Source organism: Vipera ursinii, assembly GCF_947247035.1.
Source record: "Vipera ursinii genome assembly, chromosome: 1".
In the NCBI taxonomy this organism is placed as follows: Eukaryota; Metazoa; Chordata; class Lepidosauria; order Squamata; family Viperidae; genus Vipera; species Vipera ursinii.
The window spans coordinates 206947969-207020057 of NC_139512.1; the positions used below are offsets into that span (position 1 = coordinate 206947969).

The window sequence follows — 72089 nt, forward strand, 5'->3', positions numbered from 1 at the left end:
TTTGCACCTCACATGCAATTTTTTAAGTTAATAGAAATTGGATGTGCATATCTATGACATAATTCTGTGTTAAAATGTAAAAACAGGTGCAGGCATTAAGCTATCATCTTGAATGTCTGTGCCATCATGATTTCCAACATCTTCATAAGCACATCTTATTCTAGGCCAAGAGTTAAATGTGGCCTTTGATAGCCTGCTGAGGACTCCAATACTTTCTGAAAAGTAATTATAGTAAGGGCGGGGCTAAATTTGATTTATTTTATATAGGGATCATTAAAACCCTTCTTTTTTATGACCCTGTAATCCATTAATTCAGGCTAGTCAGGGTAACTGGATGAAGCTGAGCGTTTACTGGCCAGATGCCCTTCCTGATGCCACACAGAGTTCGCAGCAGATATTTTTTCTTTGAGCCCTAGGAAAGTAATATCTGCTGCTACCTACAGTAGATTTGAACCCTTAACCTATTCATTAAACCTATTTATTATTTTTATTATTATATAATTATTGTTCACATGATTATTAATCATATACACAATAATTTTTCCCTTCTATTGAATTAAAATTACAATTTGATAATAACTTTTGATGCTCTCTGAAGGCTGCCATCAAGGCTTTTAGGGACTGTATATAGTCCTGGGACCTCAAGTTGGTCAGTTCTTACTCTTCAGGTGATTAACTCCTTCCAATGATCTCTGAAAAAAGAATGCGATGGTAATGCCAATATTGGAAGTGCATAGAAAATGGCAAAATGTGATGCAGTATTTCCCAGGAACTCTTGAGAAATCAGGTTGAATGTGGATGCGTACATCTGAAGAATTATTCTACATTCCAAATATAAATCCCAATCCTATAATTAGACTGCGCAGGGAGGAAGGAAAGAGGCTAAATAGATGGCAGATGGAGCACTTGAAACAAAACCTTTTGAAGACTATACTTTACTAGCACATCAAGCATTATCTACCAGACAGCTGCACAGGCCCCAGTGAAATTTCATGTAGTTGGGGAAATTCAGAGTTGAGGGCTAGACCGTGGTTAGCCTCCTCTCTCACAATGCTAAAACAGTTGGTAGTTTTATTTTGCCTTGTGCCATAGCTGTCTCTGAGCTCAGACAGAATTTGGCAGGGGATCTTAATTCAATGAAGATAATGTTACTGTAAGCTCAGAAGACAGTTGTTGGGTAAAATTTCAGGGATCTGCTTCATCTAGTACAGGGGTGTCAAACTCAATTTCACTGAGGGCCGCATCAGCATTGCAGTTGCCCTGGGGTGGGTGGGTATGGCCAGGGTGGGCGTGGCCTACTGGGTGGGCATGGCTAGAGTGCATATGGCCTACTGGGTGGGCATGGCCAGCTCTACATCGTTCGCATCAAGGGTGCCTATGGGGACCAGGGCAGGACAGATCTGAGGGTCTCTGAAAGAAGGAGGGTCTCTGGGCCAGGGCCAAGGCAGTGGGGGCCGTTCCCTCACTGTTTCCAGGATGGTTTCGCAGGCCACATGAAACCACTTCGCGGGCCGGATCCGGGCCTTGTGTTTGACATGACTGATCTAGTACCTTTTGAATATTGGTATCTAAATAAACTGAAGAAAGATATCTCTCAGGTTTTATTCTTTGAACCAATCTTATCAAAAAGCCAGAGGGCTTTTTTGTATGGACTGATCCTCAATCTATTAATCACATCATACATCGTTATGTCCAAGCAACATTTCAGAACTTCAAGAGTCTTGCTTCAGCTAAAAAGAAAGATGCAGCTGGGTAGCATCAGCACAATGGTGAGTCCCATTTCCACAAGTCTAGACCAGGGTTTTTCAAATTGTCTTCTACAGAACCCTGGGATACTATACGAACTTGCTGGGGGTTCCATGAGAGACTAGAGATAAAAAAAAAAGTTATCTCCAACACAATAAATTTCTGTCACTAGAACTATGCTTTTTGATCAGGAATTCCAGGTTTGTTTTGTTGGTTTTTTTAAAAAAATTAGGGTTTCCATACCCTGAAGACATTAAAAAACATCTGCTCTAGACCACTTCCTCTTACCAATTCATGTCATGCTACTATGGTGGACACAGACAGCTATGAAACACCATTTATCAGAAGATGAACATGTGATGTAGTTTAGTAGCCTGCTAAATCCCTTGATATTCTTCATCAGAATACCTGTCCTTTTATACTGTGCTTCCAGATTGTCCCAACACTTCATTTTTATTGCCTAAGGGTCATAAGGAGGTACGTGTAGAGTAGATAGTGAAAAAGGCTTGTCCTGTGATTTAAAAATGAAATTCATTCATCAACAGATTGGCTTTCATATGTACTAGACACCATCTAGAATGTTTTATAAAAGATTGACAAATGATTATTTGTGTTGGTATTGCAAGAAATTTGAGGACACTTTAATCATATGTATGTTAAGGCCATATTTTTTGTTACACCTTTTTTGGAGTAATGTTACAAATTGCATTGACAGAATTATTGAGAAAACTAGTTTTTAAAGATGCCTGCATTGTACTGATTTATCCACCAATTACTTAGAATTCAACATGTTCAGAACAAAGGAGGGTTTTCAAGTTTTAACAATAACAAAAAAATATAATCCTTAGATGAGAAGATACTATAATTCCAGGTATGAAGGAATGGACTTCAGAGATGTATGATTTAGCAATGTTTGAGAAAATTATATATTTGGTTAATCAGGAAATGTCACATTATCTCTTCCTTTGGGGAACATTTTTGAATATTCATGGTCAATATTAAAAAAAGAATGTTTCTTTTTTAAAATATCAGGTGAAGTTGGGATATAGTTGTAACTATATTTTTTGTTTGAGTTTCAAATTTATTATTAAAGTTTTTCTTTTGTATATGGTAATTTTATTTTACCGGTATGTATGTCTGAAAATGAACTATTAAAGTATTTGGGTTGAGAAAAAGCCTGTTAGCTATTGAGGAGAAAGTCCACAAGCACATCACTGTCATGTACAGTATTCTATCTTCTCCTGAGATGAAAACGGGACAATTGAAGCCCCAGGAAATCCTATGGATCATCAGTCCACTGCTAAGCACCAATCCTGCTGGGAGTGTTTTAGGGAGAACACAGTCAAGTGGGCTTGTTCCATTGCAAACCAAGAAAAAAATGTTTCCCGAGTGTCCCACTGACCAAATGTTCCAGTAACTGTGAGAGGGATCTCGGAGTCCTAGTGGACAATCACTTAAATATGAGGTAGCAGTGTGTTGCAGCTACCCAAAAAGCCAACAGAGTGCTAGGCTGCATTAACAGAGGAATAGAATTAAGATCATGTGAAGTGTTAATACCACTTTATAACACCTTGTTAAGGCCACACTTGCAATACTGCATCCAGTTTTGGTCACCACGATGTAAAAAAGATGTTGAGACTCTAGAAAGAGTACAGAGAAGAGAAACAAAGATGATTAGGGGACTGGAGGCTAAAACATATAGGGAACGGTTGCTGAAATTGGGTATGTGTAGTTTAATGAAGAGAAGGGTGAGGGGTGACATGATAGCAGTGTTCCAATATCTCAGGGGCTGCCACAAAGAAGAGGGAGGCAAGCTATTCTCCAAAGCCCCTGAAGGCAGGACAAGCAGCAACGGATGGAAATCAAGGAGAGAAGCAACCTAGAACTAATGGAGAAACTTCCTGACAATTAGAACAATTAACCAGTGGAACAACCTGCCTCCAGAAGCGGTGAATGCTCCAACACTGGAAGTTTTTAAGAAGAGACTGGACAGCCATTTTTCTTAAATGGTATAGGGTTTCCTGCCTGAGCAGGGGGTTGGACTAGATGACCTCCAAGGTCCCTTCCAACTACTACTACTACTACTACTTTTTCTTATTATTCTTATTATATTAGGGTTGGTACTATTGAATGCAGCTGAGAAGTCTCTGATTCCACAGTATGTATCTCTTTAGTTCCCAATTACTTTTCTGCCCACATTTTTTATTTATAAGATCTCTGTTGCATTATATCTCTGGCTCTTGTCAGGCAACTAGTTTTCTGCATGATAGAATTCACAATGTTGGAGAATCAAATAAGTCATCTCCTACTGTAAACGTCAAGAGTTTTAGATATCATCCTTAATACCAAAAATATTAAAAATGTAAAAGGCATTTGCAGAATGACTGTTGTTTCCTTGCTCTTTATCTCAGGTCAGTGCTTTATTAAATGATTGCCCGAAATTGACCCCTTGGGGTGACTGAACTCATGAGTTTAGTCAGCATCAGAGTTCACACAAATTCCTGAGGATGTATATAAGACACTCCAAAAATTGTGAAAAGTGACTGAAGGATTAAATTAAGGTAGGCAATTTTTCTCCATTAATTCATATATTTACAATTTTGAGAGCATGTTGTGGACTCTTACAAAATGGTGGTGGCTATGATGGGCATTGCCCCCACCTATTATAAAGTCAAGGTATCTTTTCTAAACCCCAACAATGTATTCTAAATAATCTCAGTTTATCTCCCCACCCCACCCACATGGCATACTCACAAATAAAGCACTCTGCTCTAGTCAACTGCCCTTTAAAAGAAAACACCTTTCCAAAAATGCCTGGAGGTTATGCAAATAAGGAGAGGTTCTGGTAGGTGTTAATGGAGATCCTTGACCAAACGTGCCTGAGGCTAGAAGAGTATACTGAACAGATTTAATAAAATATGGCTAACAAACAACTCAGGATTTATATGATTTGAACTGTGCTTTTGACCCAAATCAGTTTGATGGCCGTAGGCAAAACCTTCCTTTCCCCAAGCAATATGGGAGCGCAGCATAGTTTTTTAAAAATACTTTGAAAATGTTATAGAAATATATACATTTTAGTATTATAATTTTCCACATTTCAAATGATCTATGCATTTCCAATTAACCAAAATAGCATTGCTTTTGTGCAAGAGACTGGGTTTTAGATTTCTAAAACCAGTGTTTATTTATTTATTCCGTCTTCTGAGCAACTTTTGTCCCAGTTGTACAATTTGTATAATTGAACTTAGTTTTGCAATTATGGAGACTGTTTATCTTCATCAAATAATATAATCTTCTCACAAACATGGTTCGTAACCTACCATAGATAAGATAGATATAGCTCATCTTTCTCCATCTCCCACAAAGTTTGTGGCATTGAGAAGTCATGTATCTTCTTTGAGTAAAAAGATCCTGAGAACTATACATAGAATGAAGGCTACTGCTAAGCTTGTAAGCTGCCCTGAGTCTTCGGAGAAGGGCGGGATATAAATAGAATTAAAATAAATAAATAAAATAAAACTTGAAAAATTGTGGCTGGCCCAAAAAGGCATTGCAAAAATATAGATCCCATTATAAGTCACAAAGTCGCTGCAGAATTAAGTCTTATGACAAATTATTGCTATAAAATTGCTTGCCAGAGCACAGCAGGTGGCAGCAGCTGGCCAATTTAAGCAGAAAAAAAAGCTACTAATAAAGGAGAATATTTGTAGCTCAGGGTTTACATAAGGGGTCCTTGGTGCTCTCTGAGCTTGCTTGTTTTCCTGCAGACGTTTTATTACCCAAACTAGGTAACAACCTCAGTGCACTGATACGATGTTACCCAGTCTGGGTAATGAAACGTCTGCAAAAAACGACAACCAAGTTCAGAGTACCAAGGACACCTCAGGGGAAAAAAAAAGCTAAACACCATTTGGTCTACACATCTACACGGGAAACTACCAGGTAATTCCAGAACTTTACAGTGGGGAACGAAAAAGCATCCCAGAAAATTATGACAAACGGCAAGAAAATTACATGCTTGCGGCCACTGAATCACCGGGAATTGCGATCAACTCGGAATGTTGTCACCTAGAAGCCACATTTGTCAGTTGTGTCACACATTTCTGTCTTGAGAGTTAATTGTTTTATGCATGTAATCTAATTACCGAATTTTGAAGAAGACTGCGAGAAAAATCACACAAAGGAGGAAAACCTGAGTCCAGTCTTACCAAAAATTAAAGCTAAATATCTCCTGGGTGCAAGAACCCTATGAATGTAACAATTCATTATTGCGATTAAAGTTAGAAGCGTAAACTGCGCTTTAATTGTCGCAATCGCGAAAAAGCAAAGCCTCCCTCCGACTCCTATGAGGCGCCTCATCGGAATCTGACGGGCTTGCAGAGACAAAAGGCTTTCAGATCCTAGGGAGGGTCTCGCGCTCGGGGAGAACGAAAACAGGCGGAACTACAGTTCTGAGGAAGAGGAGAGAAGGGAATCTGTGCGCCGCCGCACCTTGTCCGGGTCCCGGCGCTGCGTTTGCCACCAAGGCAGTTTCGGGACAGGGAAGAAAATGGCGGCAATATCCGAAGAACACCTGCCGCAGCGCCCATTTACGGTTGGGACTACTACTTCGGCTACCCCGACGACGGGGAGTTTATCTCAGGGGCCGTCCGGCGGGGCCGGGGCCAACCCGCTGTCACGCAAGCTCCGCAAAGTGCTAGAGACGCGGTTGGAGGCGGACAAAGTAAGTCAGGTTGATCCGTCGCCTCCCTCTTCTCCTTTTCCAAATTCCACTTTTCTGAAAAATAGCGTCTAGTCGTGTCTGAGGCCGGCTCTGTCTCGTCTAGACTAGAGGACAGAAAACAGCACCCAGCCGGCAATATTGAGCTTCTATCATCCCCAGCGACTTAGCTGCAGGGCATGATGGGTGCTGTAACTGAAGACACTGGAAAGGGCAAGTTGGCGAAGGATTCCCTATGATTCATCCCGGATGAAGGTAGAAATGTAAGATTTTCACTCCGAACCATGATGGATCTCCCCTCAACCCTGTAATTTGACACCCCGAAATTGCTACCTAAATGCCCTGTATCCAGTTTCTGAAAGGACTAGATGTGAGAATTGAATCTCAGAGTGATTTTAAATTTGTGACTTTGTTCATGGCATAGCTGCAGTTTAAACACAGTATCATGTGATGGGAAAGTGAAATGTGCAGGTGAGGAACCTGCTGTTTTTTAAAAAACATGTTCTGAAAGTGATATTTCCGTTGCATTATGTCTATGATGACATATTCACAGGATGTGTAGTTAAAATTTGATGTTGCATTTATCAAGTGCAGGACCACTGCAATGTATTAATAAGTCAAATGCAATATGCAGAATTAGTAGTCATATGATAATATATGAGATGGTCAGATTATTATTGTAAAGTAATCCTGAGGTTCTTGCTTATTGAAAATTTGGGCAGTCTGTCGTCCCCCCCCTATTTACCTTCCCTAGAACATTTCCTTTCAGATTACATTGCAAAAGTTGTTACTAAAATGCTGAAATATGGATGTGTGCTTCCTGAGTTGTGTGAAGAAGGACTGAAGAAGCTAAATCTATATGTTATGTTTCTAGAAGGTTTGACATACTTTTTAAAAGTTTAGATCATCCTACAAATTAGAAATTTCCATCTCACTTCCTCAGGTAACTGCCACATCAGCTGTAGCCTGAGGAATGATAAAAAATAATAATCAATAAATGTTTAATTTTTTTTTTGGTCTAGTAGTTAAGGTACCAGGCTAGAATCCTGGAGACTGAATTGTAGTCCCACTTTAGCCATGAAAGTCATCTGGGTGATCTTGGACTGATCATTCTCTTTCAGCCCAAGTCACCTTTCAGAATTGTTATTGTGGGGAAAATAGGAGGAAGGAGGAGTATTATACCTGTAGTCCTTGACTTACAACAGTTCATTTAGTGACCATTCGAAGTTACAACAACACTGAAAAAAGTGACATGATCATTTTTCTACTTACAACCATTGCAATATCCCCACAGTCACATGATCAAAATTCAGACACTTGGCAACTAACTCATATTTATGGTGGTTGCAGTGTCCTGGGGTCATGTGATCACTTTTTGTGACGTTCTGACAAGCAAAGTCAATGGGGAAGCCAGATTCACTTAAGAACCATGTTCCTAGCTTAACACTGCAGTGATTCACTTAACTGTTGCAAGAAAAGTCATAAAATGGGCAAAACTCACTTAACAAACGTCTCATGTAGCAACAGAATTTTTGAGCTCAATTGTCACATGTTGAGGACTAGCTGTATATGTTTGCTGCCTTGAGTTCTTTATAAAGAAATAATAAAGGTAGACTGTGAATTAAATAAATAAAATTGGCCACAAAACTCTAACCTATCCCTTGGGGTTAGATTTTATATTGTGAGGACACTGAAGCATTAAATGCATGGCATTTATAATGTAATGTTCTGGCAAAATTTGTTTGTGGGCTTTTATCACATTGGATATCACAGAATCACTGTTACATATTGCTCTCCAAAAATAATTGCAAATAGATGGATATGAATTAAGTCTCCACTCACAGCTCTTCTGTGTGATATGTGTACAGTATAACAAAAATGGACTATCTGTGTCATGGTGTTGTTTTGATAAATCCAAGGCACAAATCCTTAACAGATCCTAATGTTTTTATATATAAATTCTGTGGTGCTGTAAAGTTTACATTAATGGTTGTTATAAAATCCTCAACATAGTGTTTTGAGTAGCAAAGTTCGATCTCATCATGTGACGTATCATGACGTATTGCAACTTTTCCCCCCCTTTGCAGAGCCAGGGTGGGCATGGCCTGTGTGTGATGCATCTGGTCACCAGTTTGACACTCCTTATATATGGATTGGGGGGGGGAGTTAACATAGACACTCATAGTTTATAACCACAGTTTGTGGCAACAGATTACAGTGAGAAAAGTTCCCTGGGTCTGCTATACAGCCAAAACCACACATTTAAACCAGGAATCTCATAATATGTACACCTAGGCTTTAAAATTCCATTCTTTGTTTACAGTTCTTATTAAACATATTATAGAATAGATTTTTTTTCTTAATATTGACCAAAAAAACCACCCTCAAATTTATTTCAACATCTGCTGATTAGTGCAAAAATATAAAGAAAAATCTTTATGTATTCTTAAATGTATACAGATACTTTACAAAAGAAACTCACCTCTCTACAAACAGGTGGCATTATCAGCCTTGAATTTGATTCATAAATGGTGTACAAAAAGCTGTATTTTGTGAGGCATGGATTCTCACAATTGGTATGCACAGTCACAAAAATATTTCCAACTGCTGGTCTATTTCATGCTCACAGACTTATTGATGCTGCTGTGCTACCAGAATTAGGTGTGAAGCATGCACCCAGTATTTATAGCAAGAGATAACAAATCTATTATTTAATCATAACTTACATGTGTGAGTACAAACTGCATTGTGAAATCACAGATCTTGTGATGTATATGATTACTTAGCAAGAGAAATCTATATGAGAGAGCAGGTTTTAAGTTATGAAACTGCCTTTGTATCAGATTTGTATCATAGTAACAGAATAACAGTTAAAAGGGACCTTGGAGGTCTTCTAGTCCAATCCCCTGCTCAGGCAGGAATCCCTATACCATTTCAGACAAATGGCTGTCCAATCCCTTCTTAAGAACCTCCAATGATGGAGCACCCACAACTCTGGAGGCAAGTTATTACACTGGTTAATTGTTCTAACTGTCAAGAAATGTCTCCTTAGTTCTAGATTGCTTCTCTTTCTTTGTTTAGTTTCCATCCATTACTTCTTGTCTTGCCCTCAGGACAATTCTGTGTGTATTCTTTGTGTGCTTCTAAGTGCTTCTTTTGAAGTAGAAAGGAATGGGTGCTGTTTTCTGCCACTTGAGCGGCACTAAAGCTTTTTCTACAGCAAAGTTTCCCCTGTATAATCCATGGAACCAGAAGGCCTGCAGATGTTGCCTCAGTTCTACCATAGATTTCTGTCATACCTGATTTTTTTTGTGTGTGTGTGACTGGTTAGGGCCATGTTTCAAATGGCCAAAAATTGCTACCATAGCAAATATAATACCTACCTAATAACGTGCTCTGTTAATTAAGATGTGTTAACAAGCCAAACTATGCTACACTATGCTACACTACACTATACTAAATAGTCTATGGTTAGAAGTGATTGAATACGGGATAAAGTGCATTTTATATTTATATTAAATATTTTGCATCATTTAACATGAACAAGTTTAGTGACTGAAAACCTAGAACTAGGTATTTCTTAGAATACTTTTTATGCCTGAATTGTCAACATTGTCTTTATTACATATTTTTGTAGGAAATGTTAGAAGCACTCAAGACTCTTTCAGACTTTTTCGTGGAAAACAGCTTGCGCACTAGAAGAAATCTGCGTGGGGATATTGAGCATCGTAGTTTAGCTATCAATGAAGAATTTGTCTACATTTTCAAACAAGTGAAAGAGGTATAGAAAAATGGGGAAAAAATGAATCATTCTCAAGATAAACTCATCTGGTAGCTGCTGTGCTGCAGGTTGTGCTACAATCTACTGTTTTTCTTATGCATAATTTAATATTTTCTTTAAGTTTTTTACTATGTTTAGAAAATACAGTTTAATGAAACCATGTGTACATTGTTTGACAAATTTATTCATATAATCAAAAGATATAAGATGAAATTATGTTTGAGCAGGAGCTCTTTTTTCTCTAATAGGACACCCATCTCTTTTTCTCCTCCCATAATTTCTCCCACTTGTTCTGGAGGTTCCCCAACTTTCTGGAGCAAGTTTCAAGGATTTTACATGGCAAGGGAAATTTTTCAATTCTGCTGATAGAAGTAATCTTGAATTTGTTGAGAGAAATAGTTAATCCAAAATACTAATGGCTCTTATTATTTATTGATTTAAACAAATGTATTAATTATATTTTTTTCTAAAACCTTGTTTTAAGGTATAAAAGGAAAATTTCTCTCAGTAACTAATCCCAGTATATGTTATATGAACAGAAAGTAGGGAGGATAAAGCAGCCAGGATCTTTGGTCTTACTATCTGGGAAATAAGAGGCTAATGGCTGCCACACATCTGGAATTATCAGATTGGGGAAATCTGACTTCAGATTAACTATGGCACTAGCACTTTTAGGTTGATAGCTCGTAGCCCAATACTTACAACTCATATGCTGACATACAAAAATCCAAATAAAGACACCAGAAGAATAAATTATGGAGAGAGTTGTACTAATAATTCATATTCTAAAATGGAAGAAATGTGCCAGTGAAACAGAAAATTGCTAGTATGATCCCACACGTTTATGGATGGAGAGAATGAAAATGGTTAGAGAGAATAAAAAAGTAGACAGTAATTAAGGGACAAGCTGATAGAGTTCTGAAATCTAAAGAGCACCAGAAAAATATTTAGTATCATTCTTCTTTCATTGGACAGTTTTATTTTGTTCAGCTTCCATTAACATTATTACAATGTCCACAAAAACCTGCATTTCCAAAGATTTTTGAAGCCTGCAGTGTTCTTATTTCAGGCTGCAAAGTCTGTATAAAATAGAAAAAACATTTCTACAGTTATATATTTGAATATCCAGGGGTTGTTGCCCCTACATGGGAATCCAAAAGTCATACTTCATGGGGAAAAATTAAGCAAACTGCTGATTGCTGATTATTGTTTCCTAGTAATGTACAGTAGAACTGTAGGAAATGTGCTGGTTGAAAAAACTGTCAAAATAATTTGAGGAGATGGGTTCAGGAAAAAGTATGTAAAGTCCAAATATAATATTGGCCCATCCCACTCATTCTGGCAGAAGGACCCCAACAGCCAAGGAATTTTGGCTGGAGGAATCCAGGAAAAGAGGCTTTTTTTTTTGCAATGACCCCTGCCCTTTGGAACATCTTGCCACTTGAGGTGAGATCTGGCCCTACCTTTCTGGCCTTCAGGAAGAGCCTTAAAACCTGGCTATGCCGTATGGCATGAGGCTTTGATGGAGAAGCTGTAGGCGGTCGGTGCAGTGACAAAGAAGGCCTCGTTGCTGCTCTATTCAAAACCCATGGTCTTTTAGTCCGTTTTTAATCTTTTGTTATTTTAATCTGTTTTTACACTCATAATTTTTTATATCTTTGTATTTTATTATATTACAAGCTGCCTAGTGTCACCTCAAATGGGTGAAATGGGCGGCATATAAATTTAATAAATATTTTAGGCCACCTGTTATAATGTCTATTTCCATGCAATTTCAGGAGCTTGAAAACATAAGTGAAGATGTGCAGTTAATGAGCAATTGCTGCCAGGAAATGACTAATCACTTGAAGGTATTGTGCATGTGATGGGGAAAGTGCACATTTTTCCCTCTGGAAATGTTACTTATAAGCAGTACGACATTACACAGCATTTTTTATGGCACTGTAAAGATTGTTCATGAATAGAGGTGCTAAAAGATTTGCATGAAAAGAAATATTGATGATTTTTTGAAGCAGATCTATAATGTATCTGGGTCTGTCCCAGAGTAGTCCTTTCTTTAGCCTGGCAATATTGAATTTGTTTCCAGTTCAAATGTTAAGAAAGCAATATACGTGCAATAATTGTTTTTTTAAAATGTTCAGCCTGTGTCCCTGTCAGTGAGAAGAAACAGGAAATTTTAAACTCTTTAAAATACTCTTCTATTCATTCTTACCATATTTAAGTACCATATAGTATATTTAAGAGTAAAACTATGTCCTTAATGACAACTCATTTTAATTATCCATATATGTCTTCCAGGCAACTAAGGAGCAAACTCAGGATTTAATTGTCAAAACAACAAAGCTTCAAGCAGAGAGGTAAACGTTTTCCTCTTAAGATAAATGAAAATTGTTTTGTGGATTCCATCATTCACTTTTATTCTGAATAATAATCTTAGAGATACTTTACTTTGCTTTATTAGGTGCAGCTTTCTCTGTTCCTAGAGAAATAATTTCCACTGTATGCTATGTATGGTAAGAAGTTAGTGCATCCTGAAAATCTACTAGCTCTGTTTTTATATCTGAATTTAGGTAATAGGTTTAAAAATGGATGTCATATGAGAAGGAAATAAAATGAACAGATTGATTTCAAAATTTCATTTACTAACTGCATTTCAAAATTTCACAGAAGATGAACCTGTGTGACAGAATAGAGAAAAATCAATAAAATACAAAGACGTCAAATTCTAAAATCTAAAACTGGCATTAAAGCAGTTCTGGAATAAACCCAAAATATAAGCCAGCAATTATGCAATTATATAAAATATTATTTATAGCAGTGTTGTTGTATATAGAAAGAATAAAAATAATTTAATATTCAATGGAAAGGCCACAATGCAAGTTTCAAGTAGGCTTTTCTGGGGGGTGGGAATTCTATTCTATTCTGCTATAGAGCATATATAAATTGTGTTTTACTGGATTTTTTTTATCTGAAAATAATGTACAAAGTATGTTCTGATACAGAGTCCTCCATTTATTGGGCCTGACCCTTCCAGTAACTTGGCTTTTGTACTTTTAAGTACAAATACATAAGTGCTTGTCATGAGTGGTTCAAAATTTGTGATTTCTTTTTTATGAAACCAGTAATTAGATATAAACTTGAGGCCGGTTGAACAATCACAAAGTGCCAAGTATTTCCAGACATTTAGTTTATTAATCAGCTGCTTTCTCCTGTTCGTTCATGGATTCCTTCCCTGTTGTTCATGTGTGCTGTTTTAAGAGAGACGTATGTATATTCTGAATTGCTGTATAGCATTTTTAAGTGGATAAAATGTCTGTATTCTGGATGTCTATGTCTCTTTTAACAAATGATAACATTAAAGGTTTTTTGAATTGATTTCATGCTAAAAAAAACACTTTTGAAAACTGAAGCCATCATTTGACATCAGATTCCGATGGTTTGAACTCCACTTCTGAACCCTCGGAAGAGTTGTCTTCCGAGCACAGAGGAGAGGTGAGAAGCTCTCATGGGGTGCAGAAATGGAGCTCAGTTCCGGATGAATTGAATTCCTGTCTCTGCACCCCTTGGGAGAGATTCCCTTCTGTGCGCAAAGGAGAGACGACGCCCTTCTGCAGATTGCAGAACTCAAGCTCACATTCCGATGAGTTCTGTTTCTGTACCCCACTGAAGGAGAGTTCCCTCCCGTAAGCAATAAAGGCAGCAGGATAGATAGAGCTGCAAAAGTAAGCAGCGTAGCGTGCCTTGGGGTGGGGGAGGCCCGTTGAGGCCTGGCACAGGTCACATAAAAGTATCTCTTCCCCCAGAAGGTAAAAATCAGAAGCCGGGCCTCCCCTCCCCCCCCCTCCCCAAGGCAGTGCATGCTTCTTATTTGGGACTTACGCTTAACAATCTAAGGCTCATTTAATAACTGTGGATGGGACTGCTGGATTTGAAGTCCTTGAGTGAAGCAGCCACACAGGCAGTTAAGGGAGATGACACAGACCACTTGTGTCATCTCGCTTAACCACCACTTGGCTGAACAACCAAAGTTCTGGGTTCAGTTTTGGTTTCAAGTCAAACACTACCTGTATAACCTCCTACTTACTCTCCCTTATGTTCATCTCCTTTTTCTTCCTCTGTTCCGAAGAGGAAAGTGCCCTGTCTTAAGACTTTCCTGCTTGAATGGCTGCTACCTCCTAAGCCAGGGGTCAGCAACAATCAAAGAGCAACTTGGACCCATTTCCCAGAGGAAAAAAACACTGGGAGCCGCAAAACTCTTGCACGCACGTGAGGGGGAGAGCTTAATTGAAGAGTTTAATTAAAAGGAAATAGAGGCTGCTGTGCATGAGTTCTCTCTCTCCCCCTCCCTCTCTTTCTCTCCCTCCCTCTCTCTCCCCCCCATCCCTCTCTGATCTTCTGCTCACCTGGCAAGCTAGCTTCACGCTGTTCTCGGACAAGCTGACACACATTCTTATTGGGCTTGCTCTCCTGAGCTGCTGCTGCTTTCTGCTGCTTCCTGCTTCCTGTGGAGACGCAGCAAAGGCAGGAGCCCTGCCCAATAAGCTTGTCAGCTTCTCCAAGAACAGCAGAACAGCATGAGGCCAGTCTCTTTTTTACACACACACACACACACACACACACACACACACACACAGAGAGAGAGAGAGAGAGAGAGAGAGAGAGAGAGAGAGAGAGAGAGAGAGAGAGAAGGGAAGCGCAAGTGCCTCTCTCTGTCTCTCTCTTTCTGCAAATGGCAGAGGAGGACTAGGAGCCACAGGAGGAGGCTGAAAGAGCCGCATGCGCCTCCAGAGCCGTGGGTTGCCGACCTGTGTCCTAAGCCTATGCGAAATAAATTATAATGGTCATGAACTAAATCATTTTTTTATTGCAGCCAAAGGTTAGAATTAAAAGCACAGATAGCAGATGCTTTCATAGCAGAATTCCAACTTTCTCCAGAGGAGATGAACGTCCTTCGAAGCGCCAGAGATGGGCCAGTTACTGAAGTAAGCACTCTAAAATACATATGGTAACCTTCTTTAGTATATTGAATAAAAAGACTTCGTTTTCTGATCACCATTTTCTCTTGGGATAATATGAATAATTGTGCTACCTGCAGTAAAACTTTCCATAGCAGACATATAAGGGCGGATTTAAAAAAAAACAAAAAACCTATCTTTTGGACCATAAAATTGAGGCCTTTGAACTATGGTGCTGGAGAAGACTCCTGCGAGTCCCTTGGACTGCAAGGTGATCAAACCGGTCAGTCCTAGAGGAGATCAACCCTGACTGCTCTTTAGAAGGCCAGATCCTGAAGCTGAAACTCAAATCCTTTGGCCACCTAATGAGAAGGAAGGGCTCACTGGAGAAGAGCCTAATGCTGGGAAAGGTTGAGGGCAGGAGAAGAAGGGGATGACAGAGAATGAGGTGGCTGGATGGAGTCACTGAAGCAGTAGGCGTGAGCTTAAATGGACTCCAGAAGATGGTAGAGGACAGGAAGGCCTGGAGGAACGTTGTCCATAGGGTCGCAATGGGTCGGACACGACTTCACAGCTAATAACAACAACAATCCTTTGCAAAGATTATGACAAATCACGGCTTGAACTATCTTGCTTTGCATGTAATGAGTCTATCTCATATATTAGTTCCCCCTTTTAAGTTGCATTACTGAAATAAATGAACTTTTACATGATATTCTAATTTTTTGAGTTTCACCTGTATATATTGCCATCACTATTTGAAAAAAGGGAGCAAAACCAATATATTTTTATCACCATCTAAAGTAACATACATTAAACACAGTTAAGATCCTCTGTGTATGAAGCTGCTTCTCTCTATGCTATAAACGTACAATCTGTTTCAAGTTTAAATCCATTTTAATTTATAATACCCTTTTTTGAGTTTTAAATGTCATACTGCAGGCATGAAACAGCAGTCCCCAAATGTCCAGCCTGCTGGGGATGAATTCTGAAAGTTATAGTTCCAATATAAGTACCAGGTGTGCTGTGGTATGATTATTTGAATGTACAATAGCTATGTAAACAAAGTTAGTTTGAATAAAATATCACAGCTTTTAATTTTGTTGGGGGACAATATGTTGACATATTGACATATCCTTTTTTTTATTAAAGGATTTTTTTAAAGTATTGAGGCGAATAAAGCAAATTCACAATGATGTCAAGATTCTTCTGCGCACCAGTCAACAAAGATCAGGGTAAGTTTGCACTGTCTAAAACAACTGGAACCATCAACTAAGTAAAACCTCATAAATTGAGTTGTTAACATATTGAGGTTTACATTGGAAAATAAAAACGTGAAGACAAATGTAAACTCATACGGGCTTAGATATTTTTGCTTCTTTAATTCACTTTTTGGTAAAGACTTTAAACATGTTAAACCTGCAGTTTGGAGATTATGGAACAGATGGCACTCCTCCAGGAGACTTCTTACGAACAGCTGTATCGTTGGGCACAAGGTATCATTATTATTATTATTATTATTATTATTATTATTATTATTATTATTATTATTTTATTTATTTATTTATTTAAATATTCTTTCTTGTAGATCAGCGGCTTCCAACCTTTTCTTTATCCCTCTTCCCCTAAAATGCTTCTGATATATTCTCGCACCCCTTACAAAAGTTTGAAATAACTGCAACGAATTATGCATATACGTTATAATTTTGAAAACCCAGGTTTTTGCACCCCCTGGAATATTACCTCACTCCCCCAGGGGGTGCGAGCACCCCTGCTTGGGAACCCCTGTTGCAGATGGAAATAGGTGGCTTTTAGAAATCTGTATAGCATGAGTAAAGATAGCTCCTGCTTCTGCTCTATGCTCAATTACAGCAATCTCAACAGTATATTTTCTTCAAAATGGATAAGATTGCTTGTTAAGGCAGTTTCTGGCAAATCAGTTCATACTTGCTCCAGGTATATCCTGAATCTGAAATCTATTTAGGAATCTCGGAAGCTACTTTTCTGTACTTAGTAATCTACCTAGGTTTCATAGTTAATCAAAGTTTAGAAGCACATATTGTGGAATTTAAAAAGATAGCAATAGTGTTTAAACAGATACTGCTTCATAGCGCTTTATAGCACTCTCCGGGCAGTTTACAATGTCAACATATTGTCCCCCAACAATCTGGGTCCTCATTTTACCGACTTTGGAAGAATGGAAGACTGAGTCAACCTTGAGCCGGACAGGATTGAACTCCTGGCAGTTGGCAGAGTTAGCCTGCAATACTGCATTCTAATCACTGTACCACCAGGGCTTATTTAAAGAAGATAATATTTTGATACTCAGGGATGATTTTCTTGTTTTTAAATAACAGTAGAATTTAAAGCTGCTTTATTAGTCATGTAGTTCTTACTTTTCTGCTTTGTCAGTCATATAGTTCTCTCACCCTAAAATTGGTGGTTTTTATACTGATGGTTTGTTACTATTGCTTTTCCGCTTGAAGTCAATTTGCACATGTTCTTCTCCTCTGTCTTCTAGACATGGAGCAACCACTGCCATTGTCTTTCCCTAAAAGTCTGATTTTGTTGCCTGTTTCTAGACAGAAAATTTCTGCATCCCCGCCTTGCTTGTTTTATATAGCCATGGTGTTTTCCACAGCTACTTTGTGGCTGTCGCTGTATTTCCCATAATAAGTACGTACGTGAAGGGTAGACAACTACTCCTAAATATACAGAGGGCTTCTGCCAGAGTGGCAAAGTACAGTTGTATCTAACCAGACTTCACCAGGGCAGCTGAATTCAGACGTTGGCTTCTAAGAAAGGGCACTATAAAAATGCAATCTTTTCTCTAGGGTTCAATGTTATTGATGAAATGAGGAGAGACATGTTGTCAAATCCTTAGCAATACTGACATAAGACTTGGCTTGTTTACAGGTGAATGCAGGGCTTTAACACAAGAAACCTGTGATGTTTCTCCAGTTCTAGCTCAGGCAATGGAAGCTTTGCAAGACAGGCCTGTTCTGTACAAGTAAGTTTCTGCTATAGTTATGCACACAGCATGAATACATGGCGAAAATTAATACGAATATGGTGGGGTGTATGTGTTCGTTATAAAGTTGGTCTCAATTCTAAGTGACCATTTAGATAGAATTCCTCCAGAATAAGACACCAGGGCTACCCATCAAGAGTGAAAACTTGGTAGCTACGTGCCTTATTGTTTTCATCTTGTCATTAGAGTAAAGGAGAGGAGATGAGGCTTCGAATGGGTTAGTGAGAGAAAGGAAACCTCTCCAGTTCTGCAGAGGTTGAAACACAGATGTATGGAAACTTTTTGAGGACATTCTAACTGCTGGGAAGAAGATAACAGAAGGTTCTCAAAACAACGAGAAGGTGTTTGCATGAGCTACATGGACATTTGGGAGGTTCGGCTGGGAATGTCATTGGTACATGCTTTGGTTAGATATCCTGGGATTTTAGAGTTAAGTTTAGAGTGAGAAAACGCATGAATTTGCCATAGAGCACTGGTAAATGATTTGAAAGTGGCTCAGGCAAGTCACCATAGTCAGTGGGAAAGCCAGCAGGAAATTGGCAAGTAGGGTAAGTGGCTGCTGCTAGATAGGGAAGGGAACGACAGGGTGTGAGAGAGGTGGGGATCGGGAAGGATATGTGAGGTTGTGCAGAAGGTGCAGGTTGGAAATGCACATGAGGGTGTTGGGGTGTGAAAGAAGTTTGGCCAGGATGGGTGCACAAGGGTGCACAAGAGCATGGGTTGGGAAGGGTGCAGACTGGGAAGAATGCATGGGTGTACAAACAAGGTATGAGGAAAGTGCAGTGAGAATCGGAGAGGATTTATTCCAAGTGACTTGCAACTTTCCCTGCCCCACTGACTATCAGGAAAGGTTGCAAGAGGAGCTCAATGTGATTGCAGGGTGCTGCAACCAGTTGCAACTGTGATCCTGTTGCCAAGTGGCCAAATTTCAATCCCTTGACTGTGGGCATGCTGAGGCAGCCAGAAATCCGTAGACTGGTTGTAACCTTTGTTTGTTCAGTTCTCACTCAGCGGCTGAGTGAGTGAGTGAGTGACTGGTCATAGATCAAAAAATACCTTTTCTGTTAAAGTCTTGAGGAAAGACTTGAGTTTGTGGGTATTTTGTAAAATGTTTGATATTAGTAGGCATAACTTCAGAAATTTCCTCAAACTTTTGAATGCCTTGAATCTGTCTGTGTCTGAAAAGGGTATATGATCTTTTGGCACAGGTTAGCTTTTTTAAAAAGTAATTTTGATTGAATTTTTTTAAACAAAAATAAAAGATAATAACAATAAATTAAAAGAAAAAAGAGAATAGAAAAATAGAAAATACATAAAATTTAAAAATTGAAAGATATTTAAATAAGTGATTTCTAAGCTTTAGAGCTGTTACAAACAAACAAAAATCCTCCCCTTGGAAATTACATTGCATACTGTAGATCGCTTCTTCCCATCTCCAGCCCTTTTCTACGGCAAATCCAAGTCATTAACTCAGTTGTTAATCCGTTTTCAGCAGAAAGTCCATAAATGGTTTCCAATATTTTATAAAAATACTTAACCTGGTCATACAAGTTAATTTTGAATTCATTTTTCTTAGGCAGTATTCTGATATTATCAATCCTTAACCTGATACTAAGAGGTCATAGGACCTGATCTCTATCTCTAGAAGAAGGTAGTGATAGAGATCAGGTCCTATGATCTCTTAATATCAAATTAAGGATTGATAATATCAGAATGTTCTTTAGACTACAATAATGCTCTCTTACAGTTTTCACCAAGTTGATCTCTATGAACCCCTGGTCTCAAACAAGATTCTGTATTTCCTAAATCAGTAATAGTCCATTGCCTATTTTTCATCTCTTGACTTGATATTTGTATTCTCTTGCCATTATTGCTGCTTTATTTTCCAAAATTTCCACCTTGAATTTAATTTGTTTCACCTCTCTACTCAGTTGTCCTGCAGATTCTTCAGAATTATTTTTCATTTCTTCCTTCAGATCTCTTTTAAATGATACATTCACATAAGCAGTTATTGATACTATTATTGTACTCTGCTACTCCACAGATAAGGGACGCGGTGGCTCAGTGGGTTAGGACGCTGAGCTTGTCGATCAGAAGGTCGGTAGTTTGGCGGGTCGAATCCCGAGTGCCGCATAACAGAGTGAGCGCCTGTTACTCGTCCCAGCTTCTGCCAACCTAGCAGTTCGAAAGCACGTAAAAATGCAAGTAGAAAAATAGGGACCACTACGGTGGGAAGGTAACAGCGTTCCGTGCGCCTTTGGCGTCTAGTCATGCCGGCCACATGACCACGGAGACGTCCTTAGACAAGCGCTGGCTCTTTGGCTTTGAAACGGAGATGAGCACCGGCCCCTAGAGTCGGAAACGACTAGCACGCATGTGCGGGGGAACCTTTACCTTTACCTTTTACTCCACAGATACTTAAAAAAAGACAATTGTCTTCCAAATGTGTTTAAGAAAATTGTGGAGGGTGCAAAGCCATGTTTTTATGTAGGCTGATCTGTGGCTGTCTATCCCATGATGCCTCCTGGCAATCAAACTCATGGGATGCCTGTGGGCTTTCTGGTGGGACACAAATGAGCAGTCTCCTGGATTTAATGCCAGGCTGTTGGTATTTGCCATAACATTGTCTCCACTGTTCATAGGGCCACATCAATCTGCCATCCCCCAACCCCAACTCCGGAAGCTGGGATGAATGAGATTTTTTTTAATCTGGGGATCACATATCAAAGGTGACATTCCCAAAAATAGAAATGGAAGAAGAAAGAAGTGTAAAAGTCAAGAATAATTAATATAATTTGTATTAAAATCCAACTCGTTAATTAACAATCAAAGGGAGTTAATATTACTTCCCTAGTTATTTCATTCGGTTCCTCTTTGTAACATTACTTTTTGTATTAGTGATAATTTTGGGGGGTATTTAGGGGTCACCATGAAGGCATTCATAGAAGTGGCCCAGAAGTCTAATGATGTGCTTTGCGTTGCTTATTTAGATGTTATGAGTAACACAATTGATCTCTTCCTTTTTGACGTCTTGTGAGAAGAATATAGATGTATTTCAGATTTACCACAAGGTGGCAATATTGGAATGTCTACAATGTCCAGGGCAGCAGCTCCCTTATCTTGATACAGTGTACCTCACTAAAATATATAACTCACTGAAAATGATATGTATATTCCTTAGGCATCTTAGAAATGAAGGTGATTTTCCCTCAGATATATTCCTTTACTTTTCTGCCCAGTTGACATTTCTTCCTGTGAAAATGTTCACTTTTAATACTGGAAAGGGGTCTTGGTATTCGGAATTCCAAAGGTTTGAAAGTGATAACAAGTGTATTCTGAATCAAGCTGCTGAGTTATTACAATCTTCTGACTATTCTGAATCAAGCTGCTGTATTGTGATTGATGATATTATCACTATTAACAGTTCTCTTCAGATAGCTGAACTCATGAAATACCTTGATCATCCAGAAATACCGTATTTTCTGGCGTATAAGACGACTTTTTAACCCATGAAAATCTTCTCAAAAGTCAGGGGTCGTCTTATACGCTTATACGTCTTATACGCTGGGTGCTGAAACTTTAGGGACAGGGCTGGCTGGAAAACCTGGAGTGGATCTCCCATTTGGTCTGCACAGGGAAAACAGGACCAATTGGAGAAGAAGCTGCAGTCTGTAATTTTTTACAGGCTGGGGTCTGGGCATCTTTCCTTCTAAAGTTGAAGAGCAGCTGCAGTCTATCCCAACTTGAAAGGCAGGTGGGGAATGCAGCAGTCAGAGCAACTGCTTAGCTCTAAGGACACATTTGACTCAGGAACTGGGCAGGCTGGCTGGAAAACCTGGAGCGGATCTCCCATTTGGTCTGTGCAGGGAAAGCTTTAGAGTGAATTAGGAAAAGTTTAATCCACTTGCACTGTTTTATGTTTACATGTTTGATGACAAACAGCCTTATGTTTATAAGTGACAGTTTTCCTACTAAGTACCTGCATGTCATAAGCATTTGAATTAAAATTACCATATTAAAATCAAATCTGAAGTTTTTTAATTTTTATTTGGTGTGCATTGGAAGAGGAGTAGTCTTATACGGTGAGTATAGCCCAAACCCTATAATTTAACAGGAAATGTAGGGGGTCGTCTTATACGCCCAGTCGTCTTATGCGCCGGAAAATATGGTACCTTTATTTGCATGTAGCGTAGATTACAGCATGATAAGGTGAGTTAGGAGATATTGTACAGTATTCCAAGGTCAGAAGATGGTAATAACTCACAGCGCCTGGAGCACATGTCTGCTGGTTATCACATGTCTGCCGGTTATGGAGGATATCAGGCACAGAGCCAACAAGAAGGAGGAAGTTAGCTCAGAAAGAGGGGAAATACATCACAAAAGGGGAGGTATTGGCTGACCCAATTAGCATAATGTATAATTTCCCAAAACAGCCACGTGGTGGCAGCACAAAGTGCCTCACCAAAACTACAGTCACTTCTCCTTTGGTTCTCCTCATCCATTTGGCAACATCAACAAAGCATCAGGCAATATTCACATACAACGTACAGTGCAGTCACTCAAAATGATTAAGGGATTTGTACTATTTTTTAAAAAAACTTAGAATTTTGATATTGAATCAAAGTATAGACTGGGTTTCCCCCCAATAGATGCTTTATGCAGAATTATAATTACAATTGGAATTATGGAATTGATATGGACTTAAAAGTGGAATTGTGTTGTTTATTAATATAAATATTAATATATAACAAAAGTCCTTTCTCTTTTTTATAGCATACTTTCCTCTTTTAAATGTTTCTTCTGGAATTGTCCTGGGTATTGCTAGAACAAATAACAGTTACAACTTGTTCCAGTGGGCTTATTAACCACTGCTTTAAAGCAAGTAAATAAATCATTTTACTTGTTTTCAGGCAGTTTGATAGTAACCTGAATGCCTGTGTTCTTTAGTTTGTGTAATTTCTGTAATTTTCCGTCTTACATTGAATCGTAATGAAAATGATAGTTCGAACAAAATAAATTGTTTGTTTTCTTATGTTCTAAAACATAGGCCTCTGTTTGCATGCTGAAGTATGACAACAAAAGTTTTCACATGATGATTTGGTGGCCATTAAAAATATGTTGGCGTTGGGCATCTGCTGGCAAATTATTTAGGAAATTGAATTTTATGCATAATCTTGCATTTCCATTAAACAAGGCACTTTGATCACCAGGGAGGGCAACTAAAATGTCCACAACTTGTAGGTGCATATTTTTTTCCCCATTGCAGATACATCCTTGATGAATTTGGAACAGCCAGAAGAAGTGCTGTGGTCCGGGGCTTTATAGATGCTCTTACTAGAGGAGGTCCTGGAGGAACACCTCGACCAATTGAAATGCATTCCCATGATCCTTTGAGGTATATTACTTGTGGCAACGCATATTGTATAGCATTAATTACCATGAATAGGAAGATTTATTCTTAATAGAGTATTATTTTTTGGCTTTAGATATGCGGGAGACATGTTGGCTTGGCTGCATCAGGCTACTGCTTCGGAAAAAGAGCACCTGGAGGCTCTTTTGAAACACATAACCACAGAAGGTATTGTACAGAGCTAAGAACTGTGGCTTTGGGATTTTCTGAGCCAAGATTCCAAGGAGGGGAATTTCATCTGGGAGTTTTCTGTCCTATAGAGTATAGATTACATACGGGGTGAAGCCAAGTGCTACAGGAGAATGGAATTTTAGCCATTTTAGGAGAAGCCCTTTTTTTTGGGGGGGGGAAAGACAGTGGCTGAATTTCTTCTGTCTAAATGACAGGAACTAACATTCCTATTTTTAATATACATTGTTTTTGTTTTCAGGAGTGGAAGAAAATAGGCAAGAAATAGTTGGGCACATCACAGAAGGTGTTTGTCGGCCACTCAAGGTGAAATGTTTGGTTTTATGAAAGCCCTTGGTATTAAAACTGGAAAAACTGAAAAAGTAGTTTACAAATAATAACATATGTAGCATAATTACTTGCATAAAAAGGAACCTTGTTGATTGCTTATTTCCCAAGGAGATTGCATTTCTCATTATCATATGAAACAAAATTGAATCATGAATGTGCAGTATTTAAAATATATCCCTGCAGCGGTTGCCAGCCTAAAGAAGGAATACAATAATCTTAAAATTGTATATTGTTATTGTCTCGAAGGTGAAGCGGTCATTTGAACAGTGTGTTCTTAAAATGTTTCCTCAGGTTCGAATTGAACAGGTGATCATAGCTGAACCCGGAGCAGTCCTTTTGTATAAAATTTCTAATCTTCTCAAATTTTATCATCACACCATTAGGTAAGCAAACTTAAAAAAAAACCTGTTTTGAGAAGAACTGGTTGTGTTCAAGAGTTACATTGTAGCATAATATAGTGTCACTGTACTGCTTTGCAGTGTTATATCTGGCTTTTGAGAAAAGTTATTCATTTGTTACATGGCTTGAGGCCATCAGCACTTAGCAGCCGTTTCTGATCAGGTTGAAACAGCAACTGTGACCCTATTGAACCTTATGGAACCTCACTGGATAATTCCCATTAGTTACTGTTCACTGTTCCATATACTTCCATCTCTCATTGAACTGAAGGTAGGAATTTGTGATTTGGGAAGAAGTAGCTTCTCTGTGGCCTTCTAGGAGAGGTCCCTAAGAGGAGAGTGGCGAGCCTTAATGGATACCTTTAGCAAATGGTATAAAATGTATACCGGTATTATTGAACAAGGCAGACTTTTAGGAAGGAGTTTTAGAGATATGTTTGCCTTAGTGCAGGGGTAGGCAACCTTGGCTCTTTTATGACTCATGGACTTCAACTCCCAGAATTCCTGAGCCAACATGGCTCAGCTTGGAAACCTCTCCCTTTTCCCTCAGCATGGCTGGCTCAGGAATTCTGGGAGTTGAAGTCCACGAGTCATAAAAGAGCCAAGGTTGCCTACCCTTGCCTTAGTGGTTAAGGCACCAGGTGAGAAACTTGGAGACTGTGAGTTCAAGTCTTGCCTTAGGCATGAAAGCCAGCTGAGTGACTTTGGGCCAGTTGCTCTCTCTCTCTTTCTCTCTCATCCTATTATATAAGGCTTGGGTGACAAGGCAGTTGGTTAACTCCTATCACGAACAGTGGGCCAGCACTTGAAACAGTGGACCAAGATTCAGAGGGGGAAAAATGGCACTTCGAGGAAAATACTAAGAAAAAAAAATAGTCTACCTTTTGGTACAGATCTGAAATTCCTCCCGCTTTTCTGTTTCTGAGGAGAAAAGGAACTTGGTTTTTTACCTAAGGAATTTCTGAGGGGGTGGTCATTTGTCTCAGTGTCCTTTAAATCTGTTCAGTTGTGAGGAGATTTGCTTTACCTTGGAATGGAGATGGTGCCGCTTATTGTGTTTTATTCCCCCTACAACTTTCTCCCAGCTTCAGTCACGGTCTTGCCTCACGATGAGGTAGTAGTTTTCCCAGGGTGAACTTCCTTCTGGCTCTTGAGAAACATAGAAAGGAAGGACTTAGGGGAAAGACAGTTTTTCTTTATTGCAAGGCCTGGCGTTTTTAAAATATAAGTTCCCTTTTGCTTCAAAGCCTTTTCCTAAGCGGAATAGTTGCGCCTGCTAATCCCTGAATCCAATAAAATCTCTCTTATTTCCTCTCTCACGTGCATACTTTTTATTTCCAATTTCAGTAATATTGTAGGAAACAGCGCAGCCATGCTGTTAACTACGATAGAAGAGATGCATCTTTTGAGCAAAAAGATATTCTTCAATAGTTTGAGTCTCCACGCGAGTAAACTGCTGGATAAGGTCTGTTTGAAAAACAGTTTACATACATGCTCTTCTGCTAAATATGTAGGGCTACAAAAGGCTGACTTCAGGGCTGCATTTCTCATTCTTAATCAGCAACAGATCCTTTGCTTTGGGAACCCTGATTTGTGCTTTGCCGGGAAGTGATCTCTAAACTCATTTATTTTGCATTACATACCTCTGTTTCTTGTGTCAATCAGCATGCTTGTCAGTCACAAATCTTATCTATCCTGTTCTCCAATTCATTTCTACACTGTAGTCACCGCTTTTACAGAGGTGGTAACCATGGCAAAAGCCGCTTGGGATGGGCTGTTTGAAGGCATGACAGAACCTGATTGATTGACACTAGCAACGTGGCTTCCTTTTTCCCCACTTTTTTTTTCTTTCAAGGTAGGTGGGAGTGGAAGGATTGTTGCTTATATATTAAAAGTTGTAATTTCTTTTCCCCAATCTGGAGCCTTCTAGATTTCATGTTTGCTTAAAGATTTCATATTAGCTTGTCTAGGACGGTGATACCAGATTGTTTGGATTGGAGTAGATTACAAAAATTGTAAGCAGACAAGTATACGTAACCATTTTCATGTTGTATTACCCCATTATCTTCCCAAACTGAAAAGCGACATTTAGCTGAAAATTATTAAGAGTTGAAGCCCAAATCTTTTAAAGGACACCAGATTGGAGAACATTGTTCTAATAATCCATATACTGTATATTTATTTGTGGCATTTTTGATTACTATTCTATTCCTCTGTGTACCTAGGCTTCAATATAAACACATCTTCTGAGCTCAGAAATTTTGGCTTCTTTTGTAGGTTGAACTGCCACCTGCAGATCTTGGTCCAAGTCCTACACTGAATCAAACACTTACTCTGCTGCGTGAAGTACTAGCATCCCATGACTCTTGTGTTATTCCTTTGGATACTCGTCAAACAGACTTTGGACAAGTAAATTAATTTCATTGTAGATTATGTGTATGAATGCAATCCTGCTAATTGCCAGTGGTTTTACTAAGGATGTGGAGAAGATGGCAGTGTTTGCTTCAGTATTTTGAATGTTATATTTTACTTTTCTCTCCTCTTTGGCTACAAAAGCAGGCTACTTCGATACTCTGGAATTCTTTCTCTGTTCTCCAAACTCAGGAAGAGAGCTGTAAGCCTCTTCTCTCCCGTAACCCAGAAGATCAGGCTCCATTCCATCTCTTAGTAGAATAAGACACGTATTTGTTGGTGGATGCTAACTTCTCTGAGCTCATTTTTAAAGCTAAATTACAGAGTCTCCAGAATACATAGTGTACTTAACCTTTTTCTAGCAATAGCCTTTCTTCAAATTGGTTCAAGTACATTTTTTGGTTTAACACTGTCATTTCCTAAAATTTAAGTATGTGAATTGGGCTCCAGGTAGTCCTTGACATACGACCAGTCCCTTAGCGACTGTTTAAAGTTACAACCGATCCTCCCCCAAAGGTACTTAAAATCCAGTTCCAAAGTTCGACCTCCCTACCCTCAGTCATGTGACCACACTTTGGGTGCTTGACAGCTGGCCTACATGTATAGGTCTTTGCAGCATCCCGCTGTCAACAGGACTATGATTTATTAGGTTTTTGCCCAAAATTGGCATTTCTATTTTTTTTTTTGGCTAAAACACTCCATAGCAAACAATAGGTCTGCTTCACAACCTCGGTATTTGCTCAAAGACCACAGATTCACTTAATGAATATGGTGGTTTGTTTAACACCTCAAAAAAAAAGAAAGAAAAAGTAAGGTTGTAAGATGACCTTTATGGTCACGAGTCAAAGACTACCTGCACTCTAGCTTTTTTTTCCCTTTTCTTAACACTAGAAATAAAGTTTTGGAATAAGCATACTGACTCCATTCACAGTGGGAAAGCCCACTCTCTTAAAAAGGCAACCTTGGTGGATGCTTGTTGAGTTTTCCAATGGGGAAGAGGATCCCCACCTTTGCCAAGCAGCCTGTGTTGTTGCTATGCTGAATGAGTAGGTAGCTGTTTTGGAACATTTACATTAAAACTGCATTCTTGCAATGTGAACCTTCCTTCAAGCTCCACCCCCACCCCACCCCACCCACCCCGAATAGCTTGGACACTACATGCCTCATCAGCTGTCTTATGTTTGTATCACTTCTGCTTTGAACTGGCTATGCCTACGCAACTTTCCTATGCAACATCCTTTTCTGGCATTAACAAATAAGCATGACCAACTAAATGTAGAAGTGGTTGCATAAGCAGCTGGCAACACACTGGATTGAAATGTGAAATTAGAAGAGCAAGTGGCCGGTAGTGCATTATTTATATATTCTGAAATTGTGTTCAAAGGCCAGCAGACCTTTTTTTTTCAGCATTAACTTCCTTTTTTGGGGAGTTAATAGAATGGGAAAATACCCAAGGGTCACTCTGAGTCAGAATATTGCTCTTCCTGCTTTCTTCTAGGTCCTTTCTTGTGTGCTGGATCCCCTGTTGCAGATGTGTACTATGTCTGCCAGTAACCTGGGGTCTGCTGACATGGCAACCTTCATGGTGAATTCACTTCATATGATGAAGACAATGCTGGCTCTGTTTGAATTCACAGATAAAAGGCTAGAAATGTTACAATACCAGGTAAATGTCCAAAGTCAATCTTCTGATGTTTTCTTTGCCATTAACCATTAACAGGGAATAAATACAACACAATCTTCTTAAATGTGTGTATCCTCACAGCTTTATATTTAAAGTAAACACTGGCGCATGCAGCCACAAAAAAAATCATTAATGGGGGTTAAGAACCCCGATGCAGCAAAGCAGTGAAACGTAAAAAGCTGAGCCACATTTGCAAGCTTTTTTTTTTAAATGACAGCACACATAAATTGCAGTTGCTATCCATTGGATAATTTACTAGAGGGAATTTTCATTTTTAAACAATTTTACATTGAAATGAGATGAAATTCTTAGATTTTTCTAGATCAAGCTATAAGATAGGTTGGGAGGAGCAGGTATCACTGAGTTGTGTTTGGCAATAGATGGTTGAATTACAGGGGTTATCTGGTTATAACTATCCTACAATTAACTTTATTAAATGACATTTATAGCAGCTTATTAAGCCAAGATGCAAACAAGTTTTTGGCTTGCAGCTCCATGGTTTCTTACTTTGTTTTAGTTATGCTTAAACCCAGTTGTATCTAATTAGGAGTGTGTGCAAAACAGAAAATAGGTTTTGCTTCTAAAATCAACCACTATGTCCCAAAAGTTCTGATTAAATGTTTTGTCGTCAGAAACAAAAAGTGGAGATTTGGTTTTGGTTGAAATAAAACCTAGAAGGATCCTAGTGTTATTTCTCAGTTAGTAGCACAAGATTAGGGCACATCTTACACTTTCTCCCCACTTCCTCCAAATGATTTATCTTCAGTCTCCTGCATTCCAGGCTTCCCAGTGCCTTCCCTCCTGTCAACCCATTGAGGTAGACAAGATCAGGAAGCAGACACCACATGAGCGATTGGCACTTTGCTTTACTGTTAAGATGTCAGCCCTTGTGCTAGACCAGATTCCAGAGGGAAAGTAAGGCTATATTTTATTGAGATAAACTATAGCAACACAATCTTAAAAACCTGATTATGCTTTATCCTGATTGTGATTTATTCTCCTTGTTGTAGCCCAATGAATCACAAAGGAGTCTGCCCGAGACTCTTCCATCTTGTTTCCTGGGACTTAAAAAAAATATTCCTACTGTTTTTGCTAATATAACAGTCCTTGCCTATTTTCCTTACGGCAGGGGTCTTCAAACTCGACCCTTTTAGGACTCATGGACTTCATGCCTGGCTGAGGAATTCTGGGAATTGAAGTCCATGAATCATAAAAGGGCCGAGTTTGAAGACCCCTGCCTTACGGTCATAGCCCTTACTCTTTACACTAAAGTACAATAACATTCTCTTAAAAGCCTGACAAGGATTCTCTCCCCTCTTAAGCTAAAGAAAATCTAGGGGGTAATCTTGAAGGGGTTTTTTTTCTTAATCCCATGGTCTCTCAAAGAGCTAAGCTGATATTTATTTATCTAATGATATCTGGGCCCAGAAAATCCCACCAACCTATTTACACCCCAATTTTCCCAATATTATTTTTGTCTCCCTCCCCAATGATGTCTGCAAGGAAACTTTGGGCCTTGCCTTTGTCCTATTCTTACCCACCCCCCACCGGGCAAAGTAACTTATCAGTTTTTACCTGGCACAAAACAACCCACATTTTGTCCTATATACTGTCTGAAATATGCATATTTCAATCTGGACATGGGTTATTGCAAAACAGCTGTTTGATGCACAGAAGAATTTGCCCTTCCCCAACTTTTATTGTTGTTTCCAAGAAAATGCAAAGATAGAGCTACCTATGTAGACAGTAGAATCAGCTACCTAAGCTAAGATACTATCTGAACAGAGCCTGTTGTGATACTAAAATTAATAAATAGATAAGATGAATTGTTCTCAATACCGAATCGAAAACATACTTCTCATCCATTTTGGAGAATAGCAGTCATTTTCAAGTAAGGTTACTTTGCTGACCTCGATAAAGATTATGTCCATTAGTGAAAAATACAATTTATCATTTATGTATTCCTCCTATTTAATCTTTAGCAGTTAAACAATATTGTTGGATTTTTTAAAAATTTAAAAAATGTGCACTCTTCATTGATGCTTGCTTCATCTCCAGACACAGGTCCCCCAAAACTTTTCGCTATGGAATTAACTTTGTGGCTAGTCAGTTTGTGCAAATTGCCACCGTAACACTGATAGGATGATTGTGCAAAATAGTACAATTCAAAACTTCATAAAAATCTAGCTGGGAGATTGAATTTACATATCCATAGACTCGTAACATGTAATTTACATAAACTCATTGCTACTTTTTTTTTAATTGTGCCAAATAAATTACATATGATATTTCTAAATACTTTGCAGTAAGTGAAAATTTGCTGTTCATTTTAGATTGAAGCACATTTGGATACCCTTGTAAATGAACAAGCGTCTTACGTGTTAACTAGAGCGGGTCTAAGTTATATTTATAACATGGTACAGCAACACAAGACGGAGCAGGTGAGCAATAATTTTGGAAACTATCAATATCAATACCCACTTCTGACAAGTCTCTGTTGATGTTTTTTTGCCCAGCATTTAAGCTTTTCATGTGAGCAGCTTTAGGCTGCGAAATGTACTCATGGTTAAGAAACCTGCTACAATTCCCACCATCCTACATTTCAATGACATGCTCAACCATTGGGAATGGTTTATAAGCATGGGTGGAAGATACACCATTCTTCCTATTCCTGGAAGGAGCCCGTGGGAGTATACAGCACACTAGCCAAATGGCTTTGTTACTTAGCTCTTTAATAGACAATTATGAGATGCAAATACTGCCACAGTACTGAGTAAGTGCTACTGAATGGCTTATTTTTGATTGCATATTTGTGTTACTTGGAAACTCCGATAGCTGTTCAAGCCAATATTTCCACATTCAGTCGGATACCCTGAACTGCAAATGTAAGTCTACTATATTTAGTTGGAATCTAAATGGATACTTCAAAATTCCCGGTTTCTTTTTCCTTAGCAGGAAGGACAATTGTTTCTGAAAGCTTCTAGTTTCAAAAAGGAGTCGTTATGTGCATTGGCTATAATTACCTACATGCAAACCCATCCTACTTTTTCCTTTCATGGCAAGCAATATTTCGCAAAACCCAGAAAGAGTAAGAAATAGTAAGCCAAAAAAATAAAAAATAAAGGCATGAGATAAGAAGAAAACAAATAGAACTAAATTTGATTTACACCGACACAATTCATTATATCTCTCCATTTACAGCTGCCAATTATTCTTGCTTGAGCATATTCATCCACATTGCCCTTTCATTAATCTCTCTTCCCTCTTTTTGAGGAACTCACCAGAGCCATCCAACAATAATTTTGCATGATCTCCTTTCCGTCATGGCAGTCCCACATAGCCCTTTTTGCTTCTTTTGATAAACAGTCATTCCTTACATCAGGGCACATACTGTCTACTATCTTTCTGCTAAAATTCATATATAATACAATTTTTGTGTCTGTTTTTCCATTCCCCAGGTTTGTTACAAATAATTTTGAGTCCTCAGCTAACACTGGTTGCATACAAAAGTGCACTATATTCATGCCCCAACAAACACATTTTTCCATTGCTACAAGTATTCTTTATATGTTTATCCATAAATATCTTAATCAATTAAAGGGACATCCTCTCTTCTTGTGTACACCCTACTGTATGTTAAACCTCTCATTAAACATTCCATTTATGTTCATAGATACTATTTCCATCATGGAAGTTTTAACAACCAGCCTTCAACTCCACACTCACACAAAACTTTCCATAATTCAAGCCTGTTGCTTTTTCTGTAATAAAATAAAAATACACTCCTTTTTTATATTCAACTCATTAACCTGAGGCACTCTGTGTAGCGTAACATTTTTGTGTCTGTTCTAAGCAGCATTCCGTAACCACTTTCCTTGTATTAATTTTCATTCTTTGAGATTATTTTATTTGTTTGTTCGTTTATTTAAAACAATATAGCTGCCCATCTTCTGGGTGGCTTCCAATCTTCTAATCTATTTTCATACATGGCTTGTACTTTCTCTTCCTGCAGTATTCTGCTTTCACACTTGTTTCTTTCACTTCTTTTCTTCTCTCATCCTTCACTAATATGTCCAAATATATTTGCGTTTGTAAGCTAGTGAAACCACTGCTTTCAATTTGGCTTGTTGGAGCACATTCATCATAATTGAAAGTGTGGCCTAATGGGAGGCTGTCTATTTCAGGCTACTTTATTTATAATGGAGTCAGGTGCAATCAAGCACATTACATTGTAACGATCAGCCCTTCAAGGTAGGCCAGGTGAGGAAAGCATACTGAGTAAAGATTTCAGGAATGTTACTTTACTGTTGCAGGCCATAATGACAGAATCTTGAAAGCCCCCAGGAATTTCCCTCAACCTCTTCTTACACTAAACAAAACAGTTAAGACAGGGTTAACTTGCATTTGTTTTTTACGCTTTTCTTGTTCTGGAACTCAGTTGTTATTTATTTTCTCTTAATGTTTCTTGCATTCCTTCATCAATGAGTTATCTTCATGCTCCTTCACAGGAATAATATATGATAGAGCATTTTGCTCTACATCAGGCATGTCAAACTGCCGGCTCGCGGGCCTGATGCGTCAACGTTGGGGGAGAAGTCCCGATAAATCATGCGACGTCACGTGATGTCGCGAGTTTGATATGCCTGCTCTACATTTTCACTGAGACAAAGTTTTATCATATTGAGATAAATATAATTCAGAATTTCAGAACAGAAATATCTTAAGACTTTTGAGATTTTGGTGAGAGACAAGACCCAGTTTCATATTATCAAAATTAGTTATGTTAATATAGTTTCCATGTTAATACATTTAAACTTGTTATTCAGCCAAATGAAATCAGACTTGCAGATAGAATTATTTAATAAAAAATAACTCCAAATGGACCCAATCTAAACATGTTGGGAGGAAGACAGATTATTCATAAAATTTTAGGAGACCTCAAAAGGATGTCAACAAGTATGTTTTTAAGGCAGTCACGAGACCCTGACCTATCTGAAAAAGACACAGCTGTGGTGGTATCTTAAGAAGAATAGATTGGATTTCAGTGGTTGGAGTTTTATTTAAAGTTTTAACTTCTATTAGATAGAGTTGGCTCTATTTGGTTACCCACACATGACCAGGAATTTGCTTTGTTTGTAATTTTCATATTAGGTTTTTTAATCTCCCATTGAAAAAGATAAGCAATGGTTATTAGTGTCCTTGGCAGTTTTTGAATAATGAAAAGAAATGCATTATTTTAGTTTGAGTGCACCAAGCTATCTTGTGAAAAATAGTGTGACTTTGTAATTCATAAGCTGATAGAGTTTTTTGATTGCAATATACTCAATTTTGCTTTTGCTAGTTTGTTTAATAAGTCGTACTACAGAATTATATAACACACACTCTAGTTTTGTGCTATAAAGTGATCCAGACTACTGTAAGTAATGTTGTTTTTCTCTGACCTTCTTAAAACTGGGGGATTAAGAGATCTGCCTGATCTCCCAGTTTGGATCATCTAGAATTTTGATCACATGTCCTACATCCTAAATTCTCACAAATTGCCTGAATTGCCCTCTCTTTTTTAGATTGTGTCTTCTTTCTATTTAAACTTTCCTTATTTCACATTTTATTTTGCTTTAGGAACTTACAAAAAAACCCCACCATATTCTTTCCTTTTCACGAGACATGAATAGACCCACAAAAACATTATTTAGTCAGTGGATTTATGTCAGTTGTCCTCCATAAAGTCAATGGGCTGTCTGTTTAGTGCTCTTAATTTGGTTTTCTTTCACCAGATAAGTAAGTTATTAACTTCAGATTTTGATCTAGAGATTTGTGGCAGCTGAGGGTCTCCAAAATTCAGTCACTATAATCATTGCATGATTCCATAAATATCCACAGCATGCTACAGTTTTAGGGCTTTGTTGCAAAATAGTTTTTCACTCGATTTTATTAAAACATTGATTGTTTGTAATTATTCATTTATTTATCTCTCCTTTAATTTTAGGGTCCCTTGGCTAATGTACCCAGTATGGATTCTATGTCATTAAAAGCTGCAATGGTGAGATAAATCATTTTCAGCTGTCTTGCACAGGGAAAGAGGGGAAAACTGTGATAGGATTTTCAGAGAGTGGGTGTTTTACTTTCTTTGTCATTCCATTATGACTGAAAGGAAGAAAAGCAAAAAGGAAGCCAGGTGTTCTTAAAGTTCAGTTCCCTTTTTGGGTGGTTGGGGGTGTCTGTGGGTTTAATAAATCGTGGAAACTCAGAGGTGTGTAATATTTCACTGTAATGTAAAGGAATTTTAGAATTTAATTCTAAATCAATCTAAATTGACTAGAATTAATTCTAGTCAATCCACCACAGAGCCATAAATTTTCCTGTAATGTTAAGGAAGACATAACATTGATTCAGATTTCATGTTCATTTTCATATCAGTTTTTTCCCCAAATATTTTGATATAGTACATTTGGTATTGTTTTATAACTCGAGACTTCACAAATTGCATTCTAGGGCAAAAGTTGGACTGTGTCACTTCAGGATATGTCTAAGTTTGACAGCTGTTGATAATTTCATTCAAATTGGGAAAAAATAATAATCGACATCTATAGACTTTAAGGATTACAATTAAGGACCAGGGATTTTTTTTTCTGTGAGGGTAATCTAACCCATATTTTATTTATTTGATTTGATTTGATTTGTATACCGCCCTTCTCCCGAAGGACTCAGGGCAGTGAACAGGGACATAAATACCAAAATACCCAAACTAAAGAAATTAAAAACAAATTAAACCCTAGTGCCCAAATATATATAACAAGGAGCCGTGACCAGAATGAGGCAAATGAGAAGAGAGCAGAAAGAACAAGAATAAAATAGGCTGGACTGACCCCCTTTCCTCATACAAATGATTGATACCTAGTGCAAGTGCTGGGCTAGGGTGAAACATCTCCATGCTACAGCTTAGTTTTGGTTGAAGTATATTGGGTGTCGGCAGTCTTTTTGTGCTTCCGGATTCTCCCTTCCCTGGAGCATCGGAATACATCTGGAGAATGTTTAGGTCTAATTCTTGCCTCCTGAGCAGTGGGCCTGTCTTTTGAGGACAACACATTGACTCATATCTGCCCTTCTTTGTGTGTGACAGGTCCAATTTGATCGTTATTTGTCTGCCCCCGATGGTCTGTTAATGCCACAGATAAACTTTCTCCTCAGCACATCTGTTAAGTAAGTAAAGTTTTTCTTTTTCCTGTCTTTGATAGGATCGGGATTCATTGTTTTCCTTTGCGTGTGAGTCATGTAAGACTCAAACATAAGAGGGCTGATTTGGGGACTAAGCATGTTTATAGTGCTCCTCCCTTGACTGGCCGATACACTAGAGCAGGGGTGTCAAACTGCTGGCCCGCGGGCCGGACGCATCACGCAGAAGCCGCGCCGACCCCATTGCCGGCAGTGGCAAAACCGTGCCAATACATTGCGTGATGTCACAAGTTTGACATGTCTGCACTAGAGGACGACAGCTTACTGATTCATAGTCTGTTCTTAGTATGTGAGGCAGGCAGCAGGACTATTTTGGAAACAGGTTGTTTGGCTGAAAAACTCTTCTTTTCAATGGGTATCCTGCAGTAATTTTGCCAGGAAGTTGGTTGTGGCCATTTTTGCTTGCAGAGCTATTTTACAACTAACCAGTCGTTTGAGGGGTAACGGGGCTGTATCCACATGTTTAGCTGCGAATTGTGTACTGTACCTATATAGAAAAGGGACAGGGGTGGGTGGGTGGGAGGCAATCCCAGAAGAATGATTAATGATCACATCGGTTTATTTCCATCATCATTAATAGGGACGGGTGTATAAAAATTCATAAAAGAAAGACTTACCTTGTGGCTGTTTCAGAGGTCACGGCACAGCCCCTGCACTGCTGCTGAATAATTGGGGGAAGAAGTTGGGCCCAGAAGCCACATAACTTTGCATTGTGTGGAGTAGGCTCTCAGGCCCTCCAGCCATTGCTGCCCAAGAGCATCTGAATACAAGAGGTTGTATTCATTTATAGTGAGTAGAGGCAGGGAGCTATTTTTTTTAAAAAAATCCCATTTATATCCCGCCCTTCTCCAAAGACTCAGGGCGGCTTACAATCTAAGAAGCACAAATCAATGTGCTTAGCAATAGCCTTCATTCTATGTATATGCCTGCTTATTAGGGCTTTCGGGGGGGGGGGCAAGCGGCATTATTACAAAGTCAGCTTAATTGCCCCCAACAATCTGGGTCCTCATTTTACCTACCTTTGAAGGATGGAAGGCTGAGTCAACCTTGAGCCTGGTGGGATGCGAACCTGCACTAATTGCAGGCAGCTGGTGTTACTTAAGGAGGCATTAGCCCACTGTTCCACCAAGGCTATTAGGATGGCCTACATTTTTTCTTCCTGCAAAGAAAGGGGACAGGATCTTGCTCATCAAGACACTTTCTATCATCCGCTATATATTTATATGTCTAACTTTGGTTGTGTTTTAGACAGCAGATAATAAAACAATCCACAGAACTGATCTGCAGAGCTTACAGTGAACTGTATGCAGCTGTGATGAATCCTGATAATGCATATAAAGACCCGGGAACTATATTATATAGATCTCCTCATCAAGTTCAGTCGCTGCTCTCCTAATCTTAGAGCCAAAAAAAAAAAAGACTTAATACGCTGACTCCGTTACCCAAGACCGGACATATACAAGTTTGAAACAGGCAATGACAACTGAGTTTTTGTCCTGCAGAAGACTGCTGCTTCGGTTGCAATTATATGTGTAGTTAGCCGAAATCCCATTGATGGGTTTTTGTTTTTTTTGAGGCTGTGTGTGTTAAATTGTATTGCTGGATGACAGCTTTGCTGCATGACAGCATTTAAAGTAATTTATTACAACTTGGGAAAGCTTTGTCATAATTCAGATTACTTTTTATTACGATGGTAAAATAAATGGTGGAACCAAAGCATTTTCTTATTTTGGTGATTTAACCAATATTGGTATTGCCCTATTTTTTTCCTCAAGAGTTTTTAGTAAGTTATATTGAGCCTGTGCACAAGCCACACTTTGGTTTATTTGATTAAAATTTCAGTGCTAATACTCCCAGATTTATTTATTTTTTAAAAAAATCTTTTCTTATTGATTTATTGAGTTTAAAAAAATTTTTTTAAGAAAACTCTGGTGGGAGTAAAAGTTTTGGAAGAAGGACTGGATTCCATGAGTTTTATCTTTTTAATGGCACGGATTGGGATAGCTTTTCAGAAATTTTATTTTAAAAAAATCAGGCAGGTTGTACCCTTTCTACAGTCAAGTATTCAAAATGCTACCAATGGAGAATTTTAAACAACCACTTAAAATTTAAAACTATTAATACTACGAAAACAACTAATAAGGTGCAGCTGAAGAGAAAGGTCTTTCCTGAAAGCCGGAAGAGAAGGTTGAAGGTGTGGATTCCATAGCTTAGGAGTGACACTGAACAGGGTTTCACAAATGTTATATGCTGTGCGTGAAAAGCAGATTTTGATATTTGAGTACCTCAAAATATGGAGAAATTGAACACTTCTGAAAATACATAATTCCTTTTTCACTCCAAGTCAAATGCAGCCTTTTCTCTGTGTTAAATCCTCCCTTGGTACTTACTAAACTAGACCCTCTGCTCCCTTTTACTTTTTTAATCTTGTAAAGGATTATATTATTGTCAAAATCAGATAGGAAGCTGGCATGCTTTAAATTAAAACAGAATTTAGTCTCAGCATTTTTAATAAATAGAAACGAGGAATGGATGCCTGTGAGGGCTCTGTTTGGGAATATGCTTACATAGTCAAAAAAAAAAAAAGGCACAGGTAGATTCAACTGAGCATTGATAATATACACCTAGGGCTTTAGAAAGGATGGAAAGCAACATTTTTGCTAGCTTGCATTCTGGTAAGTAAATATTAATGGGTAAGCCCACATAACACTAATTTCTTTGCTCGTGGCTTGCTCTCCCAATGTGCCAATTCGTCCCCCAAATATTGGAGACTTTAATGCCTTCCTGGAAAGCCTGTTCCCCTCCTTGTAGACCCGTTGTGTAATTCTGTGCCGCCTAGCTTGAAAAATGCGGGGATACATTCCCAAGTGCAGCAGATTCCCCAATGTAGATCTGTAACCTCCTTTGAACAGAGGAGAGTGAGGGTGACAAGAAGGGTTGGTCTGGTTAATGCAACTACAGGGAGTGCAGAATTATTAGGCAAATGAGTATTTTGACCACATCATCCTCTTTATGCATGTTGTCTTACTCCAAGCTGTATAGGCTCGAAAGCCTACTACCAATTAAGCATATTAGGTGATGTGCATCTCTGTAATGAGAAGGGGTGTGGTCTAATGACATCAACATCCTGTATCAGGTGTGCATAATTATTAGGCAACTTCCTTTCCTTTGGCAAAATGGGTCAAAAGAAGGACTTGACAGGCTCAGAAAAGTCAAAAATAGTGAGATATCTTGCAGAGGGATGCAGCACTCTTAAAATTGGAAAGCTTCTGAAGCGTGATCATCGAACAATCAAGCGTTTCATTCAAAATAGTCAACAGGGTCGCAAGAAGCGTGTGGAGAAACCAAGGCGCAAAATAACTGCCCATGAACTGAGAAAAGTCAAGCGTGCAGCTGCCAAGATGCCACCTGCCACCAGTTTGGCCATATTTCAGAGCTGCAACATCACTGGAGTGCCCAAAAGCACAAGGTGTGCAATACTCAGAGACATGGCCAAGGTAAGAAAGGCTGAAAGACGACCACCACTGAACAAGACACACAAGCTGAAACGTCAACACTGGGCCAAGAAATATCTCAAGACTGATTTTTCTAAGGTTTTATGGACTGATGAAATGAGAGTGAGTCTTGATGGGCCAGATGGATGGGCCCGTGGCTGGATTGGTAAAGGGCAGAGAGCTCCAGTCCGACTCAGACGCCAGCAAGGTGGAGGTGGAGTACTGGTTTGGGCTGGTATCATCAAAGATGAGCTTGTGGGGCCTTTTCGGGTTGAGGATGGAGTCAAGCTCAACTCCCAGTCCTACTGCCAGTTTCTGGAAGACACCTTCTTCAAGCAGTGGTACAGGAAGAAGTCTGCATCCTTCAAGAAAAACATGATTTTCATGCAGGACAATGCTCCATCACACGCGTCCAAGTACTCCACAGCGTGGCTGGCAAGAAAGGGTATAAAAGAAGGAAATCTAATGACATGGCCTCCTTGTTCACCTGATCTGAACCCCATTGAGAACCTGTGGTCCATCATCAAATGTGAGATTTACAAGGAGGGAAAACAGTACACCTCTCTGAACAGTGTCTGGGAGGCTGTGGTTGCTGCTGCACGCAATGTTGATGGTGAACAGATCAAAACACTGACAGAATCCATGGATGGCAGGCTTTTGAGTGTCCTTGCAAAGAAAGGTGGCTATATTGGTCACTGATTTGTTTTTGTTATGTTTTTGAATGTCAGAAATGTATATTTGTGAATGTTGAGATGTTATATTGGTTTCACTGGTAAAAATAAATAATTGAAATGGGTATATATTTGTTTTTTGTTAAGTTGCCTAATAATTATGCACAGTAATAGTCACCTGCACACACAGATATCCCCCTAAAATAGCTATAACTAAAAACAAACTAAAAACTACTTCCAAAAATATTCAGCTTTGATATTAATGAGTTTTTTGGGTTCATTGAGAACATGGTTGTTGTTCAATAATAAAATTAATCCTCAAAAATACAACTTGCCTAATAATTCTGCACTCCCTGTAACCTTCCCCTTCCTGGCACACATGGAACTGTAGAAAAAAGATTGCATAGAGAGGCCTATTTCTTCTCTGGCATAAAACGTGGACTGTTTTTGGATTACACCTCTCAGCAAAATTGGTTAAAGAGCAGCAGAATAGTTCCCATCCTGTAAATGACCTTTTAAATATCATTTGGGACGTGATGAAGAATTTTATAGAGCTAAAAAAAACCCCCACAATTTTAGATGTCATCCTAAATTTCGTGTAACAGCTGAAATACCTTTTTAAAGTATTCTGTGCCATCTGCTAAAGTGCATTTAGTTATGTAAAGACCTCTGATTCATCTGATCCCCATTAGGGTGATTTTCTGCTTCATTTCACAGTGCTTGCCTGCAGCAGAGGAGATTGGGCTAAAGCAGGGGTCTTCAAACTCGGCCCTTTTATGACTCATGGACTTCAACTCCCAGAATTCCTCAGTCAGGCATGCTGGCTGAGGAATTCTGGGAGTTGAAGTCCATGAGTCATAAAAGGGCCGAGTTTGAAGACCCCTGGCGCTAAAGAAAAGCAGAAGAGTTAGTATAAGGGTGAAAGGGTATGAGATGCAAAACCGACACCCAGAGTAGCACTTCCCAATGTATAACTTAGGGAGCATAGCAGAACAACGGAGTTGAAAGGGACCTTTAAAATCTTCAAGGTTATTCTAACGTTTGAACTTCTACATAAATTGAGACAAAATGACGATCTATATTTCATACCAAAATAATATGCCTTTTTTTTTGCCATGCCAAAAAATAAAGCCAGGAAGAGCAAAAATATGTGCTGGGAATATTATTGTTCAGTGAGCGTTGCCCCATTGTATGACCTTTCTTGCCCCAGTGGTTAGGTGAATCGCTGCAGTTGTTCAGTTAGTAACCCAGTTAAGTGAATCCGGCTTCCCCATTGACTTCGCTTGTCAGAAGGTCGCAAAAGGTGATCACATGACCACCCCCAGGGCACTGCAGCCATCATAAATATGAGTCAGTTGCCAAGTGTCTGTATTTTGAACATGTAACCATAGGGATGCGGCAACAGTCGTAAGCGTGAAAAATGGTCGTGTCATTTTTTCCCCCAGTGCCGTTGTAACTTAGAATGGTCACTAAACGACCATCGTCAGTCGAGGACTACCTGTATAAGAAGAAGCTACCACAATTATATAAGGATTTATGATCCAGAAAAGTTGCTATTGCACCTAGAGCTGAAGTAAACCTTGTGAATCTCCTTCCTGTGTGTGGTGGCGCTGGACAGTAAAAAATGCTCAGTTAACTCCAGCACACATTAGATTTAGCAGGAAGAAATTAGGAACCTGCTGCTGTTTATAGTGTTTGAACAAACAGTCTAATCAGCCAAAGACAGTACCAGCTGGTGATTTTTTTTTTTAAACAAGACATTTGAACTGATTTGCCCCATGTGGCATCCCAAAATACCATTCTGGGAAAATAAAGGCCTCTGACTCAGGAGAAACGGCTGCTAATAGAAACCAAGTCCTGATTCTTCCTATCCCAGGCATCCCCAGTCTGTTACCTTCTGTGTTCTGAGGAAAATGGTGGAGTGTTGGTAAAAATACCTGCCCCATCCCACCAAAATGAATTTTATTCACACCTGTTTTTTTAAAGAGTTCTTAAAAGTATTTAACAGCTTGTTTAGTCTTTGCTTTTCCTGAATAAAAAGTCTTGAGATCAATACTATCAACTAGGTCCAATTCAAACTTTACTAAGTCAATACCATGCAGTGAATGTTATTCAGCAGCATTATTCTTAACCGTCAGCTTGGGTGTATTAGCTACAGTTCTCTGACACAAAATGCAAAATACCAACCAAAGAGATTCTATGCAAACTTTAACAAAGTGTATACATCCATCCAACCAGCTCTGTGTATTAAGTGCTTCGAATTCTCTAACACAAAACTGGGTCCAGTCCTGCTGAAACTTCTTGATATTTCTGCAAAATGCATTTGTACATTTTTGTTGGAATTCTTGCATGTTTATTCTCAATTCATAATGCCCAGTTGTGATTTTGATAAAGCCCTATGGGTTTTTAAACCCAATCTCTTCCCAACATCAGGACTCATGTAGGCTTTTTCCAGAAAACTTCTTGTCCATTTGCATGTAGTTTATCTTTGATGAGGTTTTTAAATTGATTATGGGGAGGTATTTCATCAGTTGTGTATTGACCTACAATCTAAGAGGATTCCACTCAAGAAACAAGCTCAGCCATCTTGTTTAAGAACTATGCCAAAGCTGAAATATGCTGGCAATTTGAAAAAAACAAAAACAAAAAATAAACTTCCCATTCCCCACCATCCAGTGAGAGCTGAAGAAGCTTCTTGGATGAGAAGTGAAATGTCTTCAAAGAAAAACAAGAAAGTCCAGTTTTTGCCTCATGAAAAAACATCTTTATGATAACTATGACCTGGATGACTGAGAATCTCCATAGAGAAAAAATAAACTTGCAAAAATCAGGGGGAAAAAATCAAAGATGATTTTAAAGTGCAATTTTTATTGTTAATACAAATGTTTCTACCTCAGTACTCTTTGTTTAAAAGGTAAATAGTGACACATAACAAAAGCATATTGCAAAATAATATTGCATTTGTTTTACTCAATAATTTTAGTGACCGCTGAATGAAGTAACAAACGTCTGTGACTTCAAAAACTAAAAACATTTAAGCCAAATCTTTGAAGTGTGTGTTTTTTTGTAATAAAAGTTACTCATCTTAATTAGTGACTTCATTAAGTTTATTCATGTTAATAAACTAAAATCTATGTAAATACATTTTACTTGTTAAAAGTCTTGAACTTTTTCTTACATAGAGGGAAGGTTTTACAAAGAAAATATATTTTCTCACAATTTTGAAAGGCAAGGTGAACTGTCTCACATACTGGAGCCCATTCCATTATGAGATGGGGTAGACATCCATGGGGGAAAGTAAGTGAAATTAATGATATCACCTACATCATCATGCCTTTGCCTGTGAGCAGGATTAGATCACAAAGCAATGAGAAGCAGATGTACAACTTGCCCTAAATGACCAAAATATCCAATACTATGTACATAGTACTATATTATGTAAGAGATCAGTGATGCTTACTAACGTCTATGGGTTACTAAGGGACATCAGTTGTAAGGTCACAGTTTTTTACTGGAGCCTTGTAATATTAACTAGGCTATAGGAGAATCTACTAAACACCACCTGTGGACAGGCATGATAGTTAATTTTGTTTTGGTCACGATCAACTTTATTTCTCTAGGATTGTGCATTGCTTTTCAACTATGATGATGATGATGCTAACAATAAACTGCCTAAAATTTAGTAATACTGTCTCTTCAGAATATTATTTTACTCTCTGTGACAGCTTTTTCCAACTTGATTATCTCCAGATGCCTTGGATTAGAGCAGTCATGGCAAACCTTTGGGGCTTGGCACCTCAAAAATTTGGAATATGCCTAACTTGACTCTGCTGATGTGTTACACATCTTCCCACCCAGCAAAAAAAAAAACAATTATATTCCACCCCCACCCCCACCACCCCACACACACAGCTAGGCCATTCTGAACAGCAGCACTTGGCAATGCTGAGCTGGCCTGAAGATGAGGCTTGGGCCTTGGCTTCAACCCTAGCAATACTGCTACCATTCAAAAAGGCTGTTTTACGGTATTCTCCAAAGCATACAAACCTTGGGGAACAGCATGATTGCCCTCACAGTCTGGCACTCCCTAGAATCTGCCACATACCACTTGCCTTCAAGTGATGTTCTCCTTTCTGTTGACAGACCCCAGGGGCCTACCCGAGGCTGCTCCAGAGCAAACAAAGCCTTCATTCTTGAAGCAGTTTCAAAGAACGGTCTTCTGTGGCTTCTGCAGCCTCCAAAAACCACATGAAAGGACACAGCGTTTTTGCACAATTTTCAGAGGCCTTGGAGCCACACGAGAGCATGAATAGAATAGAATAGAGCTGGAAGGGACCCTTGAGGTCTTTAGTCCAGCCCCCTGCTCAAGCAGGAGAACTATACCATCTCAGAGAAGTGACTTATCTAGTCCAGGGGTAGGCAACCTTGGCTCTTTTATGACTCGTGGACTTCAACTCCCAGAATTCCTGAGCCAGCATGGCTCAGCATGGAAACTTCTCCCTTCCCCTCAGCATGGCTGGCTCAGGAATTCTGGGAGTTGAAGTCCACGAGTCATAAAAGAGCCAAGGTTGCCTACCCCCGGTCTAGTCTCTTCTTAAAAATCTCCAGTGATGGAGTGCCCACGATTTCTGGAGGCAAGCTGTTCCACTGGTTAATTGTCCTCACGGTCAGGAAGTTTCTCCAGTTTGCTTCTCCCTTTGATCAGTTTCCAGTCATTGTTTCTCGTTTTTCCCTCTGGTGCTTTGGTGAATAATGTGACCCCCTCTTCTTTGTGGCAGTCCCTCAAATACTGGAATACTGCTATCATGTCTCCCCTATTCTTTTCTTTAGATTAGCCAAACCCAAATCCCACAGCCTTTCTTCATATGTTTTAGTCTCCAGGCCTTTGACCATCTTAGTTGCTCTTCTCTGAATTTTTTCTAAACTCTCAATAACTTTTTTGTGATATGGTGACCAAAATTGGCTGCAGTATTCTTACTAGGGTTTTATAAAGTGGTACTAATACTTCATGTGATCTTGATTCTATGCCTCTGTTTATACAACCCAGGATTGTATTAGCTTTTTTGACTGCTTCCTCACACTGCTGGCTCATGGTCAAGTGATTGTCCACTAGGACTTCAAGGTCCCTTTCACAGTTACTGTTTTTAAGCCAGGTCTCACCCAGTCTTTACTTGTACCTTTGATTTTTCCTGCCTAAATGTAAAACTTTGCTTTTCTCCACATGAAACTCGTTGGATAGGGCCCATTGTTCAAGTTTGTCAAGATCTTTTTGGATCCTGAGTTTGTCTTCTTGGGTGTTGGCTATTCCTGCCAGTTTGGTGTCATCTGCAATTATGATGAGTTCCCCTTCAATTCCCTCATCTAAGTCATTTATGAAGATATTGAAGAGTACTGGGCCTAAGACGGAACCTTGTGGTATCCCACTGCTTACTTCTCTCCATGTGGATGTAGTGCCATTGAGGACTATTCGTTAAGTACAGTTTGTCAGCCAGCTACAGATCCATCTGGTGGTGATGTTGTCTATTCCACCTTTTTCTAGCTTACCAAGGAATAGATTGTGGTCTATCTTATCAAATGCCTCACAGAAGTCTAAGTATACTACATACACAGTATTTCGCTGGTCTATTAGTTTAGTCACTTTATCGAAGAATGAAATAAGATTGGTTTGGCATGATTTTGACAAACCCGTGCTGGCTACTAATTATAACTTTGTTTGCTTCTAGTTGTTCGCAGATCTGTTTTTTGATTATCTTTTCCAGGATCTTCCCAGGTATTGATGTTAGACTGATTGGTCTGTAGTTTCCTGGATCTGTTTTTCCCCCCTTTCTTGAAGATGGGAACCACATCAGCCCTTTTCCAATCCTCAGCTATTTCCTCGGTGCTCCAGGTTTTCTTGCTTGAATTCTGGAGGGTCCAAAGGCTGCGCGAGCGCGCACCTCATTCTCATGCAGCCTCTATGGCCTCCAAAAATCACATGAGAACAGGCCATGTTTTCAAGAATAGTTGTTGGGTGTTGCTGAATGTTGGCATGTCACCTAAAACATGGCACGTCGCCTTTGACACATGTCATAGGTTCACCATCACTGGACTGCAGACTTTGTTATCTGTACCAAACATAGCTATTGGGGGAGGGGGGCACCCGAATAGGGAAAGCTGCTCTCCATTCTAAATAGGTTTCTGTAAAGCAGTTGGGTTTTGTCTACATGAGGAGATTGTAAAGGTAGTGTTTTCCTGAACTTTGAATGCCAGCGGTAGGCACAACTGCTCCTAAAGAGCCTCTGACGTTATTGGAGACGACTTGGCTGGACCAGTACAAAGCTTATCAGCATTTGAGTGGGCCTCTAAAAGTACATTTGTAAATGACTACCACGAAAGTGGACAATTTCCTGTAAATCAATGTACTTTGCTTTAGACTTCAGCATCACAACATGCCTGTCCTTGAAAACTAAATGGCACAATAATTATTTTTTACCCCAGTATGATACATCGCATGTCAGTCATTTTCCCCTTCTGCTAGGAGGTAATTTGTATTCGTCATGAACTCCTATTAGACTAAATAAATGGCTAAAGTGAAATGCCTATAAAGTTGGCCGCTGGACAAAACAAAATAATTCTTTGGATGCTTTATTAGAGCGATAGCCTTAATTAATAACTAAAGAGCAAATGCTTTTAAGGTAAGTTAGAAATTAAGAGCAGCTGCGCTTGCCCTTCTATTTTAATGGTCATCTATTCAATCTATTAGAGCAGAGTAGATGCGGTCAGCCGACTGCTCCAGAGAACAAACATCTGAATAGCCACCCACACAGGGAAGGTAGCAAAAACCTATGAACTTTGCTGACATCAGGTTTTGGCTTCACTCCCCAAACAGAATCAATATGCTCAGGAAGTCACTGCAGTTACGTCAACAAGGGGCGTTCAAATAGTGTCTTCAGTAGTTTGTTTGTTTGCCATTGCTCAGAGACTGAGGGAGTGGGGAGCTAACGAATGGGAGAAAGACGTGAGCGAAACAAACAAATTGTCCAAATATCACATTGCATTCCAATCCGCAGCTCTTTGCTCTTTATCCCTGATTTCTACAAGCTAATCCAGAGAAACTAGCCTTAGGGTGAATCTCGAGATTGGAAACAGTTTTGGAGGATGTTCCCGCAATTAAAAAGACCTTTCAATGCAGGTTTGAATTGGATTCCCTGGCAGTCAGTTATCTGAACCGCAGTGTCTCTTAACAGCATGGAAGATTTGGAATGTTTGAAAACTGTTCCGAGTCCTCAAAGCCAGTGTTTCTCACCGGAACAATGTCAAGTTGTGTGGACCTCAACTCGCAGAATTGCCCAGCTAGTTTAACACTGCTGGAGATGGGAAACCCTGCTCTAAGCAATGCACCAAGAGCATCTGCTGGCACACTGGTAATTTGCTCCCACGACCTCCTCCAGAAGGAACTTTTCTACTAGGCACCAGCTTCTTGTCCTTAAGCACCCTTTAAGGGAAGATTCCTATGTTACCAGTGAGCAAAGTTGGAGGTTCTGTGGACCCACATCTAGCAAAAGGCAATTTGTAAGCGATGTGCTTCTACTATAGAAGGAGGATTTTTTTTATTTTTTATTTTTATTTTTTTGCTCCCAGAAGGGAAATGGTCCAGTTGGATTTAGGGCTGCAGCAGGAGGTAAAAAGTACAAGCTCTTTTCCTAGGCTGGGTTGGAAAGTTATGTGTGGTACAATCAGAGCTGACCGAAGGAAATCATTTGCACACAAAAGCAGAGCAGTGGGAATTGATCACTTGCCCCACAGGAAGATCCCCTTCTGTAGCCATATAGGTCTGGCATTCCACCTACTACCATTGGTGTAGGAACTGCTTGAGACTATGAGCTAAAGCAGAAATGTCAAACTCGCAACATCACGTGATGTCGTGCGACGTATCAGAGTTTTTTCTCCATTGCCGGCAATGGGATAGGTGCAGTTTCCTGGTGATGCATCCAGCCCGTGGGCTGGCAGTTTGACACCCCTGAGCTAGAGTAGCTCAATGTAGTGGAGCACATATATACAAACACATACATGTAGCTGACCAATTCATGACTTCAAGTCTGCAAATATCTGATGTCCAGCCTCTAATGTTGAATAGCCAGCCAGTTGAGCATGTGGTTTCTGCTGCATTAATTTAAAAAGTGGCAACATTCAAGCAGATGCCAATTCTATTTGTTTTATGTCTTGGAGGTGCTATTTGTACAATATGCTATAAACTGTGATTACTAAGTTTAAGTTTAAGTTTTTTGAATTTATATACCGCCCTTTTCCCGTAGGACTCAGGGCGGTTTACAAAGTATTTAAAAACATCAATACAATACAAGAGTTAAAAACAGTTAAAATAATTAAATTTGATCCCTGAGGTGGAAAAAAAACTCTCAGCCTAGGCCGGAAGGCTCAAAGAGCCGGGTCTTCAGGTCCCAGCGGAATGACCGAAGGTCGGGGGCAGTCTTAAGCTCCACGGGCAGCTGGTTCCACAGGGCGGGCAGCTGGTTCCACAGGGCAGGCGCACCCACAGAGAAGGCCCTCCCCCTGGGTGTTATCTGCCGGCAGTCTTTTACAGGCGGCACCCTGAGAAGGCCCTCCAAGTGGGAGCGCACAGGACGAAGGGAACTTGATGCCGGCAGCAGGTGTTCCCTCAAATATCCCGGACCCAAGCCATTTAGGGCTTTATAAGCTACAATAGCTAAATTCAAAGCAAACGAACCTGATCTCGTATCTGAGTTGTATATAATAATGTGAGATGTGAGTGAGTCAGGCCATCTTATTAAGCCGCAAGATGGTTTCTTTGCTTTGATTTATCCTGTTGTATGAAAAGCAACAAGTTGTGCTTTATGAGTTAGCATTTGTGTGAACATAGCCTGATGGTTCATTGATTCATCCATTCACTGATTGTTGACTAATAAACTAAGTCAATCTTAGGTCTGGCTGACAGAGCCTCTCAGCAAGGCATATTATATATATAGTAAAATCTCTCTATTTGAAGAACTACTCTATATGCCTTTCACACTGCTACTTGTTGCCCATCTGGTAGATTTTGAAGCTACCTTTAATTCAGGAGCTAAGAAGAAGTAGTTTATCCATTTGCTATTTCAATTCATTTTTGTACCTCAATTTCAATTTCCGGTATCTGATGGTACTGCAAGAAAATGCAAGGCTGAGCATGTGTGTTCTCTGTTCTGTCCTTTGGTCTTGAAACCGCACAAGCAGCAAAGCAGAAATAATAGTAAACATTACTTTGGATCTCTGGCTGTCTTTGAATGACATACTAACCTTAAAAATAGTTGACAAGCATGGGTGCCCTCTTATCCTGTCATAGGCGTTGGACCTTAAAGCAGTTTTCAAATCCTCAAACTGATGGGCTGTTTCAGGATCAGATGATATAAGTTATAAAGATTAGTGAAAGTAAAGCTACCAGCTTTACTTTACTGCAAACATCTGGATGACCGTCAGATAGCAAAAAGAAAAAAAAACCTAAATGTTGCTGCCATCCAGATAGATGTTTGCAACCTAGATCTAGCAGCCCTGAAATAAAGAGTAGCAAGTGGCAGGAATTAAGGGGGGAACGTGTTTTTATTAACCAAGTACTTTTTCATTTTGTATGTTGTGTGGATTTATCTGCTGAGGTTTTTTTCCCCTCTGGTAAGACTCAAGGACTTCGTCAATCCATCCCAAATCCCTCATTTCAACTATATTACAATGGAAGATACAGATCCTAAAATATGAACAGATTTGACCCATATTCTTTCAAAACAGAGAATGTTTAAAGTAGGGGGAAAACACAAAGTAAGATTCTTCTGCTACCCTTTAGATGTTCTCGGTCTCTAATCTTATTAGTCAGTGTTACTGTTTGGTCCCTCTACAAGAAACATAAATGTACTGATATTACTATTTGCAGCAGAAATAGTAAGAGATTTCTTAGCTAAATATGTGCTCCCCTATTTTTTTTTTCAAACTTTGATTTGCTTTTCTGTCATAGCCATCCAGACTTTCTCCAATTTGTGAAGCATAATTAAATTATATTATCCATATTTCATCTGTCCACAGAAACCCCCAAACATTAATAGAAACATTAATACTTTTCTTCAAGATTTATATGCTATCATTTTTAAAAAAATCTAGAATAGGCTTCTAATAAAATTGAAATGAGTAAGAAACTCTTAAATTATTAAATTAAATTTAAGAGTTCCTCATACTTGCAGTTATTTGAGTACAGAGAAGCAATGCTTCAAGATAACTATTCTGTCTTCAAATGTGAACATTGACAGCTCTTCTCAACTCAATATTTCTCCACTGCTGAGTTGCAGTGCTCTCCCATCCATCCCTGAGTTAGTTAGTTAGTTTTGCTGTTCCCATTATTGACTGATATCCCACTTTTGTTTCCAAGCCACTGCAGACAAGTCACTTGAGGTGGCCTTCCAAAAACATTCAAATAAAGGGGACAATACTAATCTAACACTGGTACATTTGAGAATGGCTTTCCGAAAGTCTGGAAACCAGATGAAAATAAAATCATCAGGATTTGGCAGAAAAACAAAATTACCACTGTACAAGTGGTAAGAGGCAAGTGAGGAAAGGTCTTCATCAGTGCAAACATGAGTCCACAACTGTGACTTCTCCTTTGGAAGGCTGTATGGTGATATAATGGAGCAGCATGGCAAAGAATCTTGGTAACCAAAGTAATACAATTCAAGCTACAGTTGAAACCTTTGAAGCAAGCTAGGTTTGTGTCCCTGTTTATCTTTAGATTTGAAATGATGCTTTTCTAATGCTTAAGGCAGGATGGTCAATTTAAACCTGAGGGAGTGTTGAGCATCTCAGAAGGGGACTATTTTGTTTTAAACTGATAGGCTTATACAGACTAAACAGGAATGATACCAATGTGGCCTTATATAGGGAGAGTGAGGAACAAAACCTGGAGCAAGATTTGAGTGATCTTTAAACCCATATCTACAGAAGAGTATATAATGTATTAATGGAGTTCAATATTCAGTGGCCACTCCACCAGCAGTGTTAATAACAATCATGAAAATGATTAAAAGTTATGTATTTTTTAAGAAGCGGTGCATTGTTTGCCCATTCCTAATCCCAATGAGGTGGCTGGATGGAGCCACTGAAGCAGTAGGCGTGAGCTTAAATGGACTCCAGAAGATGGTAGAGGACAGGAAGGCCTGGAGGAACATTGTCCATGGGGTCGCGATGGGTTGGACACAACTTCGCAGCTAACAACAACAACAATCCCAATGAAATCCAATTAATCTGTGAGGTGGCGGTGTGTGTGTCACTCGAATATCACTTGAAGCCAAGATCACCAAACAAAGGCTACCATATTTTGGCCACGTCATGTCAGCTAACTCAATTGAACAGTTAATCATACTGGGAGTGATCAGCAGAAAAAGGAGAAGGGGCCATCCTAGTATTCATTGGCTGAACAGTATAAAGGATGACACTGGGATGACCATGGAGGATCTGAAGGAGGCAGTATGAAAAGAGGGGCATGGAGAGTGCTGATCCATAGAGCGGCTGAGGGTTGGACATGACTGAATGGCTGATGGTGATGACAGGGGGGAGGGTGTATCACGAAGTTTCATTTATTGCCCTGGAGGGTGCCATAGTGCAGTGATAGAAAATCTATGTTACATGTGTCAAAGGTGACATGCCACTACACTTAGGGTGACACACTAGTGTTCATCAACCCCAACAAGTTTTCTTGAAAGCACGCCCCATTCTTGTGCAACTTTTAAAGGCTGCACAGGATGCGTGAGAATGGGGGTGTGCTCTTGTGCGGCCTCCAGACCTTCTATTGCATGGCCTCTGGAGCCTCTGAAAATTGAGAGCAGAGTGTGCTTTTGCATGATTTTTGGAGGCTCCAGAGGCCACAGAAGGGCATTCTCTGAAGCTGCTTCAAGAATGATACTGAAAAGGCCTCTGGAACCTGTCAATGGAAAGAGAGACTGCCTGAAAATAAATGGGGCAGGGCAGAATGGCAGAAGCCATTTGCTAGGGCTGAAGCCAAAGCCTGGGCCTCAACTTCAGGCCCAGCCACTCTGCTGCTTCCAACTGCCGCTGTTCCAGGTGATCTAACTGGGGGCACATAAAGAATTGTTTCTCTTTTGCTTTGGGGGGGGGAGGGTGACACATCAGCAGAGTTAGGCATTTTTTGTATTTTTGACATGCTGAGCCCAAACGTTTCTGTTGTGTAGTGAGTTCTTTGGAGGCAGTAAGTGAGACGAGAGGTTTCAAATAGGAACATTGCTTTATTTAGGCAAACAGGAACAGAACTGAATCAGAGGCTTCTGCGGAGCTACTTAACGGTTGGCCACTAGGTGGCGGCCAATAGGTTTAAAGGAACCCATTCCCGCCCCAAATCATCCAATGATCTTCTTGGAGACTGCATGTCTGGCTAGCCAGAGACCGTTACACAGACACCTCAATTGAGCAACCTTAAGCAGCATTCAAAAGAGATGTGAAAAGCAGTTCAAGTAAAATCCCAATACATTACAGTTTCACCATCACTGCCCTAGTATAAAGTTAGAGAACCCTGGCTTAAAGAATAGTGCTTATTTTAGAGTTTGCCACTAGATGGTGACAAGAATCTGTGTATATTTAATACCAATTAAACCAGAGGCCTACTGGATATGATAGGGCTTCCAGGTTGGCCACATACACACCCTCTTTCAGACACATAACCCAGGAATAGAAGTTGAGATTTTCTCAATTGGGAATATTCTAAATAATTAAGAACTCAGAATTTCCAATCAGCGGGGTCAAATCAAAATGTAATCTAATGCACACGGAAGTCAACAGGTTAGGGAAGTCTAGCATGGGACAAAAATCATTATTTCTTGTGACAGAATTACTTCTTTCATTTTGGAGGGAGAGTCCATACAGACAGAAGTACTTTTAAGCCCAAACAACTTAAAATTGTTAAGTTTGAAAAACACTGATCTACAGCGTGTGGGCTACCAATGTACATCACAGACACTCTTATCATCTGCTAGCCAGCCTTACTAACAGAATATTTGGAGTTGGAGGAAATATTTAATGTAATAATTACTATTCCGATGTTTAAGTGCAAAAGGCAGAAGACCAAACTATTCTTCAAAATTATAAAGTATGCAAAACTAATAAAATAATATAAAATTGACTTATGTAAAGTTTTATTAACATTTTTTTAAAAATAATCAGGTAGACATTAAAGGTGGGATCACACAACAATGGCATGCAGGTGGATGCAGTGGTGGGATTCAAATATATGAACAACCGGTTCTCTCTGTTGATGCCACTTCCGAAAGTCCATTCTGGGCCTGGGCAACAAAAACTTAGCTACCAGTTCGGCTGAACTGGGGACAACTGGCTGAATCCCACCACTGGGTGGATGGGAATTATGGGACATATAGCCCAATGCATTTTGAAAGTTTCAATCAGCAACAAGAGCTGTTGTTTAAATACAGCATAAGAACACAGCCCTAATCTGGCCTGTGTCATCCAATAAGGGGGACTGGTTTAGAAGAACAGGGCTGCTGTATAATGATTTTCCAGCCTGCACGTGTCCTTCTAATACGACTTAGTTCTTCAGATAATCTAATAGAGGAACAAGAAGCAAGGGACATACATAGCCTAAGCATGAGCAAACGTTCAGGGAAGTTGAGGGGGACAAACAAATGTCATATTTAAACAAGAATTCCATGGGCAGCAATGCTAGCCTTTGATCTGGTAAGGTTGAGCAATGTTGAACTTAGGTTCCAACAGGAATCTTCTTCAAGGTGCCCAAATTTCCATCGCTTTCTGCCTACTTTCAGTTTTTCTGGAGAAAAACATCCTAAGGAGAGAAAAAACGAATTGCCTGGCAGAATTAAGAGCTGACAGGAAGCACTGAAAGGTTGGTGAGAAATGCAACAATTGTAAATTTAAGTCACTGATGGGTTGGTTTCTTCTTTGCCAGGTCAGCTCATGTACTGGTAGATGGCCTAATAATCCAAAGCTCTAAACTTGCTTAAGCTCTTTTGTGGCCCTAGTGTGTTGTGTGAGGTTAGTTTATAGCTCAAAGGGTTGTGCAAATTCAGAAAATGTGTTATCTCGGGAACCAACCAGGATAAACATTTTGTGGGATGCAGCTATGATGTCCAACCGACTCAGATCCAAGTGCTCGCAAGCACAAGTGGAAGATGCTGTTGTGCTCACATCTGGTTTGTGGGATTTCATGGTCAGTTCAGTAGGACCATGGAAACAGAACGCTGGACTTGGTGGGTGTTTCTTCTAACCAGTTTTTTTAATGTTCACTTGCCATTTTCCAAAGACAATTACACACAGTTTTGTCAGAAAAGAGTTCAGTGCTGGTGCTAGAGAATTCCATACACAAGAAAAACATCCAAGTTGGACTAGAAGTTCCCTCCACATCCCCACGAAGGAACTTCAGAGCAGCAGAGTTAATTGGCCCCAACACAGAATATGAAACTGAACATCAGGACAGAGTTATGTTTACTGTTAATTGCATAAAAATTATCACTTTTGAACATATTGTATTATAGGAAAGGGCAACATACTGTGTTCACTTCAAAGCCTTTTCGGCATTGGTATTAAGTTGTAGAGTTTCCTTCCTTCCTTCCTTCCTTCCTTCCTTCCTTCCTTCCTTCCTTCCTTCCTTCCTTCCTTCCTTCCTTCCTTCCGCTCCTTTTCCCAAGATTCTAAGTAGCTTATAAGCTCACAAGGTACAATCCCCCTGTAACTATCCAACTGACCAATAGGGTTAAAAGAAAATAGATAAGCACCTGATGCATTGCTATTCAATCATCCCCAGGTGCCAAATTCATACAGCTCTTCTAAAAAATAATAGGGATAGAGTGCTCTAGGCTAGGGTTTCTGGGTTAAAAGAGTTTTATGTTGAGTTCCTTTATTCAAGCAAAAGGATTTAAGTTGCTCCAAAGGACATTGGCAAGGGTAAGTTGCTATGCACTGCCCCAGTGTTTCTTCTGGCTTTGGCATCTTTGCATTGTTACACAGTTTGCATGTATCTACCGGATAGCTGGTATTTGGTTGAATTATTGTTGTTTTTAATTTTGGTTAATTAGTGTAGGGAAGAACAGTTGAAAATGCAGAATATAAATGTATTTATCCATTATAAACTGTTTACGTTAACCCAAATGGCAGCATTCTTGCTGTTTGATGGGGGACATTAAAGACTGGAGTGCATGAGCTGATGTCTCAGTGGTGTCCCACTTCATGTTCTCTTTAGCTTTCATCTCTAAGGCAGAGCTGTGAATCTTAAAAGCTGTTTTCAGTCTTGCAGCTTGAGTCTGAAATAGGCGGAAGAACATACCTGCGCCCAGGAGCAGAGCATTATATATCCATTATCTAGTCGCTTTCAGAACAGATTCCTGTTGAAAAGTAACCTGAAGTACTAATGATCTTTTCATTAAGCTCAGGCCAATTGACCTTGTTTTAGAAATGAACTGTACAAGTTACATCACCTCACATAACAAATATTCCTTCCAATGAACTCATGACCTTCCTGACCCTTGGCAGCCTGAAGTTCTCTTTGATCCTATGCTTGAAATGGTGAAATAAATACTTGATGGACAATGGAAATGTTTCTGACATATTCTAAATTCCAGGGTCATAGTAAATATTGCTAGCTGCACAGGATTGAGTTGGTGTGATAGTTCAGCCTCATATCCCAGTTTGTCTGGCTTGGCTACTTGAGGTTAGCCAACCAGTTCTTTCACATTTCAACTGTAGTATGCCTGTAGTAGCCTTTTCAACCTCTGGGTCTTATCCTTAGCCCTGCAGGAAGTTTAGCAGAGAATTTTATCTAATAGAAAGAAGCCAAGATGCAACACATCTCTCCCTCACTTGTTGTCCTCTGGATCTGTTTGATTTTCCCAGCTAATATGACTGGAATGCCACATATTTGGGAAACCCTGTCTGTTTTATTAGCAGGATCAGGTCATCTAAGACCCTTCCTCCAATTATGTGCAGATGTTGCTTAATTAGGGATTCTTGGATCTAAGTAAATTAGTTTTCAAGAGTGATGCAGAAAATTTTTGAGTGAAGGATAATGGCAGACCAGAGGAGAATAAAAACAGGAGCGAATGAGTGGGTGGGACAATAGTGTGGCCATCTGTAGCTCACCAGAAGAGATCATGACCTTTTTCATCACAGCCAGAAAAGATGCATGACCTTCCTCACCACAAACATGGACTAAAACGTAATAGAAACACAGATTTGGACAACATTGGCGTTTATTAGTTAATCACAATTTATCAGTTAAACAGAAATTATACATCAGCGTAGCAGGAAAGATGGGCACAAAGGACTTATGGGTCTGCTCTCACTTCTGGAGATGGGCAAGTCAGTGATCTGCTTGCTCTCCCTTCCTTGGGCCCTTGTCTTTAAACCTGAGTTGGATAGGAAACTAGTTGTCTACTCCTTAAGGTTAGATAGTGTACATGGCTACACTAAGCATCTTAAACAAACAAAACCAGATGTGTTGCATGATGCAGCTCTTAGTAATCACCATCAGTTCAGAGTGCTTATTGGGCTCTTTTAATGAGTGGCCTTCAACTTCCCCAATCATTGAGTTATTGACATAAGAGTGGGAAGGGACTAGATCCTCTAGTTGCGACGTCTGGCCAGTGCAAAGAGCAGGCACAATGTGAGTGTGGGTGTTGGTGCTGCAGAAGAGAGAAAAGTGGGTGAATTATTATAATTTTGTGGATCTTTTAGACATGCCAGATAGGCAAACAGCAGCATGCTCCAGACAGGATTAGCTGTCAGAGGAGATGTGTTGATGTCTAACCTACAGGGGTCTAATGTCTTTCCTTGCCTCCATTCAGCTACTCTTTAAGACCAGACTTACCAGTTGGATAAGAGAGAAACCAAAGATGCCACTCAACAGAATCTCTTAGACTAGCATCTTAGCTGGAGTCTGTCCCAGTTGGAGAGTATAAGGACTTGCTTATCAGGGGGTGGGGTTTTGGAATGGAACCCAGATCCCGTTTTTTATAACAAAGAATGAGCCTATGTTATTTCACAACACTGCTATTCTAGAATAGCACTAAACCGGGCCCAAAAGGGGTTGAACACAATCATGAAAAACGTGTGTACAAAACCAAAGCAAACGGTGACACATAGCAAAAGCCACTACAGGTAGTCCTCAACTTATGATCACAATTGAGCCCCACATTTCTTAGCAAGAGAAACATTTAAGTTTTGCCCCATTTTACAACCCTTCTTGCCCCAGTTGGCTCAGTTGTTAAGTGAGTCACTGCAGTTAAAAAGTTAGTAACCTGGTTGTTAAGTGAATCTGGCTTCCCCATTGGACTTTGCTTGTCAGAAGGTCGCAAAAGAGGATCTCATGACCATGGGACACAGCAATAGTCATAAATATGAAGCAGTTCCCAAGCATCTGAATTTTGATCACTTGATCATGGGGGATACTGCAAAGGTCGTAACTGTGAAAAATGGTCATAACTCAGATTTTTCAGTACCACTGTAACTTTGAACTGTCACTAAACAAACTATTGTAAATCAGGGACTACTGTAATTTAGCTCTCTGTCAGAATCTCCTTCCCATGTTAACAGTGCAATTGATTGCTACTTTTCTCACCAGCTGGTGATGTTTGGTGGGAGGCAGACAAAGGAAATCCACCAGTCGCTCTTTGTCCCCGATAACATTGTAAAGACAGCCTCAATTCCTAACTCAGGCAGAAAAGGGTATAGCTTGGTGCAGTAATTAAGATACTGGATTAAAACCAGGAGACTAGGAGTTCTGGGCCGCCCTTAAGCAAGAAAGCCAGCTGGATGACTTAGTCATTCTCTCTCAGCCCGATTTACCTCACAGGATTGCTGTTGTGGGAAAAATAGGAGGAGGGGCCATTTTGCATGCCACTTTGAGTTGCATAAAATAAAGGCAGGATATCAATAATAATAATCAAACTATCCAAGGTCCTTGGAAAGAACTCAGTGGGTGAATAAAAATACCAAATCCAGTCCAAAAATCTGGCTGACTGTGTGACCAATAATAATAATTGCCAGAATTGAAAAATCGTTAAATGATTCAAAGTGCAGATTGTGCAAGGAGGCAGAAGAAACAATAGCTCATATACTCAGCTCATGCAAGATTGCCTAAACTTGTTATAAACAACATAACACAGTCACCTAAATGATTCACTGGAACATGTATAGAATTTATCATGTACCAGCAATGAAAAATTGGTGGAAACATAGAGTTGAAATAGTAGCCCAAAATGATCAGGCTAAAATATTGTGGGATTTCTGAATACGAAGTCTTGGCTCATAACACACCCAATTTAGTTGTGGAAGAAAATGTGAATAACAATGTGGCAATACCTTGAGATAGTGGAATAGAAGATAAAGCACTGAAGATCACAGAGCATCAAGATCTGAAAATTGAAGTCAAAAGATTATGGATAAACTGATTGTATAGTCCCACTGGTTAATCAGCACATTGGGTGCCATACCAAAAAAATCTTGAATGGCACTTAAAAAATCTGCACATTCATAAAGTTTCGTTCTATCATTTCAGAAAGGCCAAAATACTTGGATCCTCACATATACTACAATGATATGTTATGACATCCCAGATTCATGGAAAGAACTCAATGTGTGTGGAGGCAAACACAGCTAAAGAACTGGTAGCTGTGATTTCACATTTTAAAAATAATAATGCCAAATCCAGTCTTAACATCTGTCCGTGTGACACACCATAATAGTAATGACGACGATGATGATATAATGAGAACAGTTCAAAGTTTGCTGGCGTATTTTTCTGCTATCTCCAGACCTGGAGGAAGTCAAATAAATTTAATGGGGCAATGATTAACCACTCTTAGTCTCAACAACCTTAACTGTAATCTAAAACCTAATACAACTTAATGACATTAATAGCACAGTCTTATTTAAAATAACTTAAAAGCAAATGCTAGTAAGCTCAGTGGACCTTTTCCATGATTATGTGGGTATTTGTCTCTTCCCCTGTACTTTGGTCATCCTTTAAGGCATGGAATCTACATTCAATGAGAATTTGAAAGTTTGTTTGCTATTTTGTGGCATTCTAGTTGAATGTAGTACAGATTTGTTTATTTGATGTAATGGTATCCTGCCTCACATGCAAGAGCACAGCATGCTGTCCATAGCGCTGAACCATCCCTCTAAGGCAGCTATGACTGAGAATGATTGACGTCTTCCCCCCCCCCCCCGCCCCCAGAAATGAGGATTCTGACTGTGGGATTTGGAATATTCAGAAGTATAATTTTCTTGTACAGGAAGGGGATTGTGGATGGAGTGGGGAAAGGGGCCTATGACGACCACACAAAAGTACACACATCTCTGAGGACTAGCACTTGATCAAGAGAGATTTGTCCTGGTTTTTTCAGCAGGCACCTATATAACACTTAATGTGCAAATGTTGGTCAGGCTCAGCATCCTGTGGGTTGGTTTCTCTGCGGACTCCAGGTGTCTTGTCTTTTGCCTTGCAGGACAAGCCGTGGAAGACCAGTGGAAGGAAAGAGGCTTCTTGGCACCAGTGTAAAGTGATCAATAGGAATTGGGCAAATTTCAATTTTTTTGTCCCCATTGGCAATAATGCCCTGTAGATGATTCACAAAGCGAGATTTGTGTCAGGAAAAGATGGAACCCCCTCAAACTAGAACCACTAAAGATGAAGCAAAATTGCTTCTACAGCAAGCTGGCGATGAGATAAAGGAAATGTCCTAAGGAGCTGTCCTTTAAGAAAGGTTAGTGAATCAACTTTGCCTCTTGATTAGAGGGATGTGAGGATAACCCCCGGAGAAAGATAAGGGCTGATTTACCCATGTAAAAATGATTAGATAGATAGATAGATAGATAGATAGATAGATAGATAGATAGATGATAGATGATAGATAGATAGATAGATAGATAGATAGATAGATAGATAGATAGAGATAGATAGATAGATAGATAGATAGATAGATAGACAGACAGACAGACAGACAGACAGACAGACAGACAGACAGACTGACTGACTTCAATTATCTCAATTGTTCCCCAGCCCAAAGCAAAACAATAGTGAGAAAGTTGAAATACAGCAATTTTTATATAGTGGCAATGTTAAAAATGAATATATATGGGTTCAGGAAACAGCATTTTAAAAATATGAATGAGGCAGCTCCAATTTTATGGTTGTTTGTGTCTTTAAATGATTGTAAACTGCTCAGAGTTGCCTCTCGTAAGATGGTCAGCCAATAAATTTAATAAACATTCCCATTAGATTACGGAAGCGTGTATGTTTCAATTTTTCTTGTATTTTATAGCATTCTCCTCTTTTCCTCACCCTTAGTATTTTACTGGTGGTTTTACTGCAGGGGGCAGCACTTTCTCTTTGAGATCCAGGCAGATCACGACCAAAAGATTTGGACTGTTTTAATGGAGTGGGTGTTGAAAGTTTCAGGTTGTGGCATTGCCATCTTGTAACCCTTTTTGCCCTTTAACCTTTATTCCCCAAACCAAGAAACCCTACTCCACTTTGGGGGTCAGTGTATGTGTGGGGGTAGGGATGAAACAGGCTCTGTAGAATTTTGCAAGAAAAGCAACATTTTTACCCCATAACTCAAAACTGTCAAAATAAAAAAAAAAGTGATGGGTGGCTGAGTGTCTGTGGAACCACACATGGGGACTGGAAGGCCGTATGGTCTCCAGATGTGATGCAATGTAGGAAGGAGGTGGATTGCCAGGTGGAAGGGGGTGCATGCCAGAGGAGTAAGAGGCAATTCAGTCCAGATATGCGTAAGAGAAAGACAGCATTTCCCTCATAGTTCACAGAATAAGTTGTAAAAGCAGATAATAGAGTCTTTAATCTGGCGAGATTTTGTCTATAGGTGTTAAAACAATAAAGAACTTAGCTTGGAAGGATCACCAGATGCCCTTCTTTGTTTTGGGCCTGAGAACAGGCCCAGTCCTAGGTTTATAATATACAATATTTTGCTCTCTTCCCAGGACAAATGAGGTTAGAACTTGAGAGTTGGAGACTAAAAAACTATCCCTGACTCAGATTCTTCACCACACAAGGTTGTCTTCTTCTTCTTCTTCTTCTTCTTCTTCTTCTTCTTCTTCTTCTTCTTCTTCTTCTTCTTCTTCTTCTTCTTCTTCTTCTTCTTCTTCATCTTCTTCTTCTTCTTCTCCTTCTCCTTCTCCTTCTCCTCCTCCTCTTCTTCTTTCTTCTTTCTTCTTTCTTCTTTCTTCTTTCTTCTTCTTTTTTGCCAGCTATCTTCTTCATGTCATAAAGTCAGGGAGAAAGTAGTCTAGAATTCAGGGAATACACACAACATCACACTATGTATCTTTTAGTTCACAGATATGTTTGGAATGGAGCGAATGCAATTTTGGGATCAAAGGGAATAGCTCCTAGTTAACAGCTTTTGTCACCATTTCCTTTGGAGCCCATCCCAACACTACATTCTCATGGGGTTAAGCTGAATGATATCTATTGCTGACTTGGATGGGGTCCAGTGACAAAATGATTCCTCCACATGTGGACTGCTGAGATGCCTCTAGAATATATTGGATGTGCCAAACAGAAAACAGAAGGAGCTTTCATATTTCCTATTACTTATTGAGAAGTAGCTAAACCACTTAAGCTGTCAGGTATGAGATTGTGGAGGAAGATTGTAGCTCAATGGTAGAGTACCTGTTCTGCATGTAGAAGATATTAAGTTCAACACCAAGAACCTCTGGTACCATGGGGAGTTGCTACTAATCACTGTCAAGAAGACTAACTAATTCAACTGACTTATTACAAAACAGGTTTCTCAGTTCCTGAGTTCAGACGTCCCTGTTTTCTCTGAAATGCACCCACATACATTGGTTTCCAACAATGCAGGTTTGCTGGCATCAACATGCAAGCAGATTGAGAGGAAACCCAGGGTAGAAAGAGGATTTAGACTAAACATTGCATATAATCACTCTTGACACCAATGTATTGAAAATCCTATGACCCTGTGGCAGAAATTACCTGCTGGCAGGAAATGTTGACATATATATTTGAAAGAGTGACTACCTGAGAAGAGCCGCAAGGCCTAGCTAGTTAAATCAAGCAATATCAGGAGCAGTTATTTATTGACATAATATATCTGCCAGCAGTTTACATGACTTATTCATTTTGGCAGCAGGCCCACAATGACAGCTGAGATGGCTACAATCATTGTGGAGCTTTCAAAAAAACTTAGCAGGCAGGGCAGACACATGCATAAAAATCGAGAACCTTAAAGAAGAAAAAGAAATATTCTTTTCTGCCCAGCAAGATATACCAGTCCAAAATATTTCAGGATATTACACCAGCCACACAACAGCAGCAAGTTCAAGGGAACGCATAAACCCTGATTGTAGCATATTGTTGGCACTGGCAGGGATTTCCCCTCCGCTTGATGATTCAAGGAGGAGGCAGATATCCTTCAGAGAGTTACACAGAAGCTTCCTGCAAGCTCTTCATTTCCTGGAGCTTCACCTTCAGCACAATGCAGATCGCTGCTTCTTCAGGTCATATTTGCAGAAGGTAAATCAGATCCAAAGATGTCTGTCTGCATTCTCTTCAGACTACATGGAGAAATAGCAGAGGAATAATTCTGTCTGAACAGGTGTTACAGGTTTGAGGGCTAAATTGAGATGATCCTATTGCAACTTTCCCCAGTAGAGACTATCTCCAAATGGTAGTGAAAGAGCTGGTACATTCTGGGAATGGAAGTTCACACATTCGGTTCTGGAGGGAAACAAGCTGAGCATTCTTTTTAGTTCTATAATTTAGTTCCCCTCAGTCCAATCTAGAAGTCTCATGGGCAGTAGGATCCTGACGAGAAGAGAGAAATAATGGGAAGAGGTAATATAGAGTTCTTCCTTCCACTTGACTAGAGATGGAGATGTAGGTGATGGAACACAGTGCACAAAGCAGAAGATCAGACAGTGTTGAAGATGAATCGTAAAATGAAGTAGGGAGCTGCTGAGTCTTGGAGACTGGATGGAAAGAATCAAGTGCCTTATTCTGATTCCTGTGCAACTCAGGTTTCTCAGATAGTGACTGACGCTGAGTGAACCAATCATCTCTAGCTAGAGAGAGGTTCCCTGAGAATGGGCTGCAGCAGGAGTCCAAAAGCTCAGAAGAAAAATCTCCAGTCCCGGTGACCAACCCAGGTTGGATCCTGCAAACATTATCCTGGGGACACGCCTTCATTCATTGATGTTGAATTTTTAAAATTAAAGTGATATTTAAATTATGGAAATATTTCTGTTAAAATGTCTGCAATAAGACAAAAAAATCTGAGGGTGATGATAACCCCCAGAAAATGGCTTCTAACAGTAATAATGGATAGAAACCAGATAAGAACAGGTTGGGTAACGTGAATTCCGGACAGACCAAAAATATTCTAATGCTTAATCTCCGTTTTCCATTCCAGCATGAAATCATATCACTAATATTGACTCATCTCTATTGCTTGTTTCCAATACAGGAAGTGGTGAAGCGTTAATGCTGTGAACCTTCACCTTATGCTCAGCCTTTATGTATATGTAAATAAATCACATATCATGGAAATGCCATAAACCTCAATGATGTGCTTCTAACAAAAACCATTCCTGGGTCCATGTTGTGAGAAGTGGGATGCATGCACAAAGCGCTACCTTTCCCAAAACAGTGGCTTTTAATTCTTTTTTTTTTTTAACATGCAACAAATTAAGGCCTCTTTGTATTTTAATGGGTTGCAGCAGGAACAAAATGATGCCTAACTTAAACTGGCTTTCAAGACATATGGAAGCTTTTGACTTGCTTTTGATACAATCTCAGAAAAGAATACTGTAACTATAATGGCATAAAAAGGAGAGGTAGGGAAACAGTTGAAAATGAAAGTAATTTGGATTTATAAACTGCTAAATATAACTTCAGTAGGTTTTGTTCGTAAAATTATTGATAGTAACTTTTGTAGGAGAGCGTATTCCTTAGAATAGAATAGAGCTGGAAGGGACCTTGGAGGTCTTCTAGTCCAGCCCTCTGCTCAAGCAGGAGAACCTATACCGTCTCAGACAGGTGAATGTCTAGTCTCTTCTTAAAAATCTCCAGTGATGGAGCACCCACGATTTCTGAAGGCAAGCTGTTCCACTGGTTGATTGTCCTCACTATCAGGAAGTTTCTCCTTAATTCCAGTTTGCTTCTCTCTTTGATCAGTTTCCAACCATTGTTTCTCGTCCTTCCCTCTGGTGCTTTGGAGAATAGTTTGACGCCCTCTTGTTTGTGGCAAGATACTGGAATACTGCTATCACGTTGCCCCTGTTCCTTCATTTCTTTAGACTTGTCAAACCCAAGTCCTGCAGCTGTTCTTCATATGTTTTAGTCTTCAGGCCTTGGATCATTTTAGTTGCTCTTCTCTGAACTTTTTCCAAGGTCCCAACATCTTTTTTGTAGTAAGGTGACCAGAACTGGTTGCAGTATTCCAGGTGTGGTCTTACTAGGGTTTTATAAAGCGGTACTAATACTTCACGTGATGTTGATTCTATGCCTCTGTTTATACAACCCAGGATTGTATTAGCTTTTTTGGCTGCTGCTGCACACTGCTGGCTCATAGTCAAGTGATCGTCCACTAGGACTCCAAGGTCCCTCTCACAGTTGCTGTTTTTTGAGCCAGGTCTTCCCTAATCTATACTTGAACCTTTGATTTTTTTTCCTGCCTAAATGTAAAACTTGCTTTTCTCCACATTAAAACTCATTTTGTTGGATAGGGCCCATGGGATAGGGCCCATTGTTCAAGTTTGTCAAGATCATTTTGGATCCATTGTAATTTTGAATGGTCACTAAATGAATGGTTGTAAGTACTTGTAATGGACTTTGGATGATGAAGTCACCATGGAAGGGCTGGGGATTTGCAGTGGCATTGAAGAGATGAACCTCCCCATTGACTGGAATACTGTTGCAATGCACAAGTTCATGGAGATTGATTACTAAACTGGAGGAAGCCATTTTCTACTTTGTCTTCACCCAAGGCATTGACCTGATGAACTAATTTAAAAATGCTGAGCCTAAGAGGCTGTGGAAAAGCCTCAGCTCTGTACCATATCTAGGCTGTCACAGGCCCTATTTTCAACTATGGCCAATATTTTTCTCCCTTCTTGATCCTCTAGTCAAGAACAATTATGCCTCTTTCTCCGGGGTCAACACCAATCCCTTAGTTATTAGGGCTTTAAATATAGATGCATAATATAGGCCTTATTTCTCCTTTGTTATTTTTTCCACATTTGGTATACACATTTGATATTAGAATGTAAACACCTTATGGGATCAGACCAGCACTGTCTTTCCACCACGGCAGACAAATCGTCATGAAAAGTTCATCAGCAGCAGTTGCCCAAAACAGGATGTGAGTATACTGTTTCTGGTAGCAGACACAATAGACAGCCAACTGGTAATTAATGAAATATAGTTTTCCACAGTAAATTCTATCCAGATCAGTGGGCCTTGTTTCCTGGCAATGTCAACCATGACTATAGTGGCTGGGGAATTCTGAGACTTGACGCATCTGGAAGAGGTTTGGCTTGAGGAATCTGATCTAATTAATAACTTCTTCAATAACTCTAAATCTCATGTAGTTGGCACCAAACACCTGAGGTAAGCCTGAATTAAATGAATATGAGATGTACAATTTCCTAGTCAGAGGCTGTGAAGCATAAAATGAGCGTCTTATAGCTTCTCCATGTAGAAACTGGAAATTGTATGATAGGGTGAAACTCACCTTTTTGGAGGTACTTTCCCTCTGCAGTTTTTCTCACCGTGGCCTGGACCAACCAGACATCATGAGAATGACCTCCTGGAAACCAGGAGTAGAGCAGCATCCCATTTAGATGTCATAATCCTCCTCCCTTTGCGGGATGCCTTTAGGTTTATCGCATATCAAAACAATACCAATTATATTATCCGGGTTTCATGAATTCTCTTCTCTTCTCTTCTCTTCTCTTCTCTTCTCTTCTCTTCTCTTCTCTTCTCTTCTCTTCTCTTCTCTTCTCTTCTCTTCTCTTCTCTTCTCTTCTCTTCCCTTCCCTTCCCTTCCCTTCCCTTCCCTTCCCTTCCCTTCCCTTCCCTTCCCGGCAGTTTACAGTCACAAAAATATAATACATATAGTAATATGCAATATTGCTCTGAAACTAAAAGAATCTAAAATTTCACAACAAATCATTCCAGATATTTGCGATTTAAGTGTAATTAATCCCATTGTTAGTCACAGTAATAGGTTCTGATGTGAGATGAACCTAATATAAGTCTGGTTTGAGTGGCTTAGTTTGTTAGACAGTGGTCTTGGCTGTTGTACTCTGATTATTTTCATTTTAGTCTTTGCTTCATTTTTAGAATTGTTGTTGTTTTTATAGCTTGTTGTCAGCTGCCCAGAGTTCATGTGTAAGATGAGCAGCCGCAAACATTTCTAAAATAAGTAAATGATTTTTTTTCATTGTAAAAAGAGGAAGAATCTTATGATAATATTTTAAAAGCCTTACTTAGCAATAACGGTTAATGTTTAAAATTTTCTCAAAGCATATTCTGGATAGAAATCTGATTTCAAGAGCAAAACTCATGAAGAAAATATAGAAAGGACATTTTTATTAATTACTCTCGTCATTAAACTCAGTCCCAGCCCCATCAGAAGTGTTCTTTGTACACGACTATGACTGCAGGCTTAACTGGGAGAAATCTTCAAAGAGTTGGGTTGAGTCTCCCTATGGATACAGCTGCTTTAATGTTTTCAGGAGTGTTTTGTTCACAGCAATGTTCTTTGTAGACCATCTCTCCTGAATGCTTTACACTATCCTGGTACAAATTTGGAAAATAAACCTTCCTGTGAATTTCAAAATTCATCAAATGTTGTGCCTCTACTTTTCTGATTGTGCTGTCATGCTCGTGCAGTTCATTTTCAGTCTAGACCAACAGTGTGAAAAGTCAGAGTCCTAAATTGCGCAATGCATTAATAAAGCAGATAGGCCCTATCTTTTGAAAGAAATAACTCTGCATTATTAAATAAAGCAGGTGATTAAAGTTTTGCTACCCAAGAAGTGTTGCATGACCAATTCTGTTTTAAACTAAAGTAACCTGGATTAAACCCCTTCTGGAAGTGTTCCCCAAATGTATAAGCTTTATTATTTATCACAAAATCAGTCTAAAGGTACTGTATATAGCAACAGCGCTTAGTTGTGAGAAAAATAACAGTGATGAAAACATGGTTGGATGTTTTTTTACACATGCTTTATATAGTTATATTGGACTTTGAGGGAATAATAAACACATTTTTGCTCTTGTTAAGGCATTGCCCAAAACACAATAACCCCAGATTGTTGAGTCTACATCACACTATAAACATTACCCTATTAGCAAACAATACATTGAATAACTGTCTTTTGAGTGACCTTCAAAAAGTAACACAATAGCTCAGATTACTTATTATCATTGTGTGACTTTTTCTCCTCATCACCGCCATCCAAACCAGGAGGCACTGTGTAAATTTGTGGATGTCTCTGTGGCAAAGTTAAAAACAAGGACAAAAACAACCAATGCCGATATTAAATAATCTACTAAACTCAATTTCTATTTCTGCACTATGGCCCTGTAGCTCTGACATTTTACTCAAAGGCATCTGGCTAACAATTCCTTTGCAAAATTTAATCTTAGCCAGCACTTCCTTCATTAGTCACTCTTTTCTTTTGCTTTGTATGATGATATAATATTGCATGGTGTTAACAGCTTGAAGCATCCTGCCTCCTATTATATAAGACACTTTGAGCAAAAATGCAAAGTCCAGTGGTTTTCAGGGAGTACTGGAATAACAACTCTGAGCTCCATATGTAAAGACCTCATACTTCCAACTATAATTCAGTATTAAAATAATCAAAGTGATTATATACCACCAATTATATAGATTATATACCTTCAGAATTATTGCAGTATTTATAGTTTCTCCCGGTCTCATTTACTGAGCAATTGAATTCAATGGAGAGGGGGTGGGTGGGGAGACTCTCCCCACTCCATTTGTCTGATGTAGGAAGAAAAATGAGTTTCTGGTAATCCAAAATCAGAAGGAATCTGATAGCACCTTTTCATGCTGAATTTGCATCACCAGCCTTTCTTCACCTCCCTTTCTCCCTTTTCCTCATCCCACTTTAAATATTAGATCTGTTTAGCTCATTTATGCCTCTGATAAAGTGAGCTATACACCACTTATACCTTTTAATAAAACTTAATTGAAAAGATACTATGAGACTCCTGATTTTTGTTTACCTTCTGACCACCTTAAAAAGGACGTATGTTTCTCTGATTTCAGTGGATTTATAGTTTAGAGATTTGAGCCCCTGTATCTGAGCCCCTGCCCTCTGGGTCCTAAAGGTCACTTTGTAAAGCAGAAAAGTTTCACGTTCTGCCTGGGTTTGCTTGAGCATGCTTTGGGATAAACTGGAACTGGCAGATAAGATTTCAGAACCATGGAACCACATCTTTCAAACTTCTTGCAGCACTAGGGAACTAACTGAGGACTGGAAAAGAGCTGATGTGGTTCCCATCTTCAAAAAAACATGTGTTCCAAGTCTGTTATTCTATGATTGAAAACTTATATAGTGAGCACTGTGCTGTAATTAATTCCAATGTTCTTGCAAAATGGGGCCAAAGAGTTGCATTTGGTCCCCAGCGAGGTATTATCCATCCTTGTGTCAAAGGGATAAAAAGAACAAAATATATAATAATATTTAAAAAAATGTAAATCCACTGAATGTAAATATCAGAACCACTGTTTCTTTTAATTGTTTGATATTTTTGCAAATTGACTTTTAGCTTGGGGGAGCAAATATACTTTATTTGGGTTTTTTTTTAAGGCTATATGATTTTTTAAATAAACAATAGCATGAGAAAGAGTGTGGTGATGGACTGCTTTAGGGAGTCTACAGCTTTCCTTTGTCTCCTTCCCCCCCTCCTTTTTCTTTCTGGAAAGACAGCAGGTTCTGATGAAAGTGAAGAATAAGACGGCAGCTCAGTCTGGCCTTTGCTGATGTTGTGAGAGCAAAGGAAGGAATTTTTCTTTAGTTTTGATAAACTGTTGGGCCCCTGGGTTTTTCCTATGGCAGTCAACCGGCCCCAGGTGGCCCCCGTGCTTCAGGCAATTCAAGGGGTAGAGCAGTTGGCTTCCATTCACTCATTACAGCAGAAATTGAGTCATGAGAGTTCAGAGTCCTGGGCCATTCAGGAATGTTTGCTTTCCCTGCAGCAGTTGCTCACTTGCCACAATGACACCAAAGAAAGCAGGACAGCATGAGTGCACATGGCAGGAACCTCTGAGCAAATCAGAACAAGCAGAGATTAATTCACATTTGGAGCGCTATTTCCATGCAGTGGAGACAGTGGGAAGTTCTGGTGTTTTACCCAGCATAGGCCAGCCTTGCCTTTTTATGGTTTTGCAAGATGCACAGGAAAACCAGGTGTGTTTTTTTTTTGGCAAGTAGAGTGGACAGATTTCAAGGAATTTGAATTTTGGGGTTGAGCCAGGGGTAGATGATGATGGGACTGCTTGTCATGTTCTTTTGGAGTCTTTTAAAGGATGTGGATAGCAGAACACCTGAAGAAGGTGAGGTCTGACACCCAATCATTTACTTCACGCTCCTTCTGGCTGATTAAGTTGGCAAAGGGAGAGAACTGACTCATGGTTAAAGATAATTATTCATGCTTCTTTTGCAGGAGGAGTAAGTCTTTAGTTGCTCCAAGAAAGCCATGTTAAATCTTGCACTAAAACCAGGAAACCATCTGGGATATTAAGCTGATCTCAAATGTTCTGCTTCTAGCTTAGCTAATTGAGAAGATGGTAGCTTTGTAATTCCAGAACTATTTGGAGGATATTTATAATCAGGGCCTTCTTCAGTTGGGCTTTGGCCAGGATATAAGACCAAGGTTACTTTGGTCATTTCTGTGAATGACAAACCAGCAACTGGATGGGAAGAGTGTGCAGAGGTTTGTCTGCAACCTCTCAGCAGGTCTTCATAGCATTCATTATGGTATCCTTCTGACCACCTTCTGGCCTTGACCACAGTTAGGCAGCGGTTCTGTTCCTTCCATTTAAACTGTAACCGGAATATGGAGGTGCAGGAATATTGCTTTTTAGGCTTTGAGGTTATGGTATCCTACCAGATTCCATTTTGGTCTGGTATTTTATATCTATGTCATTAGGTGAGATCCTTTGGTCCTTATGGGATGAGATGCGTCCATATGCTGATGCCATCCATGAGCAGACTTGAAGCACCTGCTAGCAAACTCCAAGAAAGTAGTCAAATCTTTGGATTGCTTCCTGTGTTGTTAAAAGGACTAGGTATGGATGAGGAGGATGAAGAGGCTGAAAATAAAGTGAGTCAGCACAGAGATTATATTGGTCAGAACTAAACTAGGCTCTAAAAATGAGTTACTTTAGGTTGAATTGTCCAATCTTCCCCTTCTGAAAGGGTAGCCCACTTTCCCCCCCCCTAATATTAAAGCAAAGGGAATTGGGGGAAAATATTTCAGCTGTACTGTGAGATTCTGGCCATACATTATGCCTGTGCTGAAAATCCTGTACTGGCCTTAAGGTTGGCCAAGAGAAGGGCTTCGGGCAATTCCTCCCTAAAATCAGTAAATCTTAGATTTTGCAGTACTGATCCCTGTTCAGTGGATCTTAAATGCAATGGACAAGATCTGATTTGGCAGCATTTGCCCCAAATAACAGAGAAATCCATTGTTTAGGTCACAGGTCCCCAAACGTTTGGGCACCAGGGACCAGTTACATGGAGAGAGGTTTTTCCGTGGACCGGAGGGTGTGTGATTTTGTGTGTTGCCTGCATCCTGCAGATGGGGCTTTGCTTGTTTGTGCTGGCCTGCTGCAGCCCAGTACTGGTCCATGGACCGGAGGTTGGGGGCTCCTGGTTTAGGTGATCAGCTTTGACAACATATATAAATAAGATATATAATTATACATACATTATGTAAATTATGCACAAATTTAGATTTCATAGACATTGAAATTTACTCCTCCCCTCAAATAGTCTATTATATTGACGTTTAATATATTTTACCTTTGCAAATTATTCAAATTTTGTTATCTGAGTAGATTAATACATGGATATAGGAGACTCTAAACATGTAGAAGACAAGACAGAAGCCCCAAAGATGGTTGAACTGTGGCTGGTTGAAATTACTAAGATCCATATCCCTGGTGCAGGCTACAGTACAGCTTCCTACAGTAAGGGAGGTGGGAGATTACTGTCATGGTTCCGATAGATGAGACCAGTAAAAGCAGAACTCTAAGGCAAGAGGTTTCCTTAAAGAACATGTTTATTGGCTACAAAGTATTGGCACAGTCAAAAGTGAAACCAAGCCTGGAGTTCCCTCCAAAGTGTTACAATGTTACAAAGTTGAACTTCCCACCACAGCATGATGTAATCAACTACATTCCCCAATAGAATACTTTGGCGGACTTTCTAACGGAAGGCTCAGCCCACCAAAATTCAGACAGCAATGACCTTGGTTCCCATGGGACAAATTATTGTTTAGTCTAGCATTAAAACCACCCATCCCTTCTCCCAGTACTGTGGCAACTGAAAACCAAGCAAAAATGGCTTCAGCCAAGATCGTTGCAGAGTTGAACTCTTTGTACCCTTGAATGACCGCACAATAAACAAGAGAGAGAGAGAGAGAGAGAGAGAGAGAGAGAGAGAGAGAGAAATCAACCTGACCCTAATCCACAGCCGAGAGAAGGATTGACTGCACACTTTGCTTACCTTCCAAGTACTCTTTCCAAAAAGAGCCTGGTTTGATTGCCATCATCCTGGGAATACCGAGTCACACATGACATTCACCTTTGATCACAGAAGTATATAGAGCTGGATCATTTGACCAGTTTGAAAAGGATGCAAGTTTGTGTGCAACATCAGAAACTATTAAAGACATCTTTTTAAAAATATTTTTTGTACCAAGCATCAAAGCATA

General features: G+C 39.5%; 1 protein-coding gene across 1 annotated transcript; it reads left to right on the forward strand.

The window, feature by feature from the left end:
- Positions 1–6246: 6246 nt before the first annotated feature.
- On the forward strand, positions 6247–37549 carry COG6 (component of oligomeric golgi complex 6). The gene is made up of 19 exons (XM_083350116.1): positions 6247–6472; positions 10107–10250; positions 12029–12100; positions 12549–12607; positions 15121–15232; positions 16358–16440; positions 16631–16701; positions 18122–18215; positions 23503–23631; positions 23723–23814; positions 24077–24141; positions 24457–24548; positions 25911–26028; positions 26841–26972; positions 28474–28641; positions 30993–31100; positions 34646–34699; positions 35780–35859; positions 37141–37549. Exons 1-19 carry the CDS (start codon positions 6299–6301, stop codon positions 37286–37288), a joined length of 1995 nt encoding a protein of 664 aa, XP_083206242.1. The 5' UTR covers positions 6247–6298; the 3' UTR covers positions 37289–37549.
- The last annotated feature ends 34540 nt before the right edge of the window (positions 37550–72089 follow it).

Excerpts from the sequence above, each read along its gene's own strand:
- COG6 (XM_083350116.1), top strand. The coding sequence starts at position 6,299 with ATGGCGGCAATATCCGAAGAACACCTGCCGCAGCGCCCATTTACGGTT. Across the intron at positions 10,251-12,028 it reads TTTTCAAACAAGTGAAAGAG|GAGCTTGAAAACATAAGTGA; the intron begins GTATAGAAAAAT and ends ATGCAATTTCAG. Across the intron at positions 35,860-37,140 it reads CTCCTCAGCACATCTGTTAA|ACAGCAGATAATAAAACAAT; the intron begins GTAAGTAAAGTT and ends GTTGTGTTTTAG.